The sequence below is a fragment of the Perognathus longimembris genome, chromosome 11, assembly GCF_023159225.1.
Source record: "Perognathus longimembris pacificus isolate PPM17 chromosome 11, ASM2315922v1, whole genome shotgun sequence".
In the NCBI taxonomy this organism is placed as follows: Eukaryota; Metazoa; Chordata; class Mammalia; order Rodentia; family Heteromyidae; genus Perognathus; species Perognathus longimembris.
The window spans coordinates 61,119,168-61,189,285 of record NC_063171.1 but is presented as its reverse complement, the minus strand read 5'-3'; the positions used below and the strand labels follow the sequence as shown (position 1 = coordinate 61,189,285).

At 53.0% G+C, this 70,118-nt stretch overlaps 1 protein-coding gene across 1 annotated transcript; it reads left to right on the top strand.

Moving 5' to 3' along the window:
- Nucleotides 1-19,556: 19,556 nt before the first annotated feature.
- On the top strand, nt 19,557-63,528 carry Pkp1 (plakophilin 1). The gene is made up of 14 exons (XM_048357032.1): nt 19,557-19,824; nt 30,051-30,157; nt 47,930-48,324; nt 51,237-51,381; nt 52,397-52,604; nt 53,892-54,069; nt 55,458-55,572; nt 56,795-56,950; nt 57,473-57,649; nt 59,216-59,369; nt 59,668-59,854; nt 60,231-60,315; nt 61,374-61,480; nt 63,043-63,528. The coding sequence occupies exons 1-13, from the start codon at nt 19,623-19,625 to the stop codon at nt 61,446-61,448; spliced, it is 2,184 nt and encodes a 727-aa protein (XP_048212989.1). The 5' UTR covers nt 19,557-19,622; the 3' UTR covers nt 61,449-61,480; nt 63,043-63,528.
- Nucleotides 63,529-70,118: the final 6,590 nt, after the last annotated feature.

Sequence of the window (70,118 nt, the reverse complement as noted above, 5' to 3'; positions counted from 1 at the left end):
ACTCCTGCGCGGTGACAGTCCTGCTATTCAGGAAGTTACCCAATGCATACGGATGGCAAAGGACAAGATGGAGCGAAGTAGCTGGCTCCCCACAGAGCCCTGGAGTCCTGAAGCCCTGAGCTGGGGGAAGAGGAGGAAGACCAAGACCATTTTATTGCCACTTGCTGTATAATTAATGACTTAATGACCTTTTCGGAGGCAAAAGGAGCAAGAGAGCTATTTATGATGTCTGAGAGCATGACCCCAGTGGAGAGCTGAGTCTCTATGCCCTGCAGGTCTGGGTGGGTGTAGTCAACACCCTGACCTTGGCTACCACCACAGCTTCAGTCCTCCTGGCCTCTCCTCCCTCAGACTCGGGGACTTCAGCAAAGGGCCTGCTATCAAAACCAAGGCTTCTTCCTGCCGCTGATTGCTGGTCCCCAGATGAATGGGGGCACCGGTCATTGCTCCCTTTCCTGTCTGGTCTTGCTGCCATCGGAGCTGGTTCTGAGGACACCCCCTGCCCTTTTCAGTCACGGTAACAAGGTTCTACCTCCAGGCCTTTTGTGGGGACCTGGTTCTGTCCTGCTGGAATGTGTCCTCTCAGAGTTCTGTTCAGGTTAGGCCCCAAGGGGTAAGCCTTCATGTTGCCATTGGCTCCCCTGCTGCCCCAAATCCCCGCTCCCCCCACCTTCCGCTCCAAGAACTGGCGCTTGGTACTTCTGGCTAACATGCTGGATAGACATGCTTTCTCCCTCTGGCGTCATGAAGTTCTCCATCCACGGAGACAGGTCAATCTATAGGATGCCTGGCAAATGACATGCCCGCCCCCGCCCCCAACAATTCAAACCATCCCTGTTCTGCAAGACCAGCTCAAGCCTTGGAGCCTCCAGAAGCTTCCCCTAGAGCCGGACACTGGCGATCCTAACTATCCAGGAGGATGAGATCTGAGGATCACGGGTTAAAGCCACCTCAGGCAGAAACGTTCTTGAGAAGAAGTGGAAGTGTGGCTCAAGTGTTAGAGAGCCAGACTTGATGGGGGGCGGGGGGGGAGGGGCAAGCAAGAGCAAGAAGACTCGAGTTCAAGCCCCAGTACCAGCATTAACATAAATAAATAAATAAAAATAAAAACCAAACTTCTCCTGGATCCCAGCCATCCGGTCCCCAGAGGGTCCACTGGGCTCAGGAAGGCGGCGGTGATTCTAGGCATAAACCACCAGCACACGGCTCTCTGAAAGTTATTTTAAAACTTTCAAGATGAGGCTCTGAGTTCAAACCTCAGTATCTCCTCCCCCCGCCAAAAAAATTCATTTTATAAGCTTTAGCCATTGATTTTTTTTTTCAAATTATGCTTTTATTTTCTGTCATCTGGCTGATGACCTAGTGTGAAAGAAGAAATGACCGGCACCTTCCATTTCCACGTCTCCTCCCCTTCTTCCACTTCCTGATTGGTGTGGCTTACGTCATTTCCATTTCCTTAGGAGCTTTCCGCGTTCCTATTTGTACTCTGCAACGGCTGTGTGTGTGTAAATGGAGACACTGTTAGCCATTAGCTTTTCTCCCACAGGTCTTCCGCTCCTCGGCTTGAGTCAGAACTCACTGGGTGTCTACTGACATCTGCCAGCACCAGGACTTGAACTCATGGATCTCGCAATCTTACTTAGTGTGCTTGCTTGTCTGACACTCTACCACTTGAGCTATAGCTCCAGATAATTATTCTTATATTACCTGGTATTTATTTGTTTGCTTGGTTTGTTTCTTTATGAAATCATTTAACTTACATCAGTGCCAGTACTGGGACTCGAACTCGGTCTTGAGTTCCCACTCAGCTCATTTTACTCCCAGCTGTTGCTCAGTCACTCGAGCCACACCTCCAAACCTACCATGTTCTCTCTGGCTGCTCCGATCTCTGTTTTCCTCTGCGTTGATTGGGGCGGCTTCAAGCCTTCCCATCTTGCCAATTCTACCTTGAGCCTTGGAGGTTACTTCTGAAATCCCTTCCTAGATAGGTAATTGGATTTAGTTCTCAATTTGTTTTCCTAACACTGATATCTCTTTTCATCTCATTGGGTTTTATAATTAGTCTTTGAATTCATACCCTATAAACACACTTTGACACATGAAACACTGGTGAGGAATTTACTTCTGCTCTTAGCTTAGGTTTTCTTTCAGACTGGATGCTTCACCTAGTTTTTCCATGCCCCGTGCCGGCCTCATCCCAGCCTTTCTTCCCGCGCCCTGCCCCCATCCTGTGTTCTCAGAGTTGCTGTGCTATTTCTTTTCATATTGCTTATGCTAACATGAGCAGCTCAGTCCACACCCTCTCTTTGCTTTGATATAAAGCAGATGAATCACATCTGTCATGTATTGTTCCCTGGATTGCCTCATGCCCATAAATCCTGCCCTCCTGCCTACAGCCTCCCCAGAAACAAGGCCGCACTTCATTCCTCTCCAGTCTTGGTGTTTCTCCCTGGCACGTTGCTGGGCACAGGCCCACAGAACAAACGGATGTCTGAGCTTTGAATGTGGTGATTGGAGGCTGGAGCTAGATGAACTTCCCAGGTCCTAGAAGACTTCTAAATGTGTAATTACAGAGGGCTCCAAGGGGTTGTTCTGGGAGCTTATTGAGGACGACACAAGATAGAAGTATGCTTTAATTACAGTGAGAAATGAGAATTACTCAGAAAACATAACTAGGTGTGAAGTGGGGAGAGAAACGTAAAGCATACTGAAGCAGAGCAGGTGCGTGTAATAGATGGTGGGTGGTTTGAGAAAGCCACTCCTGATGGGGTAGGTGTGTGCTGTGGAGCTTTGCAAAGCAAGCTTTTTACCTGGAGGAGACACGCAAATCAAACCCTCTTCCCTCATGGACACCCTCCCCATGACTTCCACTGCTGTAAGATTAGTAGAAGTTAGTAGCAGGAAGACTCTTGGAATGTAGCAAGTCATAGGACTTGGAAGATAGAAATGGAGAAGGCTTTGTAGGTAATGCAACTCACCAGGGTCGAGTGGCAACATGAAAAGTGAGAGAAAGGCTTCGGTGTAAGCCAAAAAGAATGGAAAGCAAGAGCTTATCTGGTTGGGTCCGTTCTCCTGGGCCTTTAGAGAGGCCTCCTGAGGAGACGGTTTTTTGCTCCTAATGCCAAAGAACACACGTGTGAGAATACCACCCAGGCAGGCCATGGCTTCCAACAGATGCGAGGCTGTTCCAGGACCTCAAGCAGGCAGGAGATGCAAGAGAACCAAATATAACAAAGATCAATGCAAAGTGCTTATTGAGGCCTTTGAAGGGAACCCATATCCTGACTTCAGCAAGAGAGAAGAACTTTCGGGGCTGACTCAGATTCCTAAGTCTCGAATCCAGGTCTGGTTTCAGAACCGGAGAGCTAGGATAACTAAAGAAAAACAAGAAGAACCCTGGTAAGAAAGTGACCCCGACACATGTCTCCACCGCAGATCCAGAACTGCCTGGAATATTTTTCCCCAACTACTTTGGCCAGTCGGGCCTTCCAGGAGCCCAGAGAAAGAAAGGTTGCTTCTCCCATGAGTCAGACCATGCTTCCTATCAAGCTACCTTCTAGGGCCACACTGGTGGCTTGGGCCTTAGCATGGTCTGTCCTGACCTGGAGACTCTGGATAGCATGCCAAGACCACCTTCTAGAAACTTCTACTGTCCTTCCTTGGGTCCAGATGAGTTTCCACCTGCTCTCCAAAGGCCCTTCCCACAGCTGGAAGCTGAGGGTACCGGGACTCACGTTGGTCTGGAGACATCTAGGCTGCTTCTGCACGGGGACCCAGCCTTGCAGGGATCGGAGGAACATCCTCGCTCTGAGGAGCCGCCACCACTGTGGGACTGGAAGCCACCTCTGCCAGCTGAGGAGCCAAAGCCCCTACAGGTGCGGACAGCGGCTGCGGAGGGTCGGGGCAAAGCGGTCCTCCTTCCTGTGTGGGATGGCCCGGAGCACTCAGCCCCCAGTGGGAGCCACTGACGTGTGAGCACTGCATTCCAGGCGACTACCACCGTCACGAGGATCTAAGCACTCGTCTGCCACCAGGGGATGACGGGAAGTGATGACATCAGCGTGGGAATGCAGGAGGCGTACGGCAAACACAAGACCTTGAAGTTTTCCCCAAGAGGAGGACGGATTTACAAAACACCAAAACAGGGCTGGGAAGGCGGCTTAGCGGCAGAGCACTCGCCTAGCACGCATGAAGCCCTGGGTTCGATTCCTCAGCACCATACAGAGAAAGCAGGAAGTGGCGCTGTGGCTCAATTGGTAGAGCGCTAGCCTTGAGCAAAAGAAGCTCAGGGACAGTGCCCAGGCCCTGAGTTCAAGACCCAGGACTGGCCAAAAAAAAAAAAAAATCCACCTCAGCCGGTAGCTGGTGGCTTACGTCTGTAATCCCACCTATTCAAAGAGGCTGAAACGTGAGGATCATGGCTTCAAGCCAGCCAGGGAACACAAGTCAGTGAGACTCCATCCCCAATTAACCAGCAAAAAGTGCAGGGTTAGAGGCCCTGGTATTGGCACAACACAAAACAAAGCAAAACAAAACAACAACAAAAATTGTGTTGATTCAGTCAATTGTATCTTGATTAATAGTTCACCCATTTCTACCTTTAAAATTATTTTTTGGAGATGTTTCTTTTGTTGTATATTTCTACCAATGTAATACTTTTAGCTGTTAGTATACAGTTCTAAATTACATTAGAATTTAGTATTTCCCAATTTAACTATAGGAAACTATTCTTTGCCTAAAAAGAGATGTACTGACTTATGTAACTGTAACCCCTGTGAATATCACTTTTATAACACTAAAAATAATAAAAAGCAACGATTCTTAAAAAAAAGAATGGAAAGCAAAGAGCTAGCTAGATATTCATACCAAGCCCATAGAAGTATTATTTGCTAAGACTAAAAGGTGGAAATAACCCAAGTGTCTGTTGGCAGAGGAAAATAAGAATAGCAAGATGTGGTATACACACACAGTGGAATATTATCCAGCCTTAAAGAGGAAGGAAATTTTCACATGGGCTATAACATGATTGAATTTTGAGGATTTGTTGTCATTGTTGTTTGGTCATGGGGCTTGAACTCAGGGTCTGGGTGCTGTCCTGGGGCTCTTTGGTTCAAGGCTAGTGCTCTACCAGCTGAAGCCACAGCTCCACTTCCACTTTTCTGATGGTTAATTGGAAATAAGAGTCTCACAAACTTTCCTGCCCAGGTTGGCTTCAAACCACCATCCTCAGATCTCAGCCTCCTGAGTAGCTAGGATTACAGGCATGAGCCACTGGCGCCTGGCTGAGGATGTTTTACGCTAACCAAAATAAGCCAATCTGAAAGAATAAAGGCCATGTCAGTCTACTTAGCAGAGATTCCTAGAATAGAAGAATCACAGCTACAGGAAGTGGAATGTGGCCGCCAGAGTCGGAGGCGAGCGGGCGGGGTGGTGGTGTGTGTGTGGGGGGGACTTGCAGTTGAGGATGACCTAAAAGATGTGGAGATGGATAGCACTGTTGTTCCTCCTGATAGAAATGCATTCACTTTAAATAATTGAAATAGAGGCTTTTGTGTTATCTATACTTGAGCATGATTGAAAAGTGTTCAAAAATTAATTGGAGCAAGGCTCCGGTAGCTCCAGCCTGAGACGCTGGCTCCTCAGGGGGGCTGAGAGTCAGCCTGGGCAGGAGAAGTCCGTGAGACTCTTATCTCCAATTAGCCCAAAAGGTTGGAAGTGGAGCTGTAGCTCAAGTAGTAGAACATCAGTCTTGAGTGAACAAGCCAAGTGAGAGTGTGAGACCCCGAGTTCAAGCTCTAGTGCCAACACACACACACACACACACACACACACACACACACACACACACACACACAACATTAGTTGGACCCAAGTGTTCCTTCAAAGCCCATACTCCAAAGCCTTATTCCAGACCTGAGTGGGGTCCTGAACCATGTTTTTTTTATGTGGTTTGGAAGCCCTGGGAACACAACCCGGGGCCTTGTGCATGCTAGGCAAGTACTCTCACACTAATGACACTCTTTCACTTGAAATGGGCCTTTTGACCAAAAAAAAAAGTTCTGTCATCAGATGTTTGCCGCGTGCGTTCATCTGCAATCAGAGGCCTGAGGAGGGACACGGAATGGAGCTGCAGCATCTGCAGAAGTGACCAGAGTCTTCCCACAGGCAGAGCCGGCTCCCAGGAACCCTCCGGGAGCCAGCGCCATTCCCGTCTGTGTGCAGGTGCGGGGTCCTCGGCGTGGCAGGGTCGTTCCCAGAGGGAGGAGCTCACCCTGGGAAAAGTCCATCCGGCCCTCTGGCTCTTCCCGTCAGCGCCAGACTCCCATGTACCGTGGTCCTCCCATGTCTGGGTCCTGGCATGACTCATTACTCGCAGTGGTTTCGTCCACAGGAAGTGTCCACAGGACGCGTCGGAGAGAGGGTGGACACTGGCCGCTGGCCAGAAGGGCCATGGCCATGATGAGAGCCGGGTCTGTGGAGTCACCCAGTAAATGGAGGCGCTGTCATCACAGCTTCTATTCTATTCTACGTGGAGCCCAGCCAAGGCCCCACCCTTGCTCCAAACAGTCCATGGTTTGTTATCGTGGCACCCAAACATGAGGAGGCCAAAAGCCTACCTGAGCGGCCAGCTAGAAGTTTGCAGAGGTTCTCTCTCTCTCTCTCTCTCTCTCTCTCTCTCTCTCTTTCTCTCTCAGCAGTGGAGTTCTTTATCTCAGTATAGTGGACAAAGCTTGGTGGCTTTGTATGGTGGCTCCGACCTGTAATCCTGGCTTTTCCAGAGGCTGAGATCTGAGGATTACCGTTTGAAGCCAGCTCAAGCAGGAGAGTCTGTGAGACTCTTATCTCTGATCTCCAGCAAAAAGCTGCAAGTGGAGCTGTGGCTCAAGTGGCGGAGCCCTTTTTTTTTTCTTTGAGCAAAAAAGCTCAAGGACAGCACCTAAGCCCTGAGTTCAAGACCCAAGACTGACTCTCTCTTTCTCTCTCATCTGTCTATGTATCTATTTATCTCTGTCTATCTGTCTATTTATCTATCTATCTATGGACAAAAATGAGCTGTTGTTTCCAGGTGAATTTGGAGAGGGGAGCCATTCAGGAGGTTGAATCCCAATGGTTCGATGTCACTTTTAGGACTCCTGAGTAACGGCGCAGATCTTCCTTTGCATGGCATGGGAGAGCCTCCAAGCTTTGCCTCAACTTTTTCCTCTATCTCTGCCTTTGCACCTGCTCTTTTGTTTGCCTAGAAAAGACATAGCTAGGAAGGAGATGTTGGGACAGAAACCGAGCCCAGCTCATTCCCGGCTTGCTTCGACTTTGCTGTGCGGTGCAGTTGGTGAATTTCAAATCTCTCCTGATGTCATCCGGAGGGTTTTTTTTTCCTCCCCTTCCTTTCCCTGCAGTTCTCCTGTGATTAGGCTAAGTCAGGAAGCTACTGCCCGGGGAAGGAGGTAGAAGAGAGGCTGAGGCAGACAGAATTCCAGCTGGCAAGAAGAGGAAGGCAAAAACCATCTGCATCCTGACTGAGGAGACGGGAAGGGCCAAGGAGGAGGGTGAAGAGTGAGGCTTCAGGAGCTTGCCCCGGTCCCCACCATCAGGTTCCAGAGCAGAGGAGAGAGGGGAGGTGATGTCCTTTGAAAGGAGAACACCCAGAGAGCAGTTTGGTGGGTAATCCTTGTACAGACTTGCACCTCGCCTGGCCGGACCTAAAGCTAGAATCGCAAGCCTCTCAGAATGCTTGGGGTCTTTGGGGGCTCACACCCCCATGAGGGGCTAAACAGCCGATGGCAGGTAGCTGGGGGAGATGTCTAGGGGGCTTTGAGCTCTGGCCCCTTTACTCCTTATGCCTCTGTGAGGCATGCAGGGTATCGAGAAGCTTCCACAGGCTCCACATGCAGATGAAGCTGAGAATGCTGACTGGCAGATTTGCCGGGGAGTCACGGATGGGGCGGGCAAAGCAGCCTGATCACCGCAGGCTGACACACCCCAGCAAGGACGAGTTCTCAAAACCAGCCCCTGGGACCAGCAAGGCAGGCAGGGAGCCTGGCCATTGTCCCCGAGAGCGCTCCCGATCCCTTGCCTCAAACATGACGAGCGATTCTCAAAACAAGGCGGACAGACTGGAGCCCCTACTCTCCTCCCTCTGACAGGCGTTTGGGACGGGAGGAAAGCGTCAGGAAACTCCCTTCAGAGGACCAGGAACCGCTCTGATGGGGTGTTTCCAGTCTGAACTGTTGACTCAACCAAATGATTGAATGAATCCCGGATAATTCAGTTACCTTAAGTGAGCAGGTCTGCTCTGTCATCTGTTGTCACCTCTCCACCACTATCAGAAAGAGCCCGCCAGTTCAGTTCAGCGGGAACGATTATAGATTTTCTTTCTTTTTTTTTGCACGTTGAAATACACAAGGGAAGCACTGAACATACATACACCTGAATCTTCCTATCTAAGGAACTAAAAGGTATCTTAATCCTTGTGGGTCAGGGGTCCTTAAGGCCTAACTTGGGGGCACGGTTGGCAGAGACACTCACCCGCATTTTGGCCCAACCCCTCAGCAGCTTGGGGCTCTGGCCCGCAGCGAGGCTCCGGTTCCACGGCCAGCTGGGTGAGTAATCCCATTCTCCCTTCGGACCAATGATGACAGTATCATTAGCACAAACAGCAATTAGGGTAATTGTTCTGTTTAGACATAACCAGACTTCACCGCCATAGGTTGGGGGAGTGAGGCCATCCATGCCTTGTCCAGAGGGCTGCACACCGCCATGCTCCATTATCTCATTGTCTGCCTGCACGTGGCTCAGGCTAGGGGAGCGAGTGAGAAAAGGAAAATCCAGTGCCTGCAGAAAGGAGGTGCTTTGTCCAGGCCTGGGAGAGGGTGGGAGGCTGGGCATCATGGTGGAGTTGAGGGGGGGGGGGGATTGTAGGTACCATGCCAGGGAGACTGGCTGCTGCTCCCGCCAAGCCCCAAGCACCTTTAGGCAGCAGGTTGGCTTCCAAGGGAAGAGAAAGGCAGATTTCCCGACCTGAGCCCCGTGGCCTCCCTCCTGCACAGGGCCCCAGGGCTAGGGGCGTGGCCACTCAGGCTGGTGTCGCAGACCCTCCCGGTGTGGATGGGATAATCAGGGGATTGGGGGAGAAGGACCTGGAGGTCCCATGTCTAGAATAGTAGGAAAGTAGAGGAGCCTGGTGTGGTAGGTCCCTGTGGGTGAACTCACTGGGGCCGGTGAAGAAGGAGCCTCATGTTTCGTACCACAGATGGCCACCAGCCCACGAGGGCAGTGTGTTTCCCATTTTCATCCCACTGTGCGGGGTGGGCCTCGGGAATCCTGAGCTGGCGAGAGGTGCTGGAACTTGATCTTGAACCGACTCCTTCCGCTTCGAATATCAAGTCTTCGCTCAGGGCTGGTGCTATATCACTAGAGCCACAGCGTGATGGCCTATTTATTTTTATTTATTTATTTATTTTTTTGCTGGGTTAACTAGAGATAAGGGTCTCATGGGCTTTTCTGCCCAGACTGGCCCAGAACTGTGATCCCCAGATCTCAGCCTCTTGAGTAGCCGGGATGACAGGCGTGAGCCGCCCCGTGCCCGGGTCCCCCCTTGAAGATCAAATCTCAATCACGTCGTTGGTGATTTTTGTGTAAAAAAAGATCTTTTTTGCGGGAGGCGGATGTTATGGCCCACCACGCGCGCGGGCACCCATCAGCCTATGTGTGCTTCCTACGGCAGCCCGAGGAAGGTGGGAGATGGCGCGATCGCGATAAAGTGGCCTGCCCGGGACTGGTTTCAAGGGTGCCCAGACGACCTGCAACGCGGCACCCACCGGAGCCTGTGAGGAATGCAGAGCCTTAGGCTCCGCCTCAGACCTGCTGCCTCAGAATCTGGAAGATTCCTCAGCGATTAGATGCACCTTCAGATCCGAGAGCAGCCACTCCCACACTCTCGTTTTACAAGCAAGCCAGGACACTGAAACCCCGACGGGGCAAGGGACTTGTCCGAAATCACACAGCAAGTTGACAGACAATCTAGGCTCAGACCTCTGCATGGTCCTGGGTCAAGTAGGGAACCATGTCATTCTGTGTGTGTGTGTGTGTGTGTGTGTGTGTGTGTGTGTGTGTGTGTGTGTATTTATGAAGTGGGGTACCACAATGGAACTCAGGGCCTTACTAAGCTAGATGAACTCTGTCCCAGCTGCATTTCCAGCAAGAGGAAGCGTCCCAAGGGCCATTAAAGCTGCCTGAGCTCTCTGAATGAAAGGGAGGGCATAGAAACACAAAGCGCTATTGTGTTTTCTTGTCGTGTTTAATTGTGGTTGTGTTACCTCTGACTGCCTGCAGACATCCTATTAAGTAGGAAAATGATGGGCCACCAGGCTGAGAGACCGGCAGTTATGAGAGGCTGGGCCCCTCTGACTTCCTGGCACAGGTGTAACTGGCTTCATAAATTCCTCCTGACGGATGGTGACATCGCTATGGCCGCTTCCCTCTGCCCGGGTCCACTGAAGCATCATTCTTCTTTGGTGTAGAGTGAAACCAAGCATAAAAACAAAGGTAGGTGTCAGAGCGGAAGGGCAGAGGGGCAAAGGGTTGGCTGTCCAGGGCTAGACAGAAGCCAGCTGGCCCTTGCTTTGTGTCATTGCTGAGGGCCAACATCATTGCAGTATCCCTCACCCCCACTTCTATGAGTCTCACACCCCCTGAGCTACATGCCCAGTGGGTTTGCTTAGACAGGCTGACAGCTCACCCAGCCTGGCTGGGAGAGTTTCGGGGTTAGTGGCAGTATTTGTTTCCTATCACTGCTAGGAAAATTGCCATAAGCCCCGTGTCTTAACACACTAGAAACTTACCAGGACCTGGTGGCTCACACCTGTAATCTTACATATACAGGAGGCTGAAATTTGAGAACTCCAGCTCAAAGCTAGCTCTGCACAGGAAATAAGTCCATGAGACTCTTATCTCCAGTTATCCACTGAGAAGCTGGATGGCGAGGTACAGCTCAAGTGGTAGTGCACCAGCCTGGAGCAAAAGAGCCAAGGGAGAGCAAGAGGCCCCAAGTTCAAACCCTAGTGCCAGCATAAAAACAGACAAAAAAGCAACAGAAACCTATTCTTTCACAATTCTGGGAATCATAATTCCAAAGTCAAGGTCCTGGCTTGGTTGGTCCTTTTGGAGGCTCTCTTTCGTACTTTTTCTACCTCCTGGTGGCCCAGGCACTCCTCGGCATATCCCAGTGTAAGTCCTACTCCTGCCTCTGGCTGTGCATTTCAGACACACACACACACACACACACACACACACACACACACACACACACACACACCGTGCCACTTTGCATTCACTTAGAAAGACACCTCAGCTCAAGATCTTCAACTTAGTTATATCGTAAGGCCCTTTTCCAAAACATATCATAGTCATGGGGCCTAAAGGTTCGAATATGGGCACTTTTTTGGACGGCTGAAACCATTCAACCCACCAAAGTGCCATATACCCTCTTCTGAGCCTCAGTCCCCTCACTCTTACCACGGGGTGAGATAAGGGGGTGGGGGTCACAATTCTCAAAAGATTGAAGGGTAAGACGCGCTGTCATGTAGAGCACTAGTTCACATCAGTGAGGGGTGTTACCGTGATGTGATACCGTGTGGAAAGGAAAAGAAACAGGGGCAAAATGGTGAAACCAACAGGTAGTTTGATATGTACTCACTCCTTTTCAGAGTCGTCAAATGAATTCCCCCTGCAGCAATTTTAAAACAAAGCTCTTTACTTTGAATTGCGAGCTCGCCATTTCCAATTTCGGTGGTGTCCAGTGTTCCCTCGATCCTAAAAGTCCTCTAGATCCTGTCCCAGTCCTGTCCCATTACCTCAGTCACCATCCCTAGACTCTTCCACACCTCCATTCTCAGCTGTAGAGCACAGCGCTGTGGAGCTGACACACTTGGCTTAAGCTGTGATCGGGGGACACTAGACAAGGCCCAAAATGACTCACCTTGCTAACTCACCCCACAATCACTGATTGACTGACCAGCTTCTAAAACAGTAGAGTAGAAGACAGAATCTCCTATGATGAAGACCACCTAAGGTCTTCCTTGGGGCAGGGGTCTCCTAGATGCTTGGCATCTGCCAGTCGGGGCCAGGACTAGCAGGTGGCAAGCATGTCCAGATGCCCACTGGGGAAGGAGGGAGAGGGGCCTCTCCAGCTCTCCGATGCAGCTTTGGTCCTCCTCTACATTGCTCCTTCGATAACTGCCTGACAGTGGAGATGACTGGATGTGTGGGGTGTCATATAATTGTGGGGTCTCTGTCCACATAGGCCCGGGCCCAGCCCTCAGTCTAGCAGACATTGGAGCCCAGGGAATGGTGGGTTTTCTTCACCATGGAGCATCTGGGCCCAGGGATGTTGTAACCGAATACATGAATGGAATGTAGGTTGACCAGATAGACATTTATTGGGCCATTTCAATATTCAGAGGACGGTCGTAGGTGTGCTGGTGATGTTAAATGCTTACGGTGCACAGCAGGGCAGCGCGATGTGCCAAGTAGCACGAGAGTAGCTAAGAGTCCGGAGAGGGAAGAGCTGCTTCCCACCGAGGACAACCTGGGGAGGGGGGTGGGGGAGGGCGGAGGAGATGGGAGAGATGGAGTTGGGCTGAGGACAAGAGTTGATGGGCTGTGGTGCATCAGGCGGTGACAGACACAAGTGACTGGGAGTGGCTACCTGCTTAGGCCGGGGGGAGACACCAGACCCTTTGGGAGGCCCCTGCAGCCCAGGCCTGCTTGAATGTAGATCTCAGAGGTGCCATTCCTTGACACACACGTGTGATCTTAGTAAGGAAGCACCTGGCTGGGCCATGGGGCGATGTGCACAGGAGACGCTCCTATTCAGCAGGTTCGTAGCCTGGCTCAAGGCCCTGGAGCCTCTTGGCTCCCACCAGTGCTCAGCCGCGTTCTGGCAGGCTGCCCGCCCAGCAGCTCCCAGCAGAGGCAGTGGGGATTGCCAGCTGCCCTGGGCGTGGCTTCCCCGTCTGCAGGCCAGGGCGGTGACTCATCACCACCAGGAGGCGAGGCAGGGCAAGAGACGGGGAGATAGAGTGCGGGGGACCTGCTGGGGGCACACACCCCACGCTCCTGGCCGGCTCTGCAGCTCCCACGGCCTTTCCCTGGGCAGCGACTCCACCTCCTGCACAGCAACGCCAACAAGGGACCCCGTGAATCTTAGGGTCCTCCTCTGCCTTGGTTTCTCTTTGAAGCCTCCCCACTCCCCTGCCCACTGAACAGGCAGGAGGGAACTCGTATGCCCCCCCCCCCCCGCCACAGAGGGGAAAGCAAGACCCAGATACCCAAATCTTTGCAAGCTCATATGCCCAGACCTCCTAGAACCTGCTTGTCCATTCTGAGGAGCAGAGAGACTAAATCAGGGGGTCTCTAATACCCACCTCGGCGGTGTCCACAGACACTAGTGATAGAGAACAGTTGGAACCACAAATACAAGGCAGGGAGGGGAGGGCAGGTATGGGCAGGAGAGGAGAGGCTTCAAGGAACATGGAGGAATAGGGCTCCAGATGCCAGGGAGAACAGATATTTGAGGGGTCTGAGACACAGAATCAAGGGCCTGAGCTGGGAATATGGCCCTGTGTGACCGGCCTGACGTCGAGTGTGCAAGACCGAGCAGTTAGACAGGAGGCAGGAGAAGTTCTGTTGTTTATTAAGCACCTACAGTGTATCGGGCATCATGGGAGACATTTTATATGTAGCATCCATTGCCCGTCACAAGAACCTGGTACGTAGGTATTACTAACCTAATGTGACAAACGAGGAAAGTGAGGTTCAGAGAGGTTAAGTAGCTGTTCAAAGTCATACAGCTGGAAGCAGCAATTCTGGGAGGTGGGGGGAGGCTCATCTTTGTTGGTCGACACCGTAGTCCCATTTCTCATTTTCCTAGGGTCCTCTCTGGGCACCTGCTGGAGTCTGCTGAGATGGCTTCTGGTCCCAGAGCAAGCTGAGGATGTGGCTCAGGCTCTGAGGATTTCAAAGTTTCAAAGCAGCACAGCTGGCTGGAGCAGAGAGAGGAAAGGGAAAGGCAAAACTCCAGGAGGACATGTCAAAGGACAAAGCTAGAATTTGGGTTGGCAGAGGGGCAGGGTGCAGTCCAAGCTGGGTGCTGACAGCAGCCCGTCAGCACCGGGCTGGGTCACTGCTTCTCTTCATCACGGTCCCTCCCTGCCGTCTGCCACCCCACCCACCGCACCCCGAGAGACCAGAAGGGCAGCTCCCAGACTGCCCTGGCCAGTGGCCGAGAAGCTCTGGATGCACACCTTGGCCTCACCCCTTAGCTGGCGAGCCCAGCACGCCCTACACTCATCCAGGCTCTCCTTGCTGGGCTTCTTGCCTAGGCCCTTGCTGCCTGTCTCCTCCTTCTGCCAGCCCAGACCTTCAGGGCCTTCCAGAGCAGCTGGATAGCACATAGGCCAGTCCTCTAGCCCCTGGCCTCCTGCACGGGGGAACCTGGTCACATGACCTGGTCCTCCCATCCAGGTCCTTGCTGCAGGGCTGGGAATGTGGCCTCCGCTCTTCCCATCCTCCCTCCCTCCCTCTTCCTGTTTCCCTGTCCATGGTGGGAACCTCTGGGCACCCCACCCCCACCCCATGCCTTCCAGCCCCTATGGCCCTTCAGCCTGGTGCCAACAATCATACCAGAAGCAAGGCACCGTCTCCGCCATCCCTGGCCTGGTACCCTGAGGGCAGCCAGGATCCAGGGTTGTGAAGGAGTTACCATGGGGTTTCTATGGGACATTCTTTTAAATTGGGATTCTTGGTGGGGGGGGGGTTCCTGGGGTGTCCAGAACAAGGTGGGGTGTTGAACAAATTGTGGCTTCCTCATATAAATTTCCCCTGCGGACTGAGAAGGCCAAGTACCCTACATTCACATGGATGCCTACAGAGGTGGGCCGGGGGCCTTCCATGTTTCCAAGGACAGCCTAACAAGCAAGAGAACGGGGTCCTGAGACACTGGCCTTTAGAGGCAAAGGCTTGGCCAGGATGCTTTGGCCCAGTTGACTTAGGGGCCATCTGCAAAGATAACAGGATCAAAAGTGGCAAGGAAGAAGGTGGGAGGGAGGGTCTTGCCACCCCCTTTATCATGGCTCTCTGATGACTCCTCACTACTCTTAAGTCTTAAAGGTAGAAAGTTCACCTGATCATGTACAGAGGTTTTTTTTGCAACCCAGGTGGCTGCTTCATCTACAGCTGATTCTAAACAGCACTGCAGACGGAACATTTCCATGGTGGCAGAAAGTTACTCAAGACAGCGCTGCCAGCCTGCTCCTTGTGGGCCTACTTGTCACTGCTCTGGGTCCCCAGGACAGTCAGGAAATAGCCGAGCCCCGGCAGCTCGTGCCTGCAACCCCAGCTCCTCGGGAGGCTGAAATCCGAGCGCCGCAGTTCAAAGCCAGCCTGGGCAGGAAAGTCTGTGAGACTCCTTTCTCCAATGAACCACCCAAAGCCAGAAGTGGCACTGCGGCTGAAGTGATAGAACATTAGCCTCGAGGGAAAAAGCTCAGGGACAGCCAGCACGCAGGCCCTGAGTTCAAGCCCCAAGACTGGTGCCGCAAAGGAAGGAGAAGGAAGGAAGAAGAGGTGGAGGGGGGGTAGCTTTGACCTGGCATGTATCAGGATATTTCTTCTTCCTGGGCTAAGCATGGCGTTCCCTCCCTCGCTCGACCTCACACACGCCCTTCTCGATGGCCTCTCTCCCCTCTTCCCCTCCCTCAGAAGCCAGGCCTTTCTGACTTAACCTCTCCCCAACTGAAAAAATGATACCTCTTTCCATGGCTCTTGGGAGGATTAGGTAAACGAACGCATGCAAAGTAGACCTTGCCCTTGGGACGCGGCAATGGCTGGCAGGTGCCTTCACCTGTCTGGGGGTGGGGGGGGGGGCTCGTTCATAGTCCCCACCGCTTTGATGCTGGGGGTACAGTTGGAGGACAAAGCAAACCCCGTCCAGAAAGGCTGATTTCAGATTCTCTTGCTCTACAAGCCCCATGAACAACGTGAGAATACAGGATTGGAACTAGAATGGATATTAGTTCCCAACCCATCTATCAAACACTTTAGTGATTGGGTGCAAGGGAAAAAGCATCATAGAAATCTAAGGGGACGTCATGAGACAAGTCAGTGACACAACTGGTTTCCAATTGGAAGCCAGCGGGCCTGACTTCCAGGCCACGTGCTGGGAAGCAATGCTGTCGAAAGATTGAACCAGGGGCTGGGGAATGTGGCCTAGTGGTAGAGCGCTCGCCTCGCATACATGATGAAGCCCTGGGTTCGATTCCGCAGCACCACATATACAGAAAAAGCCGGAAGTGGCGCTGTGGCTCAAGTGGTAGAGTGCTAGCCTTGAGAAAAAACAAGCCAGGGACAGTGCTCGGGCCCTGAGTTCAAGCCCCACAACTGGCCAAAAAAAAAAAAAAAAAGATTGAACCGTGGAAGGGTTTTGAACTCACTTCCGCTGAAGGCTCAGGCTCTGAATCCTGCATTTGGTCTTGTCTCTGCCTATCACCAGCTGGATCACTTCACGGAGCCTCTTGTTCTTCATCTGGAAAAGAAGGGCGATGGAGCTAGTACCCACCTCATAGGGTCATTGTAAGGATTCAAAAAAGGATGCTATGCTCCACAGAAAGAGCTCAAAATCATACCCAATTTGTAGGCATGGAACTTTGTAGGCACAGAATCAGTGCTGGCCATGGCAATCAGTAGAATCACAAGTCAATATCAATACAAGAAGAATAGACAAGTAGCTAGAAAGCTGAACTTTATACCTGGAAACGCTTTTAAGGATGATCGGTTTAGGCTTCCGTGGACTTGATGATTTTTAATAAGAATCTGTTACCTCCTTCAGGGCCCTTCCAAATCCTTGAAGGTAACAAGATCATCATTATCTAAAGATGCAATTAAGGTTTCTTGTGGCTACATATTAGGTTTAAGATAGGCCAAATGCATGATACAATGGGGTTGCATTTTTATATGCTGTCATGTTTACTTTATGGTACACTTAGGCTCTTAAATAACCAGTGTACACTGTACTTTAATGCTCATTTTATAGGACTTTTATAAGAGGCTGGATCATGTGCTGGAATGAGCACTGGACCAGGAGTGAACACAACTAGAATAGAGGCCACACCGTCTGCGAGTGACATGGGAAGCAGGGCTCTGTAGGGCCCTGGCAGTCCACGGCTGGGAGCAGAACCCAACACTATCAAAGGATGGCAACGGGGGGTCAGGTGTGGGACTTGTACCTCCCGCTGGGACGTGGTTTGGGCTGCATCTCTGATGTACTTGTCACTAAGTTCTCAGGAACACAACTCTCAAGTACTCAAGTGTCTCTAGAGGAAACAATGTCTTGCTTTAGAATCATCTGCTGTGTGGGTGACTCCCAGGAACGTGTTCTAGGGAAAGCCGGGTTCCTACCTCCTAGGAAGTGGGTGAGTGACCTTCCTGTGACACCTGGGGTAGCCAGTCCTTCAGTCTTCCTGACCCTCCCTTGGTCCACAGTGCCCCCTCAGCACAACTTTCTGAGGATTCCTGCCTCTGCAGCTAGAAAGGCAAGGTCAAAGGGACAGGTGCGAGCTGCAGCCGCGACGGACAGCAAGATGATGGCTGTGGCAACATCACACCACTATGAGAGTCCCAAACCTAGGCTGAGGGACCGGACCGTTCTGCTACAGTTCAGTGATGGGGTCCCAGTCCTCCAGAGGTGCATGCCCAGTACCTGCTGCTCCTTGAGGCTAGTTAGGCGTGATGCCTTTGAGAAAGATTCCCATAAAGAACTTAAGGTACCGGGATTTGAACTCAGCATCTGGTGTGTTTCCTAGGCTGGTGCTCTACCACTTGAGCCATGCCTTCAGATCTGGTTTTGGCTGATTATCTTTCAGATGGAGTCTCTCAAACGTTTCTTTTCTTTTGCCTGGACTGGACTGGAGCTGAGATCCTTTGGCCTCCAGCGTAGCTAGGATTTCAGGTGTGGGCCACCAGCATGTGGCCCCCATTAAATACTTTAAAAAACACTCACTAAATTAATTGGCATGGGCTTTCTCACGAATGAAGCATGCGTCCCGGTCCCCAAGGGGATGAGTGTGTGCAGGAGTAGGAAGACAGCCCTGAAACAACAAACCTGGGGCGGGATAACTTTGGGATTACGAGAGCTTCTGGATTTTTCAGTAAGGCTCTGGGTAGGACTTAATTTGCTTCTAACGAGCGAACATCGCCCATTCAGAATCACGATGGAATTGCTTCCTATGCCTGCCAGTCACTGCTTTACGGGCTGTGTGGGGGGTTTCAGAGATCCACCGATCTTACAGGAGGAAATCCGGGGAATGCTGCTTTGGGCTTTGATATTTCCAATCGGGTCCTTGGATGTGGCCTTCCTGTCCCCACTGCAGCCTGCCTTGAAGGGGAACGGGTGATCAGCTGGCTTTGGGGGAGAGGGGAGAGAGAGAGAGAGAAAGAGAGAGGAGCAAGAAGGGAGAGAGGGAGAGAGAGGGAGGGAGGGAGAGAGAGAGAGGAGGAAGAAGGGAGAGAGGAAGAGACAGGGAGGGAGGGAGAGAGGGAGGGAGAGAGAGAGGAGGAAGAAGGGAGAGAGGAAGAGACAGGGAGGGAGGGAGAGAGAGAGGAGGAAGGGAGAGAGGGAGAGGGAGAGAGAGGGAGGGAGGGAGAGAGGGGGAGAGAGAGGGAGAGGGAGAGAGAGGGAGGGAGGGAGAGAGGGGGAGAGAGAGGGAGAGGGAGAGAGGGAGGGAGAGAGAGAGGGAGGGAGGGAGAGAAAGAGGAGGGAGGGAGAGGGACAGAGAGGGAGGGAGGGAGAGAGGGGGGAGAGAGAGGGAGAGGGAGAGAGGGAGGGAGAGAGAGGGAGGGAGAGAGAGGGAGGGAGAGAGAGGGAGGGAGAGAGAGGGAGAGAGAGAGGAGGGAGGGAGAGAGGGAGAGAGGGAAGGAGAGAGAGAGAGGAGGGAGGGAGAGAGGGAGGGAGGGAGAGAGAGAGAGAGAGAGAGAGAGAGAGAGAGATATCTCCTTCAGAAGGGCAAGCCCCATCGGGAGACGGGACAGCAGGGGACCCTAAAGTTTGGGGCAGGGAGACACCAGAAGAGAGGGAGCAGAACCGGCCGGCCTCCCCCCCCCCCCCCCCCCCGCAGCGTGCCGAGGGCGGGGCCGCCCTGCCCTCCCCCCTCCCCCCTCCCCCCGGCCCCGCCCCGCCCCGCCCCGGCGGCGCGCACGGCCTCGGCCTCCCTCCCTCGCAGGCCGTGAGTGCCCTGCAGCTCGGCGGCGTCGGGGCCGAGTGGGTGGTGCGGGGCCGGGGTGGTATATCCTGTCCGACGGAGGGCGGGCCCGCCAGTCCGTGCCTGGAGAGGGACGAGCGCGGGTGGAGGCGCCAGGAGCAGCTGCCCGAGCCCCTCGCGAGGACCCGCTCGCTCGCTCTATGGCCATTGGGAGCCGCTGAGCGTGGGAAGACACCGCTCCTCCTCGACGCCCGCCGCCGCCCGGCCCGGCTCGGCTGCTCCCCCCGGCCCGCCCGCCCGCCCGCCCGCCCGCCACCCCGCCACCCCGGCCCCGGCCCCGGCCCCGCGCGCGCCCGCGCCGCCGCCACCATGAACCACTCGCCGCTCAAGACCGCCCTGGCGTACGAATGCTTCCAGGACCAGGACAACTCCACCCTGGCGCTGCCCTCCGATCAGAAGATGAAGACCGGCACGTCGGGCCGCCAGCGCGTGCAGGAGCAGGTCCTGATGACCGTCAAGCGCCAGAAGTCCAAGTCCTCCCAGTCGTCCACCCTGAGCCACTCCAACCGAGGTACAGGTCCGCCGTCCGTCCGTCTGTCCGTCTGTCCGTGCGCCCCGGCCCAGCGCGCCCTGGCCGGGCGCCCCCCTCCTCCCCCCGCCACCTGCTGTGCCCCACCAGCCCCTGAGCTCTAGAGCCACAGGGTGGATCCCCAGCAGGGCCGCCGAGCTCCCTGGGTGGGGGGGGGGTGGGGTTGGACACAGGCAGGAGCCTCTCCTGCCAAGGGCTGAAGATCTCCCGTGGGTCGTTCCCAAGGCCCAGAGCCCTGGATCTGGACGGCTTTCTTGGCCCTGTCCTGCTCTGGGTCTCCCCGTCTTACCTCTGTGTCCCCCCCCCAAGCCCCATTGGTAGCTGAGGGTCTGTGCCAACTCCCCACATCCATCCTCATGTGCCTTTTGCTATCTCGTGAGCCTTTAGGGGTGCCCCCCCCGCCGCCTTGTGGGACTCCCCCGTCCTGGTGGGAGCTGTGTGTGGACTCAGTGGAGGTGATTGGGGGGGGGGTGCGTATTACATGAGTGGACATGAGTCCGGGAACAAGGAAACCCCACATCTGGCTGGGGTGCCATTCTATGGATGGGGTAACCCTTGACCACCGGGCAGGGGGGCAGGGAATGCCCTCTTCCCCCAAGAGCTAATGTAGAAGCCCCTTCCCCTATTGGGTTGTCCAGCTTCAGTGGAAAGGCGTGTGTTTGGAAGAGCAGAGGGAATGCGTGTGGTGGGGTTGAAGACCTCAGTGGATTCCTCTCCGGCAGAGTCCAGCAGGTTCCAGGCCTGCCACCCATACCAGCCTTGCGAGTGCCCAGTTCCTGGGCTCAGGGAGGTTGGATGGAAGCTCTGGGACCTCTGGGATTAGAGGCAGACGGGAGGTCCCTGCATGGCATTGGGGTAGAATTCCTCCAACAGACACTTCAAGACAAAGGACCCCCTGTAAAAACTCAAACAGAAATAACTCAAATTCGCAAAGCTTCAATTTCCTTCCTTCCTTCTTTCCTCCCTCTCTTCCTTCCTTCCTTCCTTCTTCCTTTCTTTTTCTTTCTTTCTTCCTTCCTTCTTTCCTCCCTCCCTCCCTTCCTTCCTTTCTTTCTCTTTCTTTCTTTCTTTCTCCTTTCTTTCTTTCTTTCTTTCTTTCTTTCTTTCTTTCTTTCTTTCTTTCTTTCTTCTTTCCTCCCCCTTCCTTCTCTCTCTCTCTCTCTCTCTCTCTCAATCTCTGTCTCTTTCTTTCATTATCTAAGTTTACCAAAAGGCCTACTCGTCTAGCCTAAGCAGAACTTAATAAGAACTTACTAAGTCAAGCCCTAGAGAGAGTAAGGGGCAGGAGGAGACAAAGAAGATGGGCCCCTGGACAGGCGCCCACCTGCTCACGTACCCCGCACAAGCCCCCCCCCTGGCATCTGTCGCCCGCCTCCTCTGGTCCTGAGAAGCACCTGGATGAGGCTGAGGAAGAGAAAATGGCTAGGGGAGGACGGCTCCACCTCCATACCTAAAAGCCCCCACTGCTACGAGTCCCTCTGGCCTGGCCTGGGCTCTGGCTCCTCTCCTGCCAGGCTTCTTCTCTCTTGCCTCACCTCCCTTTCATTTAACGCCCTCTTGGCTGCCTGTGCATTCTTTTGAAAGTAGGTTTGGGAAGACAGAGTGCCCTGTCTATTAGCCATAGCCCAGGGAGCAGCTGGAGGCTAGCACCCTCCTCTACCTGACACTTCCCTGTCCCCTCCCTGCCCTCACTCCGCCAGCCTCAGCTCCCGACTCAACACCAGACAAACCTCCACCTTGCTTCGGGCACCCAAACATCTCTTCCTCTCTCACCAATGGGCATGTGGAATGGAAGTCCAGCCTTGCGGAGTGCTTTGTATGTCCTGAATGTGTGGGCAGCAGCCCTTCCGAGGTCCCCCAGCGATTTCAGCCAAGTGTGGGTTGACCCCCCATGCCAAGCCGTGCAGAAACCGACCCTGTAGGTGTGTCGCTTCTACCCTCAGCCTCTGGGGAGGTTCCCAAAGGGGGACCAGTTTGCCCAGAGGCATTCTAGCTAGAAAAGGCGGTTGGGTCACCCAGGAGCTGGTGTTTCTGGTTTATCTGGCTTTGTTTTTGTCAGATTTCTCCGTCCTCTCCATTAGAAACAGCCAAGCATTCTGTGTTCCTTGGGAACTCAGTTCCCTCTTTCTCCTGTTGGTTTCTGCTTCTGGAGCCTGCGTTTTTATCCTGGAAGGACAAAGGATTGAGCTATGGAAGACCCTTGTCCCCTCCGCGCTCAAGTGCTCCTTTAGTCTTCTCTGAGAGCAAAGAGTTGGTTTTTCTGGGGTGGTTAGTCTTCTTGGGGCTCGTGTCCAGAGCCCACCTACTTATGAGTTCCCACTGTAAATGTGGCCCGGTGCCTGGCAGAGTGTGTGTGTGGGGGGGAGGGCACTGTCCCTGTACTCTATGGGCACAGCTATGAATTGGTTACCCGTGGTCTTGACAATGGAACTGGCTTTTCTGCAGACTCCTAGTTGGGTTCTTTTTCTCTCCCTTATTATTATTATTTGTTGTGCCAGGCCTGGGGCTTGGACTCAGGGCCTGGACACTGTCCCTGAGCATTTTTACTCAAGGCTAGCACGCTACCCCTTAAGCTCCACTTCCAGCTGTGTGTGTGTGTGTGTGTGTGTGTGTGTGTGTGTGTGTGCATGTAATTGGGCATAAGAGTCATGTGGACTTTCCTGCCCAGGCTGTCTTTGAACCGTGATGCTCAGATCTCAGCCTCTTGAGTAGTTAGGATTACTGGGGCTTGGCTTGGGTTCTTTCAGTCTTATCTGTGAGGAGCGATTGAATAACTCTAGGCTGGAGGAGGACTCCTTTAGAAGAAACCTGCCACCAAATGCTTCTCCCTCCCTGTTTTCTCCGTAAAGGATGGCAGACTGGACACCTCGCCCTGGTCACTAAAGACCCTTCAGGAGGCAGCCCTGCACCTGCTACCCATATGCATGGTTGCTCTGCTGCGTTTTCAGGGCACCCTGAGTGTGTCAGGGTGTCAGATGCTTTCCTTCCTAGATCGTGTGGGAAATAAGAGGAGCCATGGGGGAGATGGCCAACACCAGCCCCACATCTTCACTAGAGAAGCTTGGTCCGCGGAGGGTAGGTGGGAGAGGCCGCCCAGGGGTTTCGAGGGGATGAGCCCCGCCCAGGGAGTGTGAAGGGCTGGGGCTCGTCCCGTCCCCCTTCCCCGCCGGTGAACACACCTGCAACCTCTTCCTGCCGTCCGGCCGCATTGCACGCGACCCAAACCCAAACCCCGTGAGCACGTGCGACGCAGGTAGCTCACGTGAAGGGCGAGCCTTTTACTTTTTTTTTAAAGCACTTCTTCCAGAGAAATCTAACCCTATTAGCCCTCCCAGCCCTGCTTTGCTTTCTGACGGTGGCTTGATGGATCGATTGATTTTTTGCTGCGGGCACTTGGACTTGAACTCGGGGCCAGGGCACTATTCCTTAGCTTTCTGTGCGCAAGGCCGGCACTCTACCACTTGAGCCACGGTATCACTTCCAGCTTTTTCTATAGGTGTGGTACTGAGGAGTCGAACCCGGGGCTTCACGCATGCTAGGCAGGCGCTCTACCGCTAAGCCACATTCCCAGCCCTGTAGCTTTTCATTTTAGCCTTGAGTTGAAATTCCCCTTCCCCCTCGCCCCATTCCCACAAGCGTCCTTCCCCGTGTAACATGCAGAGGCTCTGTTTCCCTCAATTCTGGGGTCTGGCTGGGGGTCACATCGGCCATAGGAAGGTTCAGGGCTTGATCTGTCATGGTCCCTGAGGCTTTCCAGGCTCCTAGCCTTGTGCCCGCTTGGTCGTAAGTACTGTAAAGGAGCACGCCCCGCGGCCCCCGCTCCCCTGTGGTGGCTTTTGCTTTGTTTCTGTCTCGTGTCTCCACATGCATCTCTGGCTGAGCCAGGTTCTAGCTCATTGGATTCCCCAAAAAGGTTGCCCTTTCCTGACCACAGGCTGTGGACAGACTTCACTCTCAGGACCGAAGCTCAGATGAGAGATAATAAAAAGTATCTGTGCTTCAGCTTGTTCCAGTGGAAAAGCATACTCATTAAACTTCAAATGAACGAATTCTTGTTTGTTTACCGTGTATCCCGGCTCGAAGCTGGGGTTTTAGCCAGAATTTCTGTTGGCCTGTTATAACACATGCAAAAATGCTGAGGGGTGTCTTGCTACGAGGGCTGTTTGTCTCCTGGGTCGGGTACTTTGGGAAGCTCCTTGGCAGAGTTTTAAAATAAATATATATATATATATATATATATATATATATATATACAAATTCCTTCCTGTCACACCAAACTGTACGTGCCAAAATGCCAGTTGTTTCAGGTTTAAAAAGCTGAGCTGTGGCAGGGCACCGGTGGCTCACTTCTGTAATCCTAGCTAGTCAAGAGGCTGAGATCGGAGGGTTGTGGTTCAAAGCCAGCCCGGGCAGAATAGTCTGTGAGACTCTTATCTCAATAAACCACTCAGAAAAAGCCAGAAGTGGCCCTGTGGCCTAAGTGGTAGAATGCTACCCGTGAGCAAAGAGAAGCTCAGGAACAGCACCCAAGCCCTGAACCCAGGCCCCAGAACCACACACAGACGCGAAACTCTGAGGTGTGCTTCTGTGATGCAGCGTAGCTTCTGGAAGGTGTATGGCTGTTTGGGCAAAATAAAATGAAAAGGATATTAGCCATCTTCACTTGAAAAATCTTCGTAGGCATGCATCGTATACATTCACACACGGGTACGTGCACACGTTTAGACACGGAGACACACAACACGCATGCACGTGCACAGGTTTACACGGTGATGCGTGCACACGTATCTGGACTCCCGTGAACGTAAACGCCCATGCGCGCACACACACACCCCGACACACATAGATATCTGTACTCAGTACACGTGCACGTGTGCCTCTGTGTGCGCACGTGCGTCACACCTTCGCCACAAGCATCTCCACAGGGACACACGCCGCACCTGGTCGCTTGTGGGGCGCCACTAGCCCAGGCTGGCCCCCCCCCCCCCCCCGCTGCTGACGGCTCTGCGTTCTTGGGCAAGTCCTTGCCTCTCTCTGGGTGTCAGCAGCTGTCGGAGGTTGGTTAGATCGTGTTAAAAGGGCTTTGTGAGAGCAGCGCTATTTGGAAATAGGTTTTATAACTCCTTCTCTCCTGGAACTTTACCCAAATCATCAGCCCAAATCCCTTGAAAAGAGATCTCTCCCCACCCCCCTACCCCCCCACCCCCCCCCCCACCCCCCGGCACACCACTCGCCGAATCTTTCTTAAGCCTCAAATCTGGCTACGCTAGAATCACTCGGGGATCGTTTTTATTTTATTTCATTTTACTTTGGTTTTCAAGTGGTCTTGGGGTTTGAACTCAGGGCCTCACCCTTGCTCAGCTGGGGCTCTGCTCCTGGCCCCCCACCTCCAGCCCTGTCTTTTGGACTGTTATTTGGAATTGGGGCTTCTCAGACTCTTCTGCTTGGGCTAGCTTGGAACGCCACCCTCCAGGCCTCAGCCTCCTGGCGTGAACCACCACATTTGGCTCACTTAGGATTTTTCTTTTTAATGCAAATGTCAGAGATGCTGACTTTGTATGAAGAATGTCACGGGCAGTGGGACTTTAAAACTCCCGACGTCAATTCTGCATTGCGGTTCAGAGCCATGGTCCTGGTCTGCAACCGTACCCCCATAGGCTCAGCCGGGGTACCGCTGCTGTGCACACATCGGTCCCCTCCCTCCCTCCCTGTCACACACACAGGCAGCACAGACACACTCGACACCTACTGTAGAAGTGGCCCGAGACGAGCTTTTACTCTCGGCCTATGCCAGGTGCCCGAGTTCTACTCCTGCCTTTGCCCATGGTAGCTCCCTGTGCTCTGTGGTGTGCCAGACTGTCCCTACAAAAGACTCGCATGCTCTGCTCCGTCTCGGGCTTAACGGGCGCCAGTGGCTCACACCTGGAATCCTAGCTATTCAGGAGGAGGAGAGCTGAGGATCAAGATTCAAAGCCAGCCGAGGCAGGACAGTCTGTGAGATTCCAATTAATCACCCAAAATCCAGAAGCGGAGCTGCGGTTCAAGTGGCAGAGTGCTAGCCCTGAGTAGGAAAGCTCAGAGGAGGGAAGGGGTGACATTGTCCAGAAAGCAATGTACTCATGACCTGACTTATGTAACAGTAACCTCTATGCACATCACCTGTACAGGTGACATTTTCAAAAATAAATTTAAAAAAGGGTATTGAAGGAGCTGCGGGCTTGAATAGGGAGATCCAGGCTGTGTTTTCTGGAAGAAGGATTCACAGATACACACACACACACACACACACACACACACACACACACACACGAGCATATGAGCCAGCACAGAAGTGTATCAGTTGAAGCCAATGCTGACATGGTTCCACTGGAGGGTTTGGAGTGCTAGTCGCTGGGTGGAGTCATCTTTAGGAGCTGATTCATGTGCAAAGTTTTGAATGCCGGGAGAGGGATTGGCTGAGAGGAAGAGAAAGAATGTTTGGGGTGCAGTGGCTGTGGCCTGTTTCAATGCTGGGGGTGGGGGGGGGTGGAAGAGAGTGAGTCAGACAGGCCACAGTTTGCAAATTCCATGCCACCTAACCAAGGAGCTGCCTCCATTTCTATCGGTGTCATAGGTGAGAAAGGTTGAGTGGCCCCGACACGCACCAGCCGGCCACCCGTTGTGTAAGAAGGCAGTGCAAGTAAGTGGGAGGCCGGCACCATGGATGGACGATCTTCCCAGCAGTAGATTTCCCGTTGTGACTTCACGGGCGGCATAAGACGAGACAGACTGGGCCTCGCGGCCCGTGAAGCGTATAGTGATGTGGTAGTGATATAGAAATAAGTAATAAAAGCTCGGAGGTGTTTGCACTTGGGGTTCTTGGGTGGGCAATGGCCCCCTGATCACCCCGCATTCCATTCGGCCCGGCCGGCCACCAGCCTGCCTGAGAAGCCGCCACCGTTTTGCCGGTGGGACACCACGGGCGAGGGTGGTGGGAATGGAGGTGCTTGCCGGGAAGGAGGGGGTGACTCTGTAGGGTGGAGTAAGTGCTAGGATTATCTTCTGCCCCCGACCTGGAAGGAGGAGCCTCCAGGATGTGGCTGTGGGCGTCTGGAATTGCGCGGCTCCCCTCGTGTGCCCGTTCCCGTGCTTATCAGAGGTCTCCGTGGGGACAGGAAGGCCTGGTTCTATAGAACTCATGGACCCCGGCCCACCTGGCATTCAGTGGAGATGTTGAGCCTCCAGGCGCCGGAGTACCTTCACCGCGGAGTCAGGCCTAGCCTACGCGGAGGGCCGCCTCAGGCCGGCTAGGCCCAGCCTACCTGCAGACAGGGAAGAAGCCTGTGGAGAGCGAGCAGTCGTCACAGTACTGCCAAGTCCCGTGTGCCTGCTGTCCAGCTCAAGACTTCGAGGACCTGGCCAGCCGGGCACGGATGGCATGCGTGTAATCCTAGTTACTCAGGAGGCTGAGATCTGAGCATCTCCATTCAAAGCCAGGCTGGGTCACAAAGCCTGTGAGACGGACTCTTCGTTCCAATTAACCAGTTAAAAATCCAGAAGTGGAGCCTTAAGCTCCAGTGGTAGTGCCCCACCTTGAGTGAGGAACTATGCAAGAGCAGGAGGCCCTGAGTTCAAACATGTGTGTACCACTGGTGTGACACACACTGGAGGGCATTGCTTATGAACCGGATACCAGGGGGGTGAGGAGAGGGGGAAATGACTTCTGTACGGGAATAGTGATCTCACCTGCTCCTAACCTTCTGGTTATCTGGCACACTGCCATGCACGGCTCCAGGTCCGTGACATCTCTGGACTCTTTGTCCTTCCACCCCCTGCAACAGGTGCAGGCACTTACTGCCAGAGCAGCAGTGCTGGCTGGTGAGACTGCAGCCACGCTGTCCCAGGAGTCAAGTAACAGATCCTGGAGGACCTGGAAGGTTCCAACCAAGTGATAGTTAACGCCCACAGCCGTCTTCACCAGTCACGGCTGGACGTGGGGACGGGCGTGGGGGATTATACGGCTTCTAACGCCAACATGTCTGTCTGTCCAGCCCTGCCTCCGTGGCTGCCCCTCCCTGCCCACGGAGAAGAGTCTAAGAGGGCGGCTGGGCAGGTGCAGGGCGTGGGGGGAGAGTCACGTCGCGTTGATAGACTTCCTCTCACGAGGCGTGGAGGTTGCGGTGGGATTCTCGGGGGTGCCTCTCCAAGCAGGAGGCCTCCCTGGGGCTCTGTGGAACTCTTTGTCTGTCACCGCCCCAGATTTTCCATCTGGAAGCATCTGGCTCACCCACACATGCCCTTTGGTGAGAAATGCCCGCTCACGAGAGGAGAGCCAAGCAGACTCCGGCCTGCCAAGCCCGAGAAGGGATGACGGAAGCGGGCTGGCCACTGGGGAAGCAGGCAAGACTGGGCTGCTGGCTTCTTGGAGTCCTGACTGTTGTGTGGGGGCCTGGCTGTAGCCCCTTCCCAGAGACTCTGTGGGCCAGAAAGCAGGTGGCCTGCCCAAGAGCCAGGCAAGGACCAATTTCAATACCTCTAGGCACCAAGGACAACGTGTGACCTCCATAGCCCAATAACCAGCCGGCCCTCCATGATGGAGGGTGGGAGTTAGGCCATCCGGCTCTGGACTGAGAAGGTGCGCCTAAGCAAGGATGCTGGCTTTCTGCCGCAGCTGTCACCCCTGCTCTAGCTCGGACCACCTCATCCCTGGGGAAAGGCTTGAAGTCCGGATGGGGGTGACACAGGGGGGAGGGGCTGATGAAGCAGTGGGAGGTCCCTGCCCAGCCCCCTCCCTAGTCGGGATTTATGATGGGGAAGTCTTAGCGTGGCTTTAGATGAAGAACATGCAGATTAGCTCCGCCCCCGGTGTGGGCAGCCCTTGCTGTGGACATCCAGGCTACGGAGCCACGGCTTGTCCCTCACGGAGCTCCCAGGGTCACCCAGGGCGGGAGACACCAGTGGCAAGTTCAGAGAGGAGAGGCTGCAGGCGGGTGGTCCACACCTAGAAAGGAGCTACTCAGGAGGTTGAGACCTGACAATCACGATGCGAAGCCAGCCCAGGCGAGGAAATCCATGAGAGTCTTACCTGTAAATAGGCAGCAAAAAGCTGTCTGGAAGTGGAGGTGTGGCTCAAATGGTAGAACTGGTATGCCACACTTGAGCATAAAAGCTGAGGGACAGAGTCCAGGCCCCGAGTTCAAGCCACTGTATTGGGAAGAGAGAGAGAGGGTGAGAGAGAGACTATGCGAGACTATATACGGGGGGGAGGCCATAAGGAAGGCTTTGGGAGAGCTGGTCAGAAAGGACTTCCTGGAGGAGGTGGGGTGTCCAGCTTGGCTTTGAAAGATGCACGGGATTTGATGGTTGTGGCTAAGACAGGAAAGCAGGTTTCACAGGAGGAACGGTGTGAGCAAAGTCATGAACCTGTCCCTACTGGTCATGTGTCAAGGACTTGGTACAGGTGGGAATAGATCCGCTTGGGTAGAGTTGGGGCTGTGTCTTAGGGTCCAGTGGAAGGGAGAAGAGGGGTATGTGCCCCACAAGGAACCCCCAATTCAGTTGTGCTTTCTTTAATTCAAAGCCACTTTGCCACTAATAACCCTAATGACACTCTGTCCTCGTTCAGAGCCTGTCATTTGTGGGTCTCCAAGCCCTGGGAAAACATTAATTAATCCTCAGCAAGCCTTTGAGGTTGATGGCTCCCCCCTCACCAGCTGGAGGACCTCGGGATGCAGGAAGGGGCGGAGGAGAACCTGGTCACCTGGGGAGGCTGGGTGTAGGTTTGCGTCCAGAGTTCTGGCAGAATCTAACCCTCATCATCCCGTGGTGCACTGTGACTCCAACCTTGGAGCTCTGGACCTGGAATGTCGAGATCCTGCTTGCCTTCCCCGAGTGGGAAGTTGATCTTCATCGAACGTGGAGTTGTAATTCCCTGGGCTGGAACTGCAGTGCTACCAGGATCCCCGGGCCAGCTCCTAACCTGTAGGTGCCAACTTAACCCAAGCAGCAGGGGGGATCTGTAGGCTTGCAGGAAGGGGCTGGCGGAGGCTCTCGGTGCTGTCCCTTGCCATGGCTGTGGAGAAAGATGGAGATGGCCAGCAGATAACCTGTCCTCCACCCTCTTCCTCCAGGAGCTCTGGTTGGCCTCCTGCATGGGGCTGATGTGAGGTGATACCCTGGGGAGGAGAGGTGGCTGGTGATCATGGCTTGATCTCTTTACCTTGCCTCAGGTTCCATGTACGATGGCTTGGCTGACAATTACAACAACTACGGGACCACTAGCAGGAGCAGCTACTACTCCAAGTTCCAAGCAGGAAACGGATCGTGGGGATATCCGGTAAGTGACCATTTCCACTCAAAAAAGACTCGGAATTTTTGTGGGTTTGGTCTGGGGTTCATGGCGGAGGGCTCTAATTGTAGATAGATAGATAGATAGATAGATGATAGATAGATAGATAGATAGATAGATAGATAGATAGATAGATAGATGATAGACCCATCAATCTTGCTTGGTTGAGTCAGGATCATCAGCTCCAATGTGATCTGTCTGTCTGTTTCCTCATAGGAGGCTCTGCACACAGCCGCCTTCTTCTTCTTCTTCTTCTTCTTCTTCTTCTTCTTCTTCTTCTTCTTCTTCTTCTTCTTCCTTCCTTCCTCCTCCTCCTCCTCCTCCTCCTCCTCCTCCTCCTCTTCTTCTTTTTCTTCTTCTGCTAATTGAGTATTCTGAATGTCTGAAACAAGAGTATTTATAAAACCATAAAAAAGGGCATTTTTTAAAAAGGTCCAGTTGTTTGATTCGATCACGGGTTTAAGAGAAATGTGATTTCTTGAAGTGGGCCAGTTTAGGTGTTTCTAGGAAAAATCTGGAAGGGCATTTCCTCCTCAGTGTGCTCTGGTGGCAAGGAGGGCTGGCGGTGGGTCTCTTGGGACAGGGCGATCAGGCCCACTGCGGTGACTCTGGCTTTGTGCTGGAATGGAGTACTAGTTAGGTGTGCAGGTCACACAAAGTTAGGTTCAACTGAGTTTGAGCTCTGCCACTCACTGATCATACAAATCTAGGCAAGTTACTTCAACCTCTGGGCCTCCCATTCCTCCCAGGTAAAACAGCTCTAACAAAGCCTGCTTTAACTTAATGTCAGGATTAAATGAACTAATGTGCATTAAAAAAAAAAAAACAGATTACAACAATTCTTGAGATTTAAAAAAATGGATATGGGTAGAGATTATTCTAAATCCTTTAATCCCGGCCGTGGCTCTGTCTTACTGTGTGACCTCAGCCCTCTCCACCCATCTATCCCTTTACTGAGAAGGTCTTTATTGAGCTCTGTACCAACCCCTGTGACTGGTGCTCTAGATGCAATTGTAGGGGGAAAAAAATCAGAGTTATTGGGCTATGGGGCACGTAGCATTTTCCCCAGGTCCCAAGTTCTATCATTTTCATTTATTCTTTGCTAACTCAATACAAATCTACCTTGTTCTTAAGAATTCTTTTCTGAGGCCCTCAAGATATTTTGTGGGTGGACGCTGAAGCTCTGCTCTCTTGAGACTACAGCTACACTGATCCTAGCTCTTGTTCCTGATTGATGAGGCCTTTGGGGTCCTGGTTTGGGAATTGGGCGTTCTTAGATCCTTGGCTCGATTTCTTCTTTCCTTCATTCTTGTTGGGACTAATTTTGGAGGAGTGTCTATCTTGTGTTGGTGGAGGTTGGAGGCTAAGGAGGGGGAGTGAAGGGGAAATAAACTAGGTTTGCACAAATTTACTTCCTCCTCCACGCCCCCCCCCCCGATTTTTCAAGTCAACTGGCAGTCTCTGTGCAGCACAATGACAGCTGACTGACGCCCAGTAAGCTTCCAGAGCAAGCCCAGATGTGAAAGGGCCTTGAAGCCAAGGGTGATGGGCCAGGAAGACTCAGAAAACATCTTAGTCATTTAAGGCAAAGGGATTTGGTGAAACCCAGGAAGGCAGACCACTGGACTAGCAGTGTGAGTGGATACCTGTGCTGACAATGCAGGTGTTCTGAGGGTTGAGAAGGTTCTATCCTTACTGGTTCTACTACTTACTGCCTCTGTAACTTTAGAGGAAACTTGTAGCCATTCTGGGAATCTTTTTTTTCAATCTATGAACAAGGAGTGATGATAGCTATGTGTTTTATTTCATTCAGGGGGTAATATCTGTAACTGTTATCGAATGGACCCTATGACCATGGGATTTGGGAGGAGCCGTTTAAAAAATAATAGACGTCGAGGGCCTTATGTTCCACAGGTTGCTTCTGTTTAATTAGCTCAATCTCGGTTGTTTCTCTCGTCTTCAATGCTTCCAAAGACTCCCCACCCCTTCTGTGCCCATGTTCTGACAACCAGTGAAAATCCCTTTCCTTCTCAGCACCCGAAGGCCCAGCCTTCCTCGCTCCTTTGCGGGCAGGACTGCAGACATGACTCATGACAGGGTAGCTGCTGAGGCACATCCCGGCTCCTCTCAGTTCAGGAGAGGCTATGGGAACAGGGAAGCGCTGAGCACACACGAGGATTTGGCAGTGGGAGGAGGTTTGAGTAGGGAGGAAGTCGAATAATTGAATATTGGAGCCAGACATATAATCAGCCAAGCACTAGGCAAAAACCAAACAGAGTCCAGATGGAGGGAGAAGAAGAGCAGGAGAAATGGTAATAGAGATCTCCGGGGTGAGATAATCCAGTGCCTGTGGGATTTTCCCATGGATGGTTCGATGGCCATGGAATGTTGTACTTCCCACCCTCTGATGAAACCAAAATGGCGGTAGAAGGCAGGGAGCGTGGGGAGGAGGGTGTGGTTCATCTGCACAAGCGTCGTCAGCAGGTTTCCAGGAGCTTCTGAGAGCTGATGAAGGCCTATTTCCTGCAGATACTTTATATTCACTCAGTCAGCCAACTGGTATTGAGCAATTGCTGGAGCAAGGCAGTGAACAAGGCGCGCTGCAGATACCGTTGAAAAGACTCAGGCTTTGCCCTCCATGAACTTCCATTCAGACTGGGAGAAGAGAAGCCCAGGTCAACAGACAGAAGAGTGCAGATGGTAACTGCTGTGCTGGCAGTTTCTGTCCTACACCAACACTGTCCCTGCTCAAAATGATTCTAGATCCCATAAAAATGTTAGTATAGAACTATCGTTAGTGTATTTTAGGAACTATGTAAGAGCCAGTCATGTGTGTTTGTGTACTTGCATGTGCGTGTGTGTGTGTGTGTGTGTGTGTGTGTGTGTGTGTGCCAGTCCTGGGGCTTGAACTCAAGGCCTAGGTGCTATCCCTGAGCATTTTTGCTCAAGGCTAGGGCTCTACCATTTGAGCCATAGTGCCACTTCCAGCTTTTGGGGGTGCTTAATTGGAGATGCAAATCTCACAAACTTTCCTGCCTCCGCTGGCTTCAAACCATCATCCTCAGATCTCAGCCTGCTGCGTAGTTAAGATTGCAAGCGTGAGCCACCAGTGCCCAGCCCAGTCTCACTTCTTGATTGCCATGGCCTGTGTTTGGCCAGAAACAATATTACCCACTGTACCTCACTGCTTAGTGCAGGGCTTCAATTGCAAGTATCGAACCATCCTCAAGTAATCAGGCTTTACCACCAGCAAGTCTACCTTTCATTTAAACACATAAAAGATTGCTAGGCAATTCTAAAATGACCTACAGATTCTAGAAATTTTCAAACAATGTTTTAATAATAGTAATGTTACCTTCTATTTTTATCTTATATTCAGTGTCAAGAGCCTTCTAATTTTTAAAAAAAAAAAAAAGGCTATGTATGACACATTTAGAAAATTGAACATAAAGTCTTGTCATGAAATAAAGCTTAAAAGTGAGCTGGGCTGATGAAAAGAATCCAGGAGCTTAATGAAAAGTTTGGTCCAGAGAATTCCATCCTGTGATGTCTACTGGCCCCTGCAGCCTCTTCCTCCTTCAGAGAGAATTTTCTGGAAGTCAGTGTTGCAGCCTCAGAGTCCTGCAGACCTCAGGGAGATGGGGAGCCAGCGGGGTGGGACAAAGGGTGAAAGAAGCCCGCCCCAGCCACCTGACTGAACCTCTGAGTCACTTCTTAGAACCAGTCTTGTAGACGATGAGAGCCCCAATGGGTTTCCATTTGACACTCGAGGCAACTCTGGCTCAGGGAGTAGAAGTCATTCCTAGAAGGACACACCACTAGTTAATGGCACAGACACCTAAATCCTTGACCTACTCATTCCTAACCTGGTGTTTTGTTTTTGTTACCCAGATAGGTCTTACTTATGTGATGGCATTTTATGGGCTTCCAAGTCCAGGTTTTAACAGTACAACTGTGTTCTAAGAACTTGTAAGAAACTCAGAAGTTCAAATCCTTTCATTCCTTTCCTCTCTTTCCCTACCCACCCTGAAGCTCCAGTAGGAAAGCTCTAGTAGGAAAAACATGGGAGTGGCCATGGTTTTTCCTTCCTGGATATGAGCTGGGTTCACTTGGCTATAGTACTTCATAGGGGGAGGGGGGGCCAAGATAAAATGCAACAAAATACAATATTATGATGAAAATTTATTTGTTGTTTATCTGAAATTAAAATACAACTATATATCCTGTTTTTATATGTTAAGTCTGGCCATCAAGGTCATTCCTATAATTAAAACAAATCTCCTATAAGCACTTCTCTGCTAGGTTAAGGGACCCAAGCAGAATTATTTTAGGCTGCAGCTATTCCTAGGGAGAAATTAAAACCTTTTGGTCCCTCTTAGTTGTCCTTGTAATGGGCTCACATGAATATCTTTTTGGGGGTCGGTAAGATCAAGGGCAGGCCAATAGGCAGCTCTCCTATTCCAAAGCTGAAAAATAGGTGTTTATCAATGGGACTGTCCTAGATATGGTTGGGGCAAATGGGTAAGTTTGACCTCCAGAGAGTGCATCTAGATTACGATACAAGTCCCTTTTTCTATGAACTCCAGTGCTAGAGTTTTTCCTACTTTCGAAACAAGAAGCATATCTTGGGCACCGAGTTCTTCTGGGAACTACATTAAATAAAAATTTCTTTGCTTGTGGATTGGATTAGACCAGTTTCTCCAAGATCTTGTCTATAGAGGGCAGAAGTCCTAAGGGCATCATCAAACTGAAGCTCTAGAACAGGGCATACCATCATAGCTGCCATATTGAATCACTTAGCCATGCTTAGTGAAATCCAGGCTGGCGCGCCAAAGGAGAATGCCCAGAAATGTAGCCAGGGAGAGCCTTTGTCCTGGATCTTTCTCTCCACCCCTTGTCAACTTGGCTCTGTCCATATTTAGTGATCTCATTATGACAATGTCTCTGGACAATGTGCTAGAGCCCCCTCTCCTGGAAGACACTAGGCCTGCCTAACTTAGACCCAAAGCAATCTCTCTAAACATCTGCTGTAGATGAGGAGACTGTGGTTGCATCATGCCTCCACAGGGAGTCCAAGCCTAGTGCTCCCCAGGTTGGCAGAGCTAGCCTCAGAGTTACTGTATGGTTGGAGAGTCCATAAGGGAAGAGCCACGGGCCAAGACCTCAAGCGTATCTGTCATAGACAAATACGGCAGGACCTTTGCCCACAGTTAATGGGGGCTGTGCCCAGAGACAGACTGGTGCTAGGGAAGAACGAGCCTCAGATTTGGGCCAGGAATTTCAGACCTGAATCCCGGCTCTCCCCTTTGAAGAATTATGCGATTCTAGTCAAGCTCTTGATCTGGCTTTGCCTCAGCTTGCCATCTCTGAAGTGAGACTCAAAGGGCAATTGAGATAACCTCCAAGTGTAATGATGATGACCCGTCCCACGGGCGTGAGAGGCCCTGGCTCCAATCTGCTGGGCTGATACAACACAAGGAACCTGGAGTGGCGTTTACCTCTCTGCACATCAGTTTCCTCAACAATGGGACACAGCTACAGGCCGTAAAGCCAGACCTTGACGGCCTCTCTGAGGTCGGAGGCAGTGTCAGCTGCTCTGGCCCAGATCTCTCTTTCAAGGCTCCCAGATGGATGAAGCCATCCACACTTCCTCCCTGCTTTCATCTGAACATCTCCTGGCACCAGGAAACCAGCAGTTAATTAACCCTTGCAACAGGAAAGAGACATGGTAGGACTTCATTTGCTTTAGCTTTATAGGGTCTAAAACTGAGGCACCGCATGTAGCTCTACTGAGTAACCAGCTTCAGTTAGAAGTCCCGATGGTGCCTCCATTCTGCTGCCCACTTCTCAGCCCTGAGGGCCAGTCTCCAGGCCTACAAGCCGGGTCCTTTGGCACTATCTGCTGGCCTCTGTCTTTTCTTGAAAAGTCCGGGTGAGGATTGAAAGCGAGTAGACCACAGGCTCTTACTCCCAAACAGACGTGATCCTCCTGCTCCCCGAGGGAGCGATTGATGTGTTTGCCAACTCGGTGTCCCAGGTGCCAGCTGGTGACTCATTCCCACCCAGCCCTGGGAGATAGGAGGGTCCCTCAAGAGCCCCAGGCCTTCACACAACAAGAAGAGGCAATGACCCTACTTGCCAGGAGACAGAATGTGCCTCAGAGAGCGAGGATGGAGGCAAAGTGAGCGAGAGCGGATGGGCAGCTCCCGGGGCGCCCCTCCCTACCGAAGCTACCGGCCGGGCATGTGGCATGTTCTCACAGACAAATCGCTGCCATGGGAACACTCCTGTGTTTACATAGGGGAGCGGAAGCAACACAGGGGTCCGGGTCTGGGGGAATCCCATAGTCATGAATTCTCTTTTCTAAGCAACTTGGGGGATGAACTTATCTCAGGGAAAAGAAGTCTGAGGATGTGGGCACAAATCCCAGTAGACCTACAAAAGCAAGAGGAAAGGTTCCAGTGAATAAATACAAACGGCGTTCCCAAAAGTCGAGCTCCAGGAACGGAACAGGCTCCCGGAGGAGCTAGCATTGCACTCAGAAAGGAAAAGAGAGCGCAGATGCCCTGGCAGGAAGGGTGGAAAGCAGAAGAAGAGGCTCTGGGCCTGAGCCTGTGTCCTGAGAGTACTTTCCGGACTGCTCACAAAGAATAGGAGTCACCCGGCTACTTATGAGCTGCTGGCTCTGGAGGTCTTAAATCCTCTCTGATCGTCTGCATCGCAGAACTGAGGCCCGTCCATCTTCCCGTCCCAGTGAAAGAGCAGTAGAACCTCACGTCGAGGCCCTAGGTGTGTTGTTCCTGGTAGGGGAGGAGGAGGAAAGGCCGGGGAAATGTGTAAGAACATCCAGGAAGAAACATCCCTGCCAAGGGACACAGAGAAGCAGCTGTGTGATGTGTGGGAAACACAGGTGCAGCCGGCCCAGGACACAAGCCCTTCTCAGAAGGTCCCTAGGAAAGAATGTCGCTCTTCCTTTGGAACAAGAGAAGCCAGTTTTAGCTTGGCCAGTCAGCTCCTCTTCACCCATTTTTCCCATGCCCGGTGTACAGAGTTTGGAGCCCCGGCCAGGCCAAAGAGCTAATGCTTAGGTTGATTCACTCCGACCTCTTTTCCTTCTATCCTAGCCAGGCATTGAGAGGCAGATAACTCCCGGGCCACAGACAATGGCATAGAGTCTTCACCCACAAAGGAAGCTGCCGGAAGAATCAGTCATTTATTGCTCCACCATTCTAAATATAGCCACTGAAACTTCAGAGAGATTTGAACAATCTGGATAAGAATAATAAACTTCTTTATTCCCCCCCCCCCAGAAAAAAATTTAGTAGAGCACCACTTGGATCTGTGTGTGTGTGTGTGTGTGTGTGTGTGTGTGTGGTGGGTATCATGATAAAAAAAATAACAATAATCTACTCAACTAACACGTTTTTAAAACCCTTACACTATAGTTAAGAACAACGAACAGATAAAACGACAGCGTAAGAGAGGATGTAATTAAAAGCTAAAGTTTTCAGGGCACTGCTGACTTACGCTTCTGCCGGCCTCAGTGAACTCATCTGTAAACGAAGCAAGGGGGAGCTGACCTCCCAGCCCCTGCCCTGCAGGTCTGGAGATGAGCCCCTCCGGTTTTGGATTAGGAGCAGCAAATAGGGGCTTGTGAGGTGTTGCCCACTACCCTTTCTCGGTGAGCTCTGAAGAGAGGAAGCCCCTGGAATTTGCCAATCCCTTGGATTCACAGAGTGCTCGTGTTGTCACTTCCCGCCCGTCTCTGAGAGCAGTCGGAGAGCAGGAACGTCTATTCAAGTAGCATTTTCAGGGAAGCTGAACAATGGCAAGATGCAGGCAAGATGGTGGGCTTGAGGGTGGGAGGTGGGCCGGTAAAGAGGAGGGCCCGGGGGAGAAACCTGTTGACTCATCTCAAGCCAGGAAGCAGGGGGACATGAGGCGAGGCCAGGAACAGACGGCTATGGGAAGATCTTCTGGTGCCTCGTGAGCTGACTGAAGAATTCTCCTTTTGTCACCGGGCCCAGCGAGAGACAAATGTAGCACCATTTCCCAGGTGGGTGGAAGAGCCGTCCCCACCCTTGGCTAGGGTGAGGCTGAGCTTTCTCCCCCAGGGCCCCGGCAAGTCTCTACGAGGCCTGCCTGCCTACCTGCCCGCCCCAGGAGCAAGAGCGCAAACTCAGCTGAAAAACACAATCTCACCGGGCAGGTGGGGTAAGGAGGGGTGCTTAGAGACACAGGTGGGGAGACAAGAGGCTGAGGGGCTCCTCCCCTCCTGTCCCCACACGGTGCACCAGGGCACGGCCCAGAAGAGGACCATGACAGGGCTGAGCTAGGCTGGGAAAGAGGCTGTGGCTTCAATAAGGCCTGACTCATAGACGGCCAGTTGCCAGAAGCCTTCTAGGGGAATGTGTAGTTGGAGACTAGGAGGCTAGGACAGGTCAGGGGACCAGGCAAAGCTGCCCAGGGAAGATAGGCTAAGAAGCAAGACCGGAGCCCCTTCCTCTGAGGCCTGTATCCCTGCCCACATGGCCCCGTTGTGGGTGGCAGCGCTTCCAAAACCTCCGTCGTTGGCACATGGCAATCACGGTTCTTTCCAAATCATCTCGTCAACTCTCAGTTCCTTGTGCTTGAAGGAATTCCTATCAAATTCCACTTCACTGACTTCAGAAGGAAACCCAGCACTTGCTCAAATAACACACAACAGTGTCCTTTCCCACAATAATGAAGAAGAATGCCATTTAATTCTGGAGAAAGCACTGTCTTGTTTTGCTCAGAAAGGGAGGTTGACAAGCAAGAGAGAAATATACTGTCTTATACCTTGGCTTTCACTTCGTGGTAATGAGAATAGAAAAGGAAAAGACTGACTGTGTGCTGCAATGTTGCTTTGTACTATATCTTTGAGTCCCCTGAATGTTACCACACATCTATCAACAATGCCTGGCTGGCCCTGCAGGAGAGGCTAGGTCAGAAGCCAATGGCTCAGGCTGATGTTCCTCTGCCTGGCCCAGCAGATCAGGTGGAGAGCTGAAGGCCAAGAAGGAAGGCGTCAGAGGAGCCCTGCCCCTTGCTGAAGCCACTGCTCCCATGCCTGGCTGAATACGTTGGTTAATAGAGCATGTAAAAAATGATGTTTCTGGCCGAGCAGCTGTAGCTCTCTATACTGCTCAGGACTTCCCAATCCAGCCATGGGATAGATTGCCTTTTGGGACCAACCCGGAGAAACCCAGGGAAGCCCTAACTCATTCTGTCTTCACCTCCGGCTCGAATCATCTCTCAGAAGGCCCCACAGTGCCAGGGGCAGTGCTGGGGGTATTCAGATACAGCCAGTGGCTCATCACCTCCAAAGACTTAGAGCGATGTGTACCCAGCCATTAGACCCCAAAGAAGCTCAGCAAGACTTGAATGATTCCGAGACATTAGAGAGCTCAATCTCTTCATCAACCTTCCCATGGATGCCTGTGTCCTCAGCCCAATTTATGTAAGGTGTGGTTGAAGACACAATCACTTCCCCACCTTCCGTCTTCTGGCCCTGGAAAGAACAGATCCTTCATTATGGTCACAAGTTCCCCTTGCAGCAGGGTCCCATGGGCCAGAAGGTCCTCCTCCACTTCTCATTTTTGGACAGTAGACTTACGTCACACAGCTGAGCAGCTATAGTGGTACTCGTGTCCCCCCCTCCTCCTTGTTGTCTTCTTTCTTTCTTTGGGCAGTGTTGGGAATAGAACTTAGGACTTCACATAGGCTAGTCAAGTGCTCTCCCACTAAGCTATATCCCCGACCCTTCATTCTTACATGAGGGCGGCGATCTCCACAACCAGTCAAAAGAGAACAGACAGGGATCTGGGGTCCCTGGGAGAGAGTGATCTAGGACTTAGGCCGGCCACTGGCCAGAGAAGCTGGAAGAGTTCCTGCACAAGGCCACCTAGTATGAATGCTTTTTTGCCGTGTAGATTTCATTCACGTCTTTTACCAGACTCTGGTGACAAGATGACTGGAAGACAGAGAGGACAGAGACTTGGTTCGGGGTCTGCCACATCTCAGACAAGTGGTTTTGGATAAGCTTCAAGTTGTATATGCTTATTACACTCATAGAGAAATAACACTATCACTCTCTACCCTGATGCTTCATTGGCTAGGTGGGAGAATGGGTGGTGCTATGAGACTCCACCAAGATGGTGCATGGAGTAGCTGACTTCTCTGCAAACTGACAACACCTTTGCAAGGTGTTCTAGGGCATGCCCAAGGAACTCTCTAAGACCTTTCCCACCTGAGAAAAGGACGTGTATTTTTCTCATGAGAGCAAGTCGGTGGTTGTATATGGATCTTTGTATGTGTGTATAATGCATACACACAGGTGTATACTTGCCTGCATCCCTGATCATGTCCCAAAGGGGAGACTTGTTACCCAAGCACTAGAGAGCTCAACCAAGTGCCCCTTCCTTCATGTGAGAGTCTTGAATGTCTAATCATCAAGAGTAGATTCCTCACCCTGTTGGGTCTCCAAGGAGCTCTTTGGGTCCATGTAAACATCTGCCCTTTACGATGTTTCTGTCATGCAGCTTTGACCTCCACTTCTTGGACTGGGACCCTCCTGGGTCAGTGTACAGGGTGCTTCTGGGTACAGCCCGTCTTCCCCTCATGCCCTAGCACAGGGCAGGATCGGGTCCCCTGGTCCAAGAAGATCGTCCTGATCTCGGTGTGCTCCCCTGAGGAGGAGGCCCAGCATCCAAGACTCCAGGTTATTTCATGTTGGCATGGCCCCCTTGCCTTCCCCTCCCTGGGACAGACCATCACAGGGACAGTTGAGTCTGTCTGTAGATTCAAACCCCAGTTGAGGCTATGGAACATGGAGCAGAGAACCTGTGCCTCTGACTTGTCTGAGCTCATGAGAGAGAGATGGCCAGAGGCTGGGTGTTCTGCCTGTGAGAGCTATGTAGGATGAGACAAATACTTGCCAGGATTTCCCTTCTTTAGAAGGCCACCGACATCTTGCTTATAAAACCTCAGATGTTCTAAGGAGTGGCAGGAGCTGAGGAAAACCTCTTTCTCTAGTGCAAAAGGGGTAGGCCATGGAGAAGCATTTTAGAAAAATCTGCCTTCTTTCTGGTGCAGGTTAGTGATTAAGCAGGGAGCCGGAAGCAGGGAGGCAGAGCTGGAGCGAGAGCTGGCGGGCATTACTGAGCATCAGCTCTCGGCAGCGTGCTGCCCATTGGACACTAGGAACATCCATGCCTGACCCCCTGCATGCCTGCAGGGAAGATGTGGAGATAGGCGCGCTCACAAGGCCATGATGCCACCTTTGTTCCAGATCCACAACCTCCCCGGAGAGAGCCACAAGACCCCCCCCCCTTAAGACCCACCAGCAGCCACCTCGACCTTTGTGGGGCCATTTCTACTTCAGCTTCAGTTCCTTTGAGACCTTGGAAGATCCAGTTATCCCCAAACACTTGTTCATGCTACACTCAGATGCGTGCTTCAAGTTCCCGCTCTTCAAAGGTTATAAGGGACACTTCCCATGATTAACCAGGTCTCTAGGAAGTCTAAACTCAACAGGCACCAAAACCTGGCGTTTTCTGCATTTAAAAATGCCAGGTGACAAAGCGTGCCCCGCCTCAAGTTGGACTGTCTCCAGTTACTGCATCCATAATTTCCGTAGTCAGAGTTGGGTGCCGACCAGCCACGGCCCTTCAATTCACAGGTCAACATCAGTGGCTCCTGGGGTTGTCCTTGGGGGGGACACTGAGGGTTCTGGGGTACTGGTGACCAAATCCTCCCTGCCTGGTGCAGATTTCACAGGAAGTCCCGCCCACCCCAGCCTCCTCCAAGGGCAGGTGGGGATGTTCTTTTCCCAGAACTCAGGACTGCTGAGTAGTGGGGCTGCTCTACAGCCGTGTGCCAGGAAAAAGGGGACACCCTGGCCCAGGGTGGGTCCCCCAATTTGCAAGAGTGAGCCGTGCCCAGAGGAGTCAGAGACTGACGCTCTCCTGCTGAAGTCCCATCTGTGGTGACTCAGCGCCCAGTGGTTCCCAGGCTGACTCAGTCTGCCAGGTAAGCAGCACCCTGGCGCTCCAGAGAGCCCTCCATGCCCTGGGTTCCGGGTGCTCCTCCTGGACACCTAACTGCCCGGAACTGCTTGCCTCTGTCCAGTCCTCCAGTCCTGGCCAAAAAATCAAGGAAGATGTATGAGGGCCACTGCGTGCCGGTGGCCCAAGGCCCTCGATGGACCCAATCAGGCGGCGGTGTGGGTTAGAGGGAAAGGATGCTGGAACCCTGTCCTTCAGGGCTTCTGACCAAGCTTCTTTCTCCGGGGAGCCCTCTGAAGGCCCCAAGAGGCACAAGGACCCCATGGTTTTTGTGATAAGGGTATAAGGAGATGACCCGGCTGAGAAGGGCCCTGCCGGGCACCGTACGGGGTGTGCGGCTCCCAGGGCACGGCAGGGTGTGTCGAGAGAGAGAGCCGGTTTGGCCAGCCCCACCTTGCTGGCAGAAGCGCAGTTTCAAAATGGGCTAATAGCTGGGACACTGATATCCTTTTCATCTTGGCCTGCCCGGTACATGCTCAGTCCCCAAGGTGCCAGGCAACTTCGCTCTAGTTAATCTGAGCTGAAATAGAACTCTCTGGGCTTGGCCAACCAGCAGCTATCGCCCAAGTTGGGGTAAAGGGAGGCATCCGGGACTGTCGTAGGCCGAGCCCCAGCTGAGGGTCACCCTGCCCAGAGCCCTCCTGCCTTCTTCGCAGTTCAGTTCATCTACAGTGGCTTCCTGTGGCCCAGAGGCCATGAGAACACTTGTACCATCCGCACCCAGAAATCTCTATCCCCAGTACAAATTCTCATGACCAGGCCCAGCTCCCATTTCCTTGAGCACTTGCGGAGAGTGCAGTCCAGTGCTGGGTGCTGTACAAGGCAGCTCTTCTCAGAAGAGCTTGGAGGAACAATGGAGCCATACATTGGCGTCTGGAGAACTAACGTGAGCACTGGGGAGCGAGCGCACCGGCGAAGGATTCCCGCTCTGGGCTCCTGGAGGCGGGGGGAATTGCAGCAGAGGCCACGTAGAGATGACAGACGTAAGCAGAGGTCTAGGAGGAATGTAGGCGTTGAACGTAGGTAATGGAGAGTGTCGGGATACGGCTGATGTTGGGACAATGCAGGAGCCTATGTTTGGGAAGAGAACCGATGGCTGGATAGATGGCCTGGGCCAGGTTGATATACTTGCCTGGTAGTATCAGAGACACTAAGCTCTCCCACGAGAGCAGGGCTCATGGAAGCTTTGCCTGAGGAAAGTAATAGCCATGTAAGGCTGGGAACAGAGGCTGGGGGGTGGGGAGGGGGTGGCTGGATGGGTCATGGGTGTGGGGGGAGGGGAAGGTGGTGCTGGTATGGGGAGGTGGGGGGAGGTGGTAGCTGCTGAAGTTGCCTCATAGGTAAACTGAGGAACGTCAGAACCACAGTCTGGGCAGTGGTAGCGCAAAGGGAAGAGGCAGAAAGGAGGCTTGGATGGAAAGACAAGTGGCCACTATTTCCTCCTGAATGGCTAGCTACTGTCTCATCCAGTTTCTAGTTTGGAGGCTCTTCAGACTACACACTGTCTAGACAGTGACTATACTCAGGCCTTCGGGGCCCTGGAGCTGAGGCTGGTATTGTTTTGCTTTGGTTCAGTCTTACTTACTCCAGGGCTCAGTTTCCTTACCTACACAGAGGGCTGGACCTCAGAGAGCTTCTGACTTAACGAGGTACAGGAAGAGAGGTGAGTTGAAATACCACACTTCTCCAAGAAGGAGGCGGGGAAGGGAAGAAAGGCAGGCGAATCACAGGGTATAGTCTTGGAATGTAGAGCAAGGACTGGCTTAAAGGAGTCTCCCAACCAGATCAACCTTCTCTGGCCTGTTTTGCATTGTGGTCCCTAGGATTGGTCCCCGAATTCAATTGGTCCCCCCAAGGGGGGACCGTGTGCACCTGAGCTTGAAGGTGGCCATCCAGCCCAACCTGCTATCTGGTTAAAGGGTCTGGTCTGATTGAGTTTTGAGTCTCGAATATTCTAATCCATGAACCATCATATCTGCCCCTCAAGTTTCTCAAAGAAGCATGGAATAAACAGACAAGGAATATGGTGTGTGTGTGTGTGTGTGTGTGTGTGTGTGTGTGTGTGTGTGTGTGTGTAGTGGTCCTTTGTATTCGAAGAAGAGAAGGATTCAAAGAAAAGGAAGCTGCCAACAGATTCCTGTCTGAGCATAGGGGTGGCTGGAGACCAGCATGGGCAGCAAAGCTGTGGGCCCGTGGGCCCGCGCACTCTCTTCTGACTGCAGCTGTTCACCTGGGACCTGGGAGACTATGTTTGGAAATGCGGGGGGTAGGTGCCTTTGCTAGTCACAATGAGCATCTAGAGGCCAAGGCCGCTAATGATCCTACACAATGAAGACTGCCCTTCTCCCTTGCTGATGGCCCAACCCCAGCGTACAGCCTGCCTGCTTTCTGCATGCATTATCTGATCAGATCAGGCTTCTCCCATTTCCAGAACGAACGCTCTGAGCCATGGGATGAGGCTGGCACAGAGCGTGAATAAAGGGTGTGCTTCCTTCCTGGGCTGTGCTGGCTTCCTGGAACCTTCCCCTGCCCCCACTCATGTCCCGATATGGGAACTTCTTTAGATACGGTGTGGGCCATGTAAAACCCTCAGCCAGCTCCTAAAGGCAGTCAACCTGCCCACAGCCTGACATCAAAGGGATGAACACATCCCTATCGAACAAACACGCATGTGGTATGCTGTCCTAAGTAGTTTACAAACATCAATCCACTATCTTCTCCCAATAAACCTATACATTTGAGGACAATTATAATCCCAGTTATGCAGATGGGGAAAAAAATTGAGGCACATTGGGCTTAAGTCACTCACCCAGTGCCACACCCATCAGGCAATGGCATGACCGAAGGTGCCTGGCTCCAAGTCCGTGCTGACGGCCGGGTCTCCTTCGACTCCCTAAGTTCCAGCCCACCGAGCTTTAGGACGCTAACATTTCTGCCTTAGAGGCAGCAGCCACAGCTGGGTCTCAGGCCCCCTGTTCAGCGAGGGTTTATATCAACCTGTGTCATCTGAGCCTCCAAGAGGACCCAGACCCCCCCCCCCCCCAGCACTAGAGAGGACGGGACCTGACTACAATGGTTCTTCTTGCCTGTCAAAATGGCAATGAAAGACCCTGCGGACTGGAGAGAACCATGGGGCAGTCATCAAACTCAGCAGCGCAGCCCACCAATACCCAAACGGAAGAGGCTGGGGTGGGGTTTCCAGGAATGGGTGATGCCACTAGGATGTGGCTGGCTGATTGGGGGGGGCAGGGGGGCTGGCAAGTGCAGTCCCACGGGGGCAGCTAAGCCTGTGCCGATTCCCTGGGGGCAGCCCATCTCGCGGAGGCCTGCCAGGGCTGCCTGGCAAGCTTTCCCAGCACAGGCAGAGCCCAGAATCTCAGTCAGGCTTAATCAGAAGGATCACCTCTTCTCTGGGTTCAGGCCAAGACAGCATCTGCACTTCTCATGAGACGCCTGAGATGATGTCCAGGTGTGTCACTCACGGAGAACAAGGGAGCTCCTTGTTGCTTTTCCTTCTACAGCTCAGCCTGCCTTTGGGGAGTGCCCAGATTTCCCTCCCAAAGTGCCACCTGCCACCTTCCTTCCCAAGATCAGCATATTGAACGTGGCCACTGGCCGAAGTCATGGAGACACCACTGCACACTTTGCCTATCGTCTGTCAAAGTACCTACCCATGACATGGCCACACGCCCAAGCCTCTCTCTGCCTTGTCCTCGTCTGTTTGTGCTCTCCCAACCCCCTCAGGCCAGCTCCTTTTGGAGAAGGTTGGTTTGACCCAGTCTGAGGAAGAAAGTTGCAGTGTGTGTGTGTGTGTGTGTGTGTGTGTGTGTGTGTGTGTGTGTGTGTGTGTGTAGACTGCACTGCCATTGCCAAGGTTAACAGTCTGTGGTTTCTGAGTTTTGGATGACACTTCCAACTGGTAGTTTCACACCCATTCTTTCAGAAAACACAAACCATGGGTGGGTCCTGTTCTCAGTGACTCCCTGCAGAGTTGGAAAGGAACCCGGGTGAAGGCCAGCCCCTCCCCAGGCCTGTGTGTGGCTACATCCTGTGTAGAGGGGACTTGCACAAATACATTCCACACTCTTCTCTCTTTCTTTCTCGCTCTTACTCCCTTGCTTGCTCTCATGCTGACGTGGTTCCCATTCTTTTTAGTGTCTAGAGAGAACCCTATGGCAATTTTGGTTGCATCATTATTTAGTCTATATTATTGTAACCGTGTTGAGCTATGTACAACTGAGCCATGTAAGATGTTATACATTTTTCTTCTAACATTGTAATCCTCTAAGATGAATGGTTTTCTTGATTTTTTTATTCCAGTTCTCTTCTCTGTGTTAATCACATCTTCATAAGCTTCTTTGAATGTGTTTGAAGCCTCCCTTTCTGTTCTCTGTCTCTGTCTCTTTCTGTCGCTTTGACTCTGTCTCTCTCTCTCTGTCTCTCTCTCTGTCTCTCTGTCTCTGTCTCTGTCTCTGTCTCTGTCTCTCTCTCTCTCTCTCTCTGGAGTGGGTAGGCTTTGGGCTGGACTTGGCCCTGGCTCATCCAAGCAGAAGAAAGTCCCAAGTCTGCACCTGTATGAAGACATTTTATCAGACTGGATGTTGATCCTCTAGTCTAAGAACAAGTCCCAGCAAGCCAGACCCACCATCGTGTAAGTTCCTGGGAAAGTCATCCTCGGACAGCTCTGTCCCAGAGAGAATTCCCACCAACTTCCAGCTTTGCACTTCCAAGGGAGATCACCCCCTTCTGTGCTGGATGTGCACAGAGCTTTAGGGGCCCCTCACTGTATTGAGCTAGTCAGTACCCAACTAGTATTCTGCCAGCCCAACAACAAAGCCCAGAGGCCTCCTTGTGCCCAATCTGAAGCCCAAGGGCAACTTCCATGTGCCAGGTGGGCTCCCAGCTGGAAGCTCCTCATCTCAGAGGCTGAAAGGCAGGAATATCATCCATCTGTGGCCTAGAAAGGCTTTCTGCTAGGAGGGACTTCTTGTCCGGGCATAGAGGAGGCAAAGCAAGGAGTATTAAAAAAAAATGAATCAATCAATAAAAACAAAAATAAAACCAGTGGACAACAGTCTTGGGTAGAAATTTCTTTTTTCTTTTTCTTTTTTCTTCTCGCTCTCTCTCACTGTCTCTCTCTCTCTTCCTATCTCTGTCTCTCTGTTTGTGCCAGTAGTATAGCTTGAACTCAAGGCCTGGGTGCTGGCCCTTAGCTGGCTCAAGGTGACAAGGCAAGGTCTTGAGACACTAACTCAAGTCCTAGCTCTGCGCTGGCCTCACCAAGTGGCTCTGGGAAAGCTGCTCTCCTCTCCACCTGACCCTCCCCTTCCAGGCTGTGACTGTGTGACCAGATCCGTGGTGTCACCTGTCCTTCGCCATGTCCTGGAGATCCTCACACGGTTTCACAATACCATTATCTGCATCGTATACTGCGGTTTCTACCAATAGATTCTTCTAGTCTGTGTTTGTTTCTAACACACGATAACCACAGCCTAATCCATCATGGCTTGCAACCCGCAGTTGGAGGAGAAAGGCCACAGGGGATGGCTCTGTCAGCATTCTAGGACTCTCAGAATGCCATGGCGGGGGCTGGCGGGGGCTGTCCTTGCCGCCCGCTGGACCCGGGATCCCCAGGCACCCACTTGACTGAGGCTTCCTTTCCTTCCCCATCTAGATCTACAACGGGACCCTCAAACGGGAGCCCGACAACAGGCGCTTCAGCTCCTACAGCCAGATGGAGAACTGGAGCCGGCAGTACCCCCGGGGAGGCTGCGCTACCACGGGGGCGGGCAGCGACATCTGCTTCATGCAGAAGATCAAGGCCAGCCGCAGCGAGCCTGACCTCTACTGCGACCCAAGGGGCACCTTGCGTAAGGGCACGCTGGGCAGCAAGGGCCACAAGACCACCCAGAACCGCTACAGCTTTTACAGCACCTGCAGCGCTCAGAAGCCCGTGAAGAAATGCCCCGTGCGCCCGCCCTCCTGCACCTCCAAGCAAGACCCGGTGTACGTGCCGCCCATCTCCTGCAACAAGGACCTGTCCTTTGGCCACTCGAGGGCCAGCTCCAAGTGAGTGCTGCTGCAGGGGGCCATGCTGGGGTTGGGGGGGGGGGCGGCCATCCACGAGCCGGGCTACTCTGTAAAAGGCTCCTTGGGAAGATGAGAGAGGCCCAGCCTCTGTCTCCCCCAGCTTTATTGGCCCCTGGTCAGGGGCAGGGGAGCCTCAGGGAGGTTTCAGCGTGAGCAGGAGACAGAGCTCACACATTTAGAGTAGAGGTTTGAAAGGTCACAAGTTCCGAGCAGAGCAAAGGGTAGCTAGAGAAGGTTATGGAGGCCACTGGTCGTGTAAAGGTGGCTGTGTCCAACAGCACCCGCGTCACCTGGGGATGTGTTAAATATGCTCATTCTTCAGCCCCACCCAGTCCATCTGACTCATCAACACGGGGTGGGGGGCGGGAGGGGGAGGGGGAGGGCTGTACTGGACACAGTGGTATGTGCTTCAACAAGCCCTCCGGGGGATTTTGATTCACCCTCTATTCTGAGAACCTCTGATCTGAAAGAGCAAAGGAATGTGCCAGAGAACAGAAGGGGTGATAGATTATGAGAAAGGAAAATCCAAAGGGCAAACTGGACAGATAGACAGGCATGAGAACAGAGGTTCATGATCTAGTGCTAAGAAATGAACAAACCTTTTTCCTTTCCTTTCCTTCCCCTCCGCCTCCCTCCTTCCTCCTCCCCCTCCCTCCCTCCCTCCCTCCTTCCCTCCCTCTCTCTCTCTCTTTCTTTCTTTCTTCCCTGCCAGTACCAGGCTTGAATTCAGGCCTGAGTGCCAGCTCTGAACTTTTCCGCTCAAAGCTAGTATGCTATCACTTGATCCACAGCTCCAGGTAAGAGTCTCGTGGACTGTTCTGCTGGGGCTGGCTTTGAATGTGATCCTCAGATCTCAGCCTCCTGAGTAGCTAGGATTGCAGGTGTGAGCCGCCTTTTGTCCAAGGCTGACAGGCCCTTGCCTGGGTGAATGAAGGAGACCCAGTGTGGTGTCTTGTGCAGACTCAGACATAAGGTGGCTTAGGTCACAGGGTCAGGAGTGATGCCGGGTCTGCTCTTCAGCACCCAGAGCTCCGCGGGCCTTCCAACTGTACCTCCCAATCTAATGGTCACTATTCGTTTCTTGACAGATATTTACTGTGTGTAATCTCTGTGTTGAATGCAGGGGCAATGGCCATGAGCAGGACAGTCCAATCTACTGGGAAGCTACATGATTAACAGCTTTCCTCCCTGCCCCAGGAGATTCACAGTCCTCATCGCTAGCAATCTCCATCCCTCCCCGGCAGCCACTACACCCTTTCAAACTGGTACTACGCAGTACCAGTACCAGTTTGAAAACAAGCAGAACCTCCCGTTAAAAGTGAGCCTCTGCTTCTCGATGTCCATAATGTCTGTGGAGGCTAATTGTGAAAGGATCTAAGGAATCCTTTCCTCTCTCTGTCTCTCACTGTAGCAGAGGCCCTAAATGAAGGGTCCAGAAGAGATGGAGAGGGGATGAGTGACAGACATTTAGAAGCGACATCTGACTGATAGAGGGAGGGTGACCGCTCTCAATACAAGACTTGGATGCTACCATCCTGTTGCCAGAAAGCTCTGCCCCTGGGGTGATTTTTTTTTTCCAGAAGTGAAGTTGGGTTATCCCACCTAAAACTGTGACTACTGAGCACCAACTATAGCAGAATATCAGTCTAGTGTGAGTGAGGAGAAAGCTCTCTCTGCAAAGGCTCAAGGACCTCTAGGGTGGGGCTGGGTATCACAGAGGGTCTGCCCTGCCTTTGTTTGACCACCTCTCGGTCTCTCTCTCCTTTGGGAAGAACACCCTCAGGTGGAAAGGCTGCCTGTGATTCTGCCCCCTGAAAGCTTCGCAGAAGGAGGCTCCAACATGCCTGGGGTGGGCGTTCAAGCCTGCTGAGACCTAAAGCCTTGTTACAGAACAACCTTGACAGAGACCGGGGGACCAACAAGAGGTCACACTGGAGCTAAACCACTCATTTAAAACAAGAACGGTCAACGGTGTGGTGGTAGCTCACATCTGGACTCCTAGCTACTCAGGAGGCTGAGATCTAAGAATTCTTGCCAGCCTGGACAGGAAAGTCTGAGAGATTCTTATCTCCAATTAACCAGCAAAATAAATAAATACATAAATAAAAACAAAAAGAGCTGAGCGGAGCTGCAGAACAAAAACACAAAGGAGAAACAAATGAACTAGTGTCTCATTTTGCTGTCTAAAAAAAACAATTAGTCCTCTGATGTCAGTGGAAGCAGTTTGAACTTGAATCTGAAGTACGAAGAGTGCCCGTGGATTCTGAGCTGGAGAATACACAGAGGACAGGGTTTTTAGGACCGCTTCCCTAGTGAAAGACTGTAACACGTTAGATGGAGGAGCTTGGGGAAGAGAGCCAGTCATGAGGGTCCCTTGCCACCATCTCCAGGAAAGTGACCTCGATCCAGAGAAAAGCGGTGTGCACAGGATAGGAAGTGAGTGCGAGGCTGTGTATGAAGGGCAGCTAAACTTAGGGATGGATGGATGCACGGATAGATGAATGGATGCAACAGGCTCTCATCCGTTCTCTCCCACTTCCTCAATAGCAGGCACTGACATGAGAGATGGCAGGCTAGGCAGGGCACGTCCTCTCAGGAACTAGGGAAGAGATGTTGCTTAGTGCAGAGATAATTCATCGGCTTGGACCTATGGACCCACGGTGAGGAACCGGTCACAGCCAGCATTTCCTCGAGGGGAAAACGCAGTGGGGAGTCTATGCCTTCACTAGGGGAGCTGCTCACAGGGCATTCGCCAGGGGGACCTGGCTCCCAGTTCCGGCCCTCTGCAGGCCAATGAGGCTGCAGTAGGTTGGGTGTACGAGGAGGAACTCTGAGCGTGCGCACCAGGGCTCCCAGCTCCCTCTGTAACACCCCACTGCCGTCCCTCGCAGGATCTGCAGTGAGGACATCGAGTGCAGCGGGCTGACCATCCCCAAGGCTGTGCAGTACCTTAGCTCCCAGGATGAGAAGTACCAGGCCATCGGGGCCTACTACATCCAGCATACCTGCTTCCAGGATGAATCTGCCAAACAGCAGGTAACTGACTGCTCACCTTCCTCCCCAGGAGGCCTGAACCAGCCCTGGGTACGTGCACCTGGCTCTGAACTTAAAGAGCAGTGGGGGCATTTGCATCTGGCTCCTTCCTTCCCCCCCCCCCCCGCCCACCTCGCTGCCAGGGATGTGGACTACGCCTGGCATTTTCCAAGGTCAGACGTGCATCTTCACTCCCATTTGCAGAGCCAGACCCTCTGGTGTGAACATTAGGCAGGTACCTGCCCGGGTGAAAGGGAGACAGAACCCACACACGGAGTATAGATGTTTTCCAAGGTCACAGGTTCTAAACAGAGCGAGACTAACTGGTCATGAAAATGTGTCCGTGTGTCCAGCACTACCTGTATCACCTGGGAATGTGTTAGGCATACTCGTTCTTCAGCCCCATCTGGTCAGATAGCTATCCCTTTTTGCTCAAATTCCATGAAAGAATATGACGGTTCCCCAAATCTCAACTCCCTCCCTCTCGTACCTCTCTCCCTTTTCTCTCACTAAACCCTGCTCCCGACCTTATGGTAGAAAACAGGGCTTAGTGATGCCCTGACACTTGGCTGGATGGGCGCACCTGCAGGCTGGCACCGCCGTCCAACTCTAGGACGCTGTGCCCTGAGTGGGTGTCTCACAAGCCACAGTTAGTTTGCATTGACGTTTCTACCACACATCTCCCTTGTGTCTGTGCTCAACCTTGTGGTTGTGAGGTCTATTCCTGTGTGTTTCTCATTTCCACCACACACCAGGTGAGGAAAATGGCACTGGGGACAGAAGAGCAACTTGTGAGCCTCCCTAGCGACCGTGGGAGGGAGCTAGGGTCCGAACTCAGGTCTCTCGCCTTCCTGTCTGAACTGGTTGACATTACCTCTTGCTGCTTAATTGCTTTGGAGTCTGCATTGAAAGGAGAGTTTTCTTTTTGGGGGGAATCTAAGAAAACCCCATTTTGAGCAGAAAGTAACGGGCTCAGCCTTCCCGACCTTAACCAAGCAATATGGCGGCTCTCCCGCAGGTATATCAGCTGGGAGGCATCTGCAAGCTGGTAGATCTCCTCCGCAGCCCCAACCAGAATGTCCAGCAGGCTGCTGCAGGGGCCCTGCGTAACCTGGTGTTCAGGAGCACTACCAACAAGCTGGAGACCCGGAGGCAGAACGGGATCCGTGAGGCTGTCAACCTCCTAAGGAGAACTGGGAGCACCGAGATCCAGAAACAACTGACTGGTAGGGCATCCCAGCATGGACAGCCCCGGAATGGGTCGTGTCAGACTGCAGGCTCCGGCCTTGCGTTAGAGTGTGGGTTATGCTGTGGGGCGGGACCAAGGCACAGCTCTGCAGGTTAGCCTGGAGGAACATCCCAAAAGTCCACTGGCACTGGCCTTGGCCACCTCTGGTATCCTGGTGATATGACCTTGAGCGGCATGCACAGTTGGACAGGACTGAAGTTTGAACCAGTACTCACTAGGCAGGTACTCTCCCTCTTGAGCCCTCTCTGCTTTTAGTTTTCGGGGTCTGAATTGGCCTCAGACCTAGATCCTCCCCTCTATGTCTTTCATGAAGTTAGTGTGACAAGCACCCACCACCATGCCAGCTTATTGGTTGAGATGGGGATCTACTAACTTTCCATCTGGCCTGGCTTAGAACTGCCCCCTTCCAAGCCACTGCCTCTTGAGTTGCTCCGTTTGCAGGCGTGAGCTGCAGCAAAGCCCACCGTCTTTCTTCGGGCTAGAGAGCAAGGGGGGGAAAGCAGGTGGGTAGGCAGGACCCTCACGCAACGGGCCAGGGATGTGGAGGTGGCAGGGAGCAAGGCTGACAGGTAGGGTCAGCAGGTTGTAAGAACCTATGCATGAAGCACCTAGGCAGACGGCACCCTGAGGACCTCAAATTGGACTGTGAAGGTAAATTCATGTGTAGGAACAACAGAGAGACATTCTAGAATGACTTTCAGGTGGAAAAGACAAAACATTAGCATGTTCCGAATAGTATTTACTTATATGTAAAACCACAGATCCGTCATCTATATTTCGGTCGCCTTTAACAGGCATAACTTTGTGGGTTTTGTGTGCTGCTACTGGGGCTTGAGCTCAGGGCGTTATGCTCTTGCTTGGCTTTCTTACCCAAAGCTTATGCTCTACCAATTGAGCCGTACCTCCACCTCCAGCTTTTCGCTCGGTAGTTGGAGATTCAAATGGCTCTGATTTCTCTTCCTGGGCTGGCCCTGAACTGTGATCCTCAGATCTCAGCCTCTTAAGTGGCTAAGATTACAGGTATGAGCCACCAGCACTCAGCTGTATATGTAGAACTCTTACCTAGGTAGGCCAGCAACTCTGAGATGTTCCCAGCCCTCAAAGGGCCATTGGAAACATTAAGGTTAGGCTCATAAGTCAGACAGGCTTGGTGGAGCAAGCCGATCTGAAGGGAGGCACTTGCTAGCGCCTAGGCTGGGAGTGGCCCCCCCGGCCCCCAGGTTTTCTGGGCCTTCCTAGGGTGACTTGAACACCTTTCCTGTAGGGCTGCTCTGGAACCTGTCTTCTACTGATGAGCTCAAGGAAGAGCTGGTATCCGATGCCTTGCCTGTTCTGACCGACCGGGTCATCATTCCCTTCTCTGGCTGGTGTGATGGCAACAGCAACCTGTCCCGCGAAGCGGTGGACCCCGAGGTCTTCTTCAATGCCACAGGCTGCCTGAGGTGAGAGCAGAGGGCATGTGAGGTTTTCCTACCCGTCAGGCGCTGCTCCAGGCAGCCCCATCTCAGCCAACATCCAGCCAGGGCAAAGAATGGAAGAGTGTTGCCAGTGGTTCTCGTGGGCGAGCTCCAAGACAAGGTCCAGGCATTGGAGCTAAGACCTGCTTTTGTGGGCATGGTTAGGAATCTTTAAGAATAGAAATCCACAGATCTGAATATCCAAACTGGTGCGACTATGTCCCTTCCTCTAGTCCCAGGAAAAAACAAAAGCATTTCTTACACTGTCTTCAAGAATGTTCTTTTAGACAAAAATCTACTGATTAGCTCCTCATGAGTCACCTCTGACTACGGTACTAAAACCATTTGCCACGTTCACTGGCATGAAGACGGCACTGCTTTGCCCCAAGTTGCCTGAGTTCCACCCCAGGGCGTGGCAGGCCCCCGTGGGGCTGGGGGTGGGGAGGGGATTTGGCTGTGCTCGTTCTTGGAGCAGAGGTTTACAAGCTGCAGGGTGGGTGCTGTGTGGGGTGAGAAACGGGAGAGCAAGATTCCCCCTAGGGTCTCATTTGCTATAATGGGGTTTGTGTTCCCCAACTCCTGAGAACCTCCCGGAGTGGGGTGCCGTTGGCATGCGCTTCTGTCTCGACTTGTGCTTTGCCCAGCCAGCCTCCAGCACCCTCCAGGGAGCAGAGAGGCAGGGGAGATGAAAAGCTAGGGTAATTAAGGCTCTTGTGGAACTATGGGGCTGCTAGGTGTGACACACACACACACACACACACACACACACACACACACACACACACACACATACATACAGCAGAAGGGCCCGATTGCTTCACAGCCATGAGGAAGGTAGCTGCAGCCCCTGCCTAGCAAAGCCCCTGTGAGCTTCATTCCCTTCTTCCTAACCTCCTGCTCTGCGCACAGCAGGCAGGCTCTTCCAGCCCCTGTCCCCTCCAGGGCTGGAGGTTAGACGGCCAGCTGCCACAGAGCCATTGAGAATCATAAAAATGACCAAATTTGAGGGTTTAAGTAAGCAGAAAGAAAAATGGGAGTAACTAAGTTCACAAGAGACCCCACTGACCAAGCCTGAGCAGAATTGGTTAAATAATGTCTCCTTCCTTCTTTCTTTCCTTCCTTCCCTCCTTCCCTCTTCCCTTCTTCCTTACCTCCTTCCTTCCTTCCTCCCTCCTCTCCTTCCTTCATTGCCTTCCTCTTACCGTTCTTTCCTCTTCCTACGACAACTTCCAATGTCACCCCATCCTGTCCGCCCACTCTTGTCTGCTATGCCTCACCCCCGTGACTCTCCCCCGTCGCTCCCTTCCCTTTCCCCGTGTCCTCTCTCCTGCCTTACCCCCGCATCCTCCCGCCTTCCCGGTTCCTTCCCACAGGAACCTGAGCTCCGCCGATGCGGGCCGCCAGACCATGCGCAACTATTCAGGGCTCGTGGACTCCCTCATGGCCTATGTGCAGAACTGTGTGGCAGCCAGCCGTTGTGATGACAAGGTAACGGGACAGGGCTCCTCCTCTCCCAGCCCTAGTCCAGGCCTCTCCAACCAGAGCTGTGAAGCCCGGGCTCAGCAGCAGAATCATTCTTGGACTCCTGGTCCCGACGCATCTCTCTCCCGGTCCTCAAGAGTCCAGGTTGCCCTTCCTCAGTGTCAGGACAGGAGCACAGAGTTTGGGCCGCCGGAGGAGACGCGGGAGGCAGGATGGCGGTGCTCTAGGATCTCGGTTAGCAGTGGTACTGAACTCTGCCCTGCAGCCCTCAAGAGCCTAGGATGTTCCCCCAGGAGAATTCATGTCCTTTGCATGAGGACACCTTTCTGCACTGCCTTTTAAAAAAAAAAAACCATCAATAGGCCACTTTCCTGCCCTCCCTGGACTTCTAGGCACATGAGACCGAAAGACAGCCCAGGCTGAGCTGTTTCCGCGACAGTAGGACAGTGAGCGTCTCAGGAGACAAGGAGGGCCCTGGTCACCAGGGGACGGGAGGTGCAGCATGCCAGAGCCTGAGTTCTGAGAACTGCTCCCCAGAGGAGAGATTTTACCCCCTAAGGCCTCAGAGGACAGCTTGTCACTTGGCTGTCCAGCCTGGTTCCCTCGGAACAAAGTGTTTTTCTGCTCTGCATACAACGTCCTCTACACCTGAGTAGCCCCAAGTCCTACTGCTTCCCCCAGTCAGCTTCCCTCAGACCCTCCACTGTTACAGTGGCTTGTGTAAGGATTGTGGTAAGAAAGGAATCTGTACATGCTCAGTAGACCTGCAGCTGTTCGCTGGGTGACTGGAGATAAGTCTCTCCAATCTGTCTGCCTGGGCTGACATCAACCCGCAATCCTCAGATCTGAGCCTTCTGAGTAGCTAGGATTACAGGGGTGAGCTGCCAGTGGCCCGCTGAGAGGCAATTAAAAAAAAAAAATCACTTCAGTCCATGGTTGGTTGGATCCATGGAGGCAGAGCCCAGGGAAACTGAGGGCCAACTGTATGGTCTTGTCAGCCGTGCCAGTGAAGTCACGTTTACACCCAAGGCCTAGAAAGGGGAGGTGAGTCCATTCCGGTTGAAGCCGCCAGGAAGTGGTAGAGGCAGGCTTCAAATCCAGGCACGTCTGGGGGGGCGGGGGGGGCTCTCCACATTGAGGATGTGCGCGGGTCTGCTTGGTCAGGGTGGGTGACGGGCCCAGCAGTGGCTCAGGTGCTTTCTGTTTGCCCCCCCCCCCCGCCCCGCAGTCCGTGGAGAACTGCATGTGTATCCTGCACAACCTCTCCTACCGCCTGGATGCCGAGGTCCCCACCCGCTACCGCCAGCTTGAGTACAACACCCGCAACGCCTACACCGAGAAGTCCTCCACCGGCTGCTTTAGCAACAGGGGTGACAAGATGATGGTGAGCACTCTCCATTGGCCTCACCAAGCGCCCACCGGGTCCCCCGTCCTACTTCTCCTTCCTCCCGGCACTGGAGCCTGAAAGCAGCCCTAGGGGACAAGCCCCTGCCAGCGTAGCCCGGGGGCCTGCGGCACGCCGTCCATCTTGCCGGCAGAGATTAGGGTGCCAGGGCGAAAAGCTCCAGATACCCTCCGCAGCCTCAGCCTCCCCTACTGTAGAAGGAGTAAAGTGTGCCCCCGTGTTCTTTCTCCCTGACCCTGGGGCTGAGGAGAGAGCCGAGCTCAGATTCCTCTCCACCCTTGGCTCCCAGCCCTCTCTCCCCCTCCTCCTGAGAGGTGCTGCGGAGGGAGGGTCAGGCTTCCTCCCCCAGACGTGGCTACGGGGGCCGGGCGGGCCCCTAGGCCAGCTCGGAGACTCCAAGCCCACCGCAGCCGGATCGACCACCTGCTCTGCGGGAGGGACGGGGTGCGCGGGCTGTGTCCCCTCGCCGGGCTACCCCTTGACCTGCCTCTCCGTCCTCAGAACAACAACTATGACTGCCCCCTCCCTGAGGAAGAGACCAACCCCAAGGGCAGCAGCTGGCTCTACCACTCGGATGCCATCCGCACCTACCTGAACCTCATGGGCAAGAGCAAGAAAGATGCCACCCTGGAAGCCTGCGCTGGTGCCCTGCAGAACCTGACGGCCAGCAAGGGACTGGTGAGGAGGCTCCCCTCTACTGCCCCTCTCTACTGCCCCTCTCTACTGCCCCCCTCCACTGCCCCTCTCCCCATCTCTGCAACCCACCCTCCAGGGTCCGCTTCTCGCTTGTCTGTTAAACCCAATCGGGCCTCAGCCTCAGGCTTTAGACATGAGCGCATGAAGGCCTCTGCCCTCTGGGAATGCCCGCCGCTGTTCTGGGGCGCTGGCCTCCTGCTCTCTGCCTGCAGTGTGGGGGGGGGGGTAGGAATGGGCAGTGTGTTCGGCAGGAGTCCCCATCTGGGGAACTGAGAAAGGTGGCAAGAAGAGAGTCTGGTGAGTTGCTCCAGGGGCAGGCAGATGAGTGTTAAGTCTGGGGACCAGATACAATTTGGTATAGTAGGGCCAGAGGAGGCCTGAAGGGCGCCCCGCTGTTCCCTAATATCCTCAGGCCAGAGGGGACGCAGACCACGGCAGACATCAGTAAACTGAAGGTGAAGGAAACTTATCCAACTAGAAACTGGGGTCTCTGAGGACCCCCCCCAAACCAGCCTAGACAGATGATAACAGGATACCTTGGTTGCTCTGGGGCGCAGATGATCTGCTGCGATCCGTCGTTGTCCTGGGCAAGTTGTGAACACACCTGGGGTGAATTCTGCAGAAGTAGGGAAGCTGGGAAAGGATGGCCTGACCCTGTGTTCATAGTCCAAGGCCCTTGACCACGTGAGCAGATTCTGCTGAGAGAGGGAAGAAGGGGACACCGATAGTCTAGAAGCCAGTTCTGGATGACACACGAGAGAGGTCCGCCCACCTGGCTCTTCCTCCTCAGAGCAGGGGCGGGGCAAGAAGGGGACGGATGGGCGTGCGTGCTCTACCATCACCAGGTATGAGCTGTTTGGGGCTCTGCCCGTGCTTCCAAAGAGAAAGAGAAGGCAGATTCAGGATTTCTTTCTTTTTCTATCTTACCCGCCTCTCTCTGTTTGCCACAGTGCCCAGGCAGCTAGCCCACGGGGTAACTTGTCCCTGGGCCTTCTCGCTCTCTCTTTTTAAATATATATATATATTTTAATTTAGAACTGCAATGTCAAAATTACCTTGTTATAACTTTTGATAACTTACATCTGTGGACAAGGCTAATCATGGTTTTTGTTTTGTGGTTTTGGAGGGGGTTTATTGTCAAGATGATGAACAGAGGGGTTACAATTACATACTTGAGGTAGTGAATACATTCTTCTTGTCATACTTGTTACCCCCTTCCTCATTTTTCTCCCACCTTCCCTCCCCCCAGCCCACCCCCTTTGCTTTCATCATTTTTTTTTAACCTTCCCAATGGTGGGCATCATCATTCTAGTCTACAATGCTTATGAACACTACGAATATTAACGATAAAACTATTTCTTCCAAGCTGGGTGACACGTACCTTGCTTTCCTCTTGCTTCGTGTAATCTGTTCCTTCTTCTTCCCTCGTTTCTTCCCTCCCCCTGCTGCCCTTGAGTTGCTTAGCTCGCTTTCATCCGTTGGGCCCCCTCCACCGTCCTTTTCCTCGCCCGCTTTCCACTCACTGTGTGCCTGGGCCTTCTCTTGCAGATGTCCAGTGGCATGAGCCAGTTGATTGGACTGAAGGAAAAAGGCCTGCCACAAATCGCCCGCCTCCTGCAATCCGGCAACTCCGATGTGGTCCGGTCCGGGGCCTCCCTCCTGAGCAACATGTCCCGCCATCCGGTGCTGCACAGAGCGATGGGTAAGAAGAACACCTTCCCTCCTCCATCAGACAGCAGACCTGCCACTGGCCAGGAACTGCTGGAAGGTCACCCCGGGGAACGGTTTCCCCAGCTTCCTGAGGGGGAACTGGCCCCGGGAGCGCGGGGGAGATGGGCGGGGGGAGGGTGTGCAGAGCTTCCCCTGGTTGGGAGCTTGCAAGGAGTCCTGAAGGACTGCCTGGTTTGGAGCAGCCCAAAACTATGGCCTCAGAAGGAACCCTCTGGACCGCTTCCCCGTTAGCCACCCTGACCCTCTGCTCCCCACTCCTTCCTCTCCAGGGAACCAGGTGTTCCCAGAGGTGACCAGGCTCCTCACCAGCCACACTGGCAACACCAGCAACTCGGAAGACATCTTGTCCTCCGCCTGCTACACTGTGAGGAACCTGATGGCCTCCCAGCCTCAGCTGGCCAAGCAGTACTTCTCCAGCAGCATGCTCAACAATGTCGTCAACCTGTGCCGCAGCAGGTGGGCAGGGAAGGGGACCGGAAACCCCCATCAGCCTTGTCCGTGCCGGAGCCCTGAGTGGGCAGCGAGTGCCGACGGGCTGAGCTGTCCAGCCCCCGGGCCCGGGGCTGCAAAGAGGGGACACACATGCACTGGGCACCCAGGGGCCCAGCCAGAGGCCTAGGGCAGCTCACCCAACCCTGGGGATCGATCTCCGCTGCTCCACGGGGCTCTTTCACTTGTTAGAGCACGGTCCTCGGATACTTCCAGGTGCCCAGCATTATGGGGTGGTGCCTAGTGCACAATACTGGGGCTCCTCATGTGCCCCAAGACCCGAAGGGCCGGGTGGGATGGAGGGTGGAGGGCGTCTCTTCTCACACACTTCCCTCCTGTGCAGTGGCTCACCCAAGGCTGCAGAGGCCGCGCGACTCCTCCTGTCCGATATGTGGTCCAGCAAGGAGCTGCAAGGTGTTCTCAGACAGGTAAGAGCCCACACCCGTAGCTGTCTCCAGACTTCGTCTCTGTGGGAGTCCCAGGACTAAGAGAGGGGAGGCAGCAGATTGGCCCAGTCCACTGGTGTGTCTCAGGCAGGTATGGTCTGTGCAGTCTGGGGTCGCGTGAAGCCTTCAGGTCACCCGCAAACAGCTCTTCACTCTTACCCAGTCTCCTGGGTCTACCTGGCAGTCACCACTTGGCCGAGTCCTCTATTGCAGTAATGTTGGAAATGGGCATGGGTTCGTCAAGCGGCCGTCAAAGGCTACTGTTGGTCAGCCAGGCGCCGGTGGCTCCCACCTGTCATCCTAGCTACTCAGGAAGCTGAGATCTGAGGATTCCGTTCAAAGCCAGCCTGGGCAGAAGTGAGACTCTTATCGCCAGTTAACCAGCAGAAAGCCAGAACCGGGGGCATGGCTGTTTTTTTTTTTTTTTTTTTTTAAAGAAAAATAGCATAGCACATAGTACATGCTCTATACTAGAAGAAATAATAGAAGCAAAACTCATCTCCACCTAGCAAGAACAGAGGAGCTGGTGGGGGAGGGGAGGTGGTAGGATTGAGGGGCTGCAAGAGGGAGGGCAGAGGGCAGAGCCGTAGAGCAAGAGCAGCTTGGAGCCAACAGCACCAGCCTTAGAAACACTGGCCTGTCCTCTCTGCCCAAGACCCCTTGTTGGGATTTCAAACAAAGACAGGGACCACCAGAGGGAAGAAGGGCCAGCACACTCCCATCTGATTTTATTGGTATTTTGTGTGAAGAGCAACAAGTATTAACCTAAATAATGCTCATGCCTTGAATCAGATTCCTGAAAATGCAAGTAGGAAACTCAAATGTGCTCGTGAAAATCCAAACACAGTCTTACTGGTACATGGATATTAATGGCACGGTGCTTGGGTGTGCAGCCACGCCAATTGTAGCTTCTACGCACATACGTAGTGGTCAGGGCACACCAGGGTCCAGAGGCAACAGCAGCCTGAAGCTGAGCCTAAAGGGACCCCCACTGCCGTGTTCTAGGGTGTGATTTCTGTTTCGTGTGTCTCCCCTTGCAGCAAGGCTTTGACAGGAATATGCTAGGAAGCCTGGCCGGAGCCAACAACTTCAGGAACTTTACCTCCCGATTCTAAGAAACGATGGTCGAAGCGAGTTTGGCTTGCAGGTAAGAATCACGTTGCCCGGGCACAAGGGGTGTCTTTGGGGCTGCGCAACACGGTGTCTGGCCCTGGTCTCATCAGGGACATGGGTGCATCGTTTGGCCTGGCAGGCAGCCTGGCTCTGACCCACTCAAGCAAGGACTGTGAGGACCACTGTGGGGATTCCTGGCAGAGGGCCTGGTCTGTCCCACCACAGGGCACTAGTGATGAAGCACATCCTGATAGCCTCAGAAAGGGCAGAAGGCTGGGTACGGGGGGGGGGGGGGCCCTCACTGGCTACTCAGTAGACTGAGATCTGAGGATCTCAGTTCAAATCGAGCTGGGACAGGAAAGTCCATGAGATGACACATCTCCAATTAACTACGCAAAAAAAGCCAGAAGTCGAACTGTGGCTCAATGCTAGCACAAAGGCTCAGGGACAGCACTCAGGCCCCGAGTTCAAGCCCCAGTACCAGTGCAAAAATAAATAAATAAAAGCAAAAACCAACAACAGACGGGCAGAGGGTTTGAGCAAGACTGCTGGGTACAAATGCGTAGGTTGCCCACTGCACAATTCAGACAGGACATGGACAGGACATGGATTCAGACAGACATGGATTGCTGTGTTTACGTAATATGTGTCATTCCGGATTTGGTCACTCACAAGGCACTTTTTTATACTCTTTAAGGTCCATTTTCCATTCTCTGCACACACCTTAGAGTGGACGAGCTTGAACCAATCCTATGTCAAAGGTTTGGGAGCCTTGGCATTCGTTAGATTCACCTGAGGTGCTTGCTTCAAAATGCTCACTGCTGCTTCCAGCCGCAGGAATTCTGTCTCGGCAGGGTAGCAATGGAGTTCAGGGAAAAACAACTGAAACGGCATCGGCTAGATTCTCAAAGCCGACGTCAATAAACCTAGAGAGGCTCGCTGGAGGCAGCTCTGGTGCTTTGCAAGTTGTTAGAGATGAGAACAGAGACCCAGATACCCAGGAGCGCCCTGTGGGGAGAGAGCGACTGCTCCTCAAAGACAAGCTTCAGCACCTTGGAAGCATGGAAGGAGTGATTCGATTCCGCAGACGGGTCTTTTTTCTTCTTTTTTCTTTTTTGTATGGGTATTGGGGCTTGAACTCAGGGCCTTACATTGTCACTTGGCCTTTTTTTGTTCTTTTTGGCTTAAGGCTCTACCACTTGAGCCACACTTCCCCTTCCGGATTTTTACTGGTTAATTGGAAATCAGTGTCTCATGTGCTTTTTCTATCCAGGCTGACTTTGAACCATGCTCCCCAGACCTCAGCCTCCTAAGTCACTAGGATTACAGGTGTGAGCCATCTGAGTCAAGCCTAGATCCAGCAGAGTCTTAATGAGCATGACGCTTTATGCTGATGGTAGACATCTGGGTCAGACAGAGGTGTTAAGACAATGCCGACCACCTTTCAAACACACCCCAGGCAACCATCAGCCGTGTTAAGGATGACTGGTTCACACCTTTAGGGCAGGTGTGAGTGAGAAGAGGGTGGTGGTACAGGTAGAAACATATCACTATAGCTTAACAGGTTTTTTTCTTCTCCCCCCCCCCCCACCCCAGGAAGATACAACCCAGCTGAGAAGACTCAGGCCTTGATGATGGGTTATTCTCTCCAGCCTGTGCAGTATTTGGAAAAGTTCAAATGCAACCAAGAGCAAACCTGAAAACTGTGGATGATGGAAATATTTTTAGATTCTTTTTGTTTTTCCTTGGGGGAACTGGCAAGAGATGGGGGTTGGGGAGGCTGGGAGGGGACTTTCTTGAGTTAAAGGGGCTTAAACTGATGTCAATACTTCCTTCTCTAAGAAACAGTATATATATGTGTATAATGTAAGTGTGCAAGTATACTCATGAGTGTGTGTGCGTGCAGGTGCATGTGTGTGTGTGTGTGAGTCTGACAGCATAACCATGAACTATAAAAACTGGGTATGCCGTTCCATTGTAACTCATGAGACAGAGCAAAGGACTTTACCCGTCTCTCCCTTAAGACAACGGTGACAGGTGCTTTCTAACTCGCTGGAAATACATTGTGTCAGGTGTGCCATCCCCCGGATGGCAAGGGGGTGCGGGGAAGGTAGCCATGGCTGGGACTAACGTCCCCCCCTTTCGAGGTCCCTGAGCAGTCAGGGAGGTTGGCCGGGGTGTCGCGGCCCAGTGTATCTTGTGGGAAGATCTCCTGCATCTGACAGTGCTGCCCTTCCCACAGTGCCACGAGGTCTGGGTTGGGCAGGGTGTGGACGCTGGAGACAGCAGGACAGTCTAGTCTGCTGAGCCGTGTGCGGGCACTGGGGGTGGGGGGTGGGGGGGCGATGGGGAGGACCAGAGAGCTGGCTGACTTGCTCTTGGGCTGCGCAGTGCACAGCAGAGTCAGCTGCGGGGCCCTTCCTTCCGAGAGCCTGCAGGCGACTGGCTGCAGGAAACCAAGGCGGAAAGGATGCTGGAAGCCGAGGCGTTGTCCACGGAACTGAAGGAGTAGTGAGGAGCGGGCTGGGGCTGGAAACCTTCCCACTGCAGTTCCCAGTGCAACTGAGGACGGGGTGTGGAAGTTACCCAGCTGCTTCCTGCCAAGTCTACAGTCAGGAAAGGAAGGGTCTGGGGGCTTTCCCCCAATTAAGACACCAATCAGCCCACCACCCAGCCAAGGGCCACCCTTCTTTCCCCTGAACCCCAGCCATCCTGTCTCCATTCTGCTTTTGCAAAACCCATCACACACACCCCGCCCCCGCTCAAGACCCCAGACTGTGCATCTCAAGTGAACAGCAACAGCAGGCGTCTGGAACCGGTAAGGAGGTTTCTTTGTGCTAGCAGCCCTTAAGATGGGGTGGCTAGAGCATTTCTGGGCTTCTTTGTTCCGGCCTGGCATGGTGTTGGGTAGATATTGACTGCCTGGCCATGCCCTTCTCTAGAGGGGCACAGGATGTTCCAGGCATAGATCTCAAGAGGTTTCTTGTACCAGTCGCCAGGAGCGGTAGCAATCCATTTCCTAAGCCATGCTTGTCGAGTTGCACTCGGTGCCAGCCGGTGTTACGAGCACTTAGGACACACCACGAAAGCAGCCCACACTCTGTGTTCACATAGCTTACCGTCTCCTGGGAGGATGGCCACACAGACCGTAGTCTAAGAGAGAGAGAGGGAACCGAACAGTCCAAGTGAGAGAGGAGCAAGCCAATACGAATGGCGCTGCTCCGAGCCCAGGTTGCTGTCCTGGCCTAAGCACCCGCCTCACTTTCCGCAGCCCCTCTGTCCCTCACACGGGTGGGTGCCCTTGGCTTTGGGGAGCGAGGCCGCCACCGCCGGCCAGGTGGGCTGGTCACCCCAGCCTCTGACCTTTGCCCGCCCCTTGGGAAGCACAAAACTGAGGGAGGCTGGAGGAAGTGTTTTCTGGGAGCAGGGAGTAAGGAGTTAATCCCGTGTCACCAGAGTTATTTCCCAGAGCATAAGGCCACCAGATAAGGAAGGACATGGGCCCTGTGCCCTCCTGGATGCCAGGATTTCCTGCGCTTCCGACAAATCAGCCGTTGGCCACCAGCGGCTCTCCAGTGGGGTCAGTACAGCCACCCAGAGCTACACTTCTCCAGGAGCCTGGGAGGCGCGGGTGCCCTTCCCTGGTTACCTCTGTGCCAGGAAAGGATGGCTGCGGCGGGGGGTGGGGGGGCGGGGGGTGGAGGAGGGCTGGGGGAGGGCTGGGGGAGGGCTCCAGCCCACCATTACCCTTGCTTCATGTTCATATAAGAACCTGTGCTGGCCAGGCCCAGCTTCCCTGTATGATATACCATGTCACGTATTTGCTGTGTGTGTGTGTGTGTGTGTGTGTGTGTGTGTTTACAGCGAGGAAATAGAGGAAATCAATAAATGGCTAGCGATTCCTTGAAGTCTTTCGAGCTGTGGATTATTGTTTTCAAGCACAGATGATTAATCCCGCCAAGATCACTCTGGCAAGGAGGGAGGGAGTCACCCACGGACAGAGGAGGTGACATTGTCACAGCTACGTTCTCCTCCGTAGCCACATGAGCCTCCCCACGCCTCTGTGATGCTGACATGGGCGTCCTGGTCGTACAAATAAGTGAAGGGAAGCAGAGGGAGGAGGCGAACAGGCCAAACTTCACCCAGCCTGTAAATGGAAAAGCCCCACCCCCCCCGCCCCCCGCAAGCCCGATACCATCCAGGCTGGGCCTCGCAGGACACGGAACTTCAACGGGGATGTCCAAGGAGCTGGACGCTGCCACGGCCCCTGCGTGGAGACGCAGCTGTGCTTAAGGAAACACCGGGGAGAGCTTTGTCCAGCCTGGAGGCCTCTACCCCAGCCCATGCCCTGCTCTCCTGGGACATGGCGACGTTTAGTAAAGGCCAGAGATGCCATGGAGGAGGGCCCGTGCCGCAGCCCAGGAGGGGACAGTGGCTAGCTGTACCCCAGACCTTTAGATACACCATGGCTAAGGCTTCTGTAAAGTGTGTGTGCGTGTGTGTGTGTGCACGTGCGCGTGCATGCACGTGTGTGCCAGTCCTGCGGCTTGAACTCGGAGCTTGAGCACTTACTTGTCCCTGTTCTTTTTTTTTTTTTTGCTCAAGGCTGGTGCTCTTCCACTTGAGCCACAGCTCCACGTCCAGCTTTTCGGTGGTTAATTGGAGATAAGAATCTCGCGCTTTCTTGCTCAGGCTGACTTCAAACCACGATGCTCAGATCTTAGTCTTCTTTGAGTAGCTAGGATTACAGGCGCGACCCACAGTGCCCAGCTCTGGGTGGAAATGTTTTGAGACTTGAAAACTATGTTACAAAATGTGAGATCAAATTACAACTTCAGAATTCACGTATAGCTCGCCAGCATGGAACCAGTGGCTCACACCTGTCACCCTAGCTATTTAAGAGATGAAGGCGTGGAGGGTCACGGTTTGAAGGAAGTGTAAACAGAAAGGTCTGAGAGTCTACTCTCCATCTCCAAAAAGCTGGGCTGGAGACGTCGATCAGGTCGTAGAGCGCCAGAGAGTTTACAAGACAAGCACTCTTGCCACTAGGCCATACCCCCAGCCCCGCCAGAGAGTTTACGGACCCTGAGTTCACATCCTGTTAGCAGCAAATATAAATAAATATATATATGAAGATTAAAAGAATACATCTATGTCTATGGAGATATGGAGAGAGAGAGAGAGAGAGAGAGAGAGAATGGCCCAAACGTGCACACTTTAAAACGTGTACAGTTCTGACTCACTTCAACTTGAATAGCACCCAGAGCACCCAGCAGAATATGACCACCCCCCCCCCCCAGCCCTCCTGAAGACCTCCTAAGGGCAACGCGGCCACCCTTCTAAACATTTTTTATAGTTTTGCCCATTTTGGCTTCACATGAAAGAAGCCAATAGCAAGCCACCTCTCTGGAGGGGACTGACTCTTCACCTCGTACGATTTCACCCTCCCTGATGCACACACGTTTGCACAACCCGCTGCGTAACCACGCTGCGCCACAGGACTCGGGGCTCTGTCACCGTCACTGGCACATCTCGTCCTCGCAAGCACTTAGAAACAGTTTGTGGGATGTGAGTTCCAGGAAGTAATCAACAGCAAAGAAATTAGATTTTTAAAGCCAGACGCTGGTGGCTCATGCCTATAATCCTAGCTACTTAGGAAGCTGGAGCAGTAAAGTTTGTGAGACTCTCTTTGTTTGGGGGGTGTGGGGGGGGTGGGCATGTGCGCACACGCGCGTGCGCGCGCACACACACACACTCACACGCTGGTCCTGGGGCTTGAACTCAGAGCCTGGGCACTCTCCCCGAGCTTCTTTGGTTCAAGTCTAGTGCTCTATCACTTGAGCCACAGCGCCACTCCCAGCCTTTTCTGAGTAGTTTATTGGAGATAAAGAGTCTCACGGACTTTGCTGCCCAGGCTGGCTTCGAACCACCATCCTCAGAGCTCTCAGTCTCCTGAGAAGCTAGGATAATAGGCATGAGCCACTGGTGCCCAGCTGAGACTCTTGTCTCCAAATAACAAGCAAAAGGCTAGTAGGGGAGCTCAGCTAAGGTGGTAGAGAACCAGCTCTAAGTGAAAAAGCCAAACGAGAGTGCACGGCCCTGAGTTTAAGCTCCAGTATCAGCACGTGTGTGCACAGACATACACACATGCGTGTGCACACACACACACACACACACAGAAGAAATTCAATTGATGTGGAAAATGTGTTCTTTTAATGTGTAGGAATATCAAATGACTACAAAGACCTGGTTCAGTTGTTCCTGGCCAGGAGCACAACAGATCCTTCTGGGGACGGGCCCATAGACACGGGAGGGGATGGGTCCAGGAGACCTCGGCTGTGGCCAGGAAAAGGCCTCATGAACCTTGAGGCCCGGTCTCCCAGGCCCCCCGTGGGTCTGAGTCCCATGGGACCTGAAGTCCTATCTTCCCGTTCTCTCTGCAACTCCACTGACCTAAGGCCCAGCTCCTGCATGGAGCCTTAGTATCAGAGGTTAGAACTCAGTGTTGCCCAGTGTGGTTGGAGACGAATGACCAGTTGTTCATAATAACAAGGGCCTTTGGTCCTAAGCACCCTCCAGTAACCCATTTCGCTCTCAAAGCTTAGGGTGTTTGTTTCCTGCTGTGGCCTGTACTCCCCTTTAACCAGGCAGTGTAGGGAATTCCAATTTACAGATGAGAAAACTGAGACCCAAAGAGAGAAAGCGGCTTGCCTAATGTCCCACAGTAAGTTCACAGCAGAACCAAGCCCCGGTCTAGGGGCCCCTGTGTCCCTGACAAAGAGCACTCCCAAAGCGTCGGAACAAGGCAACAAGGGCTGCTGCAGAGCGAAACGTTGCATGGTAATAGCCAGTGAATCCGGTGCCCTAGGCATCAGAGGGCTGTGTGTTGGTTTCATGAGCTATGGTGGTTGTGTGGACATGCCAACAGAAAGAACTTCTGATTCACAGAATATTGGCCCTGCACAGGTTTTTATTACCCACCTTGCTACCTACCACACAAGGGCAGGTACAGAGTGGGAAGAGTGTATTTCACTGGAGTTTTTCTGGATAGGTGTAAGGAAGTAAGAGTGGCGTGAAGGCGTTAAAAGTATATGAAAGGAATGATTGTGGCTAGACCATGAAGCTGACAAAGAAGGCGAGAACAAGAGGAGGTTGAAGATTGAAATTAAGATGGTAGAAAGTAGGGACAATAGGAATGAGCTGTCAGAAGTCAGTGCTCACACAGGGCCCTGGGTGAAATCGATGGCACCGAGTTGTTGGCAGTGTTCACCACCAAGTTGGCCAAGCACAGGAATGAATGGCTAAGGGAAGACAGAGGACCCTTCTCCATGGGAGGAGGCCAAGGGACTGAGACCCTAGGACTTAGGAAGGGTGTTAGAACCACCAAGATGGCCACAGACAGAACTGGTGATACTGAAACACTGCAAACCCCTGGATCAGGTCCTGTGTCTCTATAGTCTCGAAGAATGAGTCCATAGACACCAAGGAAGAAGTAAACCAGCAAAGATTTATTGGAGGCGCGGGGTGGGGGTGGGGGTGGGGATACGCAGAAATCCCACTAGGCAGGAGGAATCCCAAGGGAGGGTATCACCTGGGGTGAATAAGGTGTCTCTGGGGAAACGTGACATGATTCTCTAGATCACTGGCTAGCCTGTGGGCATTCTCATTCCCCAGACCCCATCAGAGGCTGAAAGAGTAGAAGTGGTGTGGTGTGACCATGTGAGACATTTGTTTAGCTAAACCAAGGTAAGGCTCCGTGGCAGTACCAGACTTTCCCTCCTGGCACCTCCTCGCGATTGGCCTGTCACTGCTCGCACAGCAGCTGGCGACGGAGCGGAGCTCTCCTCCATCTCTTGGGAGATGGAGATGGCCCAAGAGCACCCTGAGCGTTGATGGCCCGTCGCCTTGTCCTGAGCTCACCAGGTGCCCTAGGAGATCCACAAGCCCCAGACCTCGGCCCTCTTGGGCCCTCACTCTCTGGCCTGACAGAGGAACCCGCAGCCTGGCCTTCCTGCAGTTTCCCACACCCTCCCCAGCTTGGCCTTCTCCCTCACGCTGTGCCCCTGCTGGCAGGAGGCAAGGGCGGAAGAAGCTACAAGTCAGGTTGCCAGAACTAGCCTTGCCAGTTCCACCTTCTAGCTAACCACCACGTCAGCAAAAGCCTGGACTGGGATTTCACTAGAAATCCCAGTCACCAAACAATCTCCACATGCTTGGTCAGTCCTTCTGTCCTCCTTCCGGGAACTACCTTTCCAGTGGCCTCCGGCCCATAGGAAGTTTCTTTCCCACCAGGAACTACCTTTCCAGTGGCCTCCGGCCCACAAGAAGTTTCTTTCCCACCAGGATTAGGTCCAGTACTTGAGCACACAGAGTATTTGGGACTTGAAAGCAAGGCAGAGCCCCAGCTGGGAGTATTGTCTCAAGCCTGTAACCCTCACTAAGTGGGAGGTAGAACTCAAGGGATCATCGTTGCAGGTCAGCTTGAGGATAAAGGTTCTAGAGACTCCATCTCACACCTGTAGCACTCACCTGCTGTCCCAGCGACAGGAGAAGCACAATGGCTTAGCACCATGATGCATACCTGTCATCTCCAGCAATAGAGAGGAAAACACAAATGTAAGAATCATAGTCCAAGCTGGCTAAGGAATAAAGCAAGAATTTACCTTGAAAAT

What these genes read in the sequence shown, in the direction of transcription:
- Pkp1 (XM_048357032.1), top strand. Translation starts at nt 19,623, where the DNA reads ATGAACCACTCGCCGCTCAAGACCGCCCTGGCGTACGAATGCTTCCAG. An exon ending in CCAGCCGTTGTGATGACAAG is followed by an intron (nt 55,573 to 56,794) that starts GTAACGGGACAG and finishes CCCGCCCCGCAG; the next exon opens with TCCGTGGAGAACTGCATGTG. An exon ending in GTCAACCTGTGCCGCAGCAG is followed by an intron (nt 59,855 to 60,230) that starts GTGGGCAGGGAA and finishes CCTCCTGTGCAG; the next exon opens with TGGCTCACCCAAGGCTGCAG.